The sequence below is a fragment of the Mytilus californianus genome, unplaced genomic scaffold, assembly GCF_021869535.1.
Source record: "Mytilus californianus isolate M0D057914Y unplaced genomic scaffold, xbMytCali1.0.p SCAF_8, whole genome shotgun sequence".
NCBI classification, from domain to species: Eukaryota; Metazoa; Mollusca; class Bivalvia; order Mytilida; family Mytilidae; genus Mytilus; species Mytilus californianus.
In genome coordinates, this window is record NW_026262734.1 from 2,385,479 (window position 1) to 2,457,567 (window position 72,089).

Below are 72,089 nucleotides of genomic sequence, written 5' to 3' on the forward strand. Positions count from 1 at the left end.
GTTTAATGCCAAAAAATCAAAAGTTCTAGTGGTAGGAAGAACACTTGACGCAAATAAAAACTGGTTTCTAGGGGATGTTTTAATTGATGAATTAAACGAATATAAGTACTTAGGAGTTTATTTCTCAAGAACGTTAAAATTTAATCATCATATCGAGAAATACCTAAAGGAAAACTTTGTAAAGAAACTTAACTATATTATTCGCGTTAATCGGTTTAATTTTGGCTGTGTTTTGTGGATTTCGGTTATACGTCCATCCATTGCTTATGCTTGTGGTGTATGGTACCCCACGTCAAAATCCGGAACCGAAATGCTAGACAGCTGGCAGTACAAAGTCGTAAAAGTTATAATAAACTCTAAAATGAACTTTCCAATATGCTCTGTGTTATCGGAGTTAGGATGGGAATCTTTAAAAAATTATATGGACCGTCAAAGGATCACATATTTTCCTAGGTTAGATTCTCTACCTGGTACAAGAAATTGCAAAATAATTTTTACCGAACTTATTAAAAGTTATCAAAAATGAATATTTTAATCATATTAATGGCATATTCCAGTCCACTGGACTGGACATTTATATACATGGAAACGTTAATATAAAAACATTTAATATTAAGTTTTTTGGTATAGATGCTTGTAATAAGCTGAAGTCCGAAATCCTAGAAAAGCGAAGCCTCGGTGATTACCGTTCATTTAATGTCACACAAGCACGACATTCATATTTATCGAATGTAGATGATTTTTGGGCCATTCGTCTTAAATTTCTGGCTAAAACAAACTGTTTTCCATTGAATGCTGGTTTATTTATGAAATTGAAAGATAGTAATGCATGTCAAACATGTTGTATTGAAGAATCCGTTTTACATGTATTGTTGGAATGCCAGGCGGCTCCGTGTTAAAGACCGTACTTTGACCTATAATGGTTTATTTTTTTAAATTTTGACTTGGATGGAGAGTTGTCTCATTGGCACACATACCACATCTTCTTATATCTATATATTGATATCCGAGAACGTTTCCTTTCTGATTTGCACGATTTCCTTCTAAATGCAGGAACCAGCGTGTTTTTCTCAGAGTTGCCTCGCTTTAATAAACTTCAAGTTATTATCGGCGACATAGCGTTTTTATTCGGTGATGATATCGGAAAAAAGGTTAATGAAATGGGCAAATATCTGACCTCAGTCATTAAAGCTCGCAATGAGTTGTTGCATGTTAATGTCTAAATTAATTTAAATGTATGAAAGTTTGAAAGTGTGTCAAGTTTATGTGAATATGTATTTTAAGAAAAAGTCTAAATATATATGTGTAAGATTTTATTAGTAATGTTCATGATATCGCAATGTACTTTTACGGTTTCTTTTATTCATTTTTATAAATGTTTATTGTCAAAGGTTGGATTTTAAAAGAAATACTTTTACGATTATATTGACATTTTTAATTATAGTCACTGTGATGTTTTTATTTATGTACACTGTATTTATAATATTTATAGTTTGTATGACGCAAACACTAATACCCCGCTGGTGTTTGCCCCCAAGTTTCTCAATAAATATATATATATATACGTTAAATTTCGATAACCCAACAACCGAAAATAAAAACTTTTTTAAATTTTCATATAATACGTCAACTTTAATAGTTATATTATATGTTGATCTTCGCTTGATTTTAGTTACAAACAATACCTTGTTTGATAAGGTTCACGCCTGTTTGGTCGTAATATTATACGATACCTGTTGCACGTCTAGCTACTTAGAAATTATGATTTATTTAAATAACTACTATCTTAACCCTAATACACTATTTTCACATTTCATTTTCTCGATCAAAACATAATTCTGATCTGTTTGGTTAAAACTGTATAAACAAAATTTATAAATGAAAAACGAAAATTTCAAAAGGTATTCAAAATCCTCGATACTATCTCAAAATCATTGCAATAAACGCCCTATCATGACTTACATGTATTTTGATGAATCTTGTTACGAAACAGTTATCATCATTGTATCTGTATTATACGTCTTTGAGTTTCAGGAAAACGATAGATTCAGATAAGCTATGGAAAAGTCATCAAATTGACATTCCCTGATATCGGATTTCATTGGAATATGGTATGGGTTTTTCTCATTGTCAAAGCCGTATACGTTTGCTCATAACTGCATACATCCTCTTCATTTGAACTTTGGTGGGTAGTTGTCTCATTCGAAATCATACCACATCTCTTTATTTTCATAAAGTAAAGATAATTTAATTAAATGAATACTAGTACAATGCGTATGCGATGTCAATGTATTGTGTTTTGTTCGATTAATAAACAATGCACTAGACTCAAGCTGGCAGCCACTTTTAGCAGCCAATCAAGATAGCAGCCACTTTTTTCCAGCAGCCAATTTTGATGATATCTCTAAAAACCCAAAAACTATAACAGACTCGAATGTTCCAAAAATCTCAAAATCTAAGTTAAATGTAATTTAAGAGCGGAATTCGACAATTTCACGGCTTGTAGTGATTCTCAAAGGATTTTTTCGTTTTAAATACCAATAATGATAGCAGCCACTTTTTTTTCGAAATTCTAGCTACCAATACGATATGTATTATTTTTTAACGTCTAAATGACCACAGATGTTCAGCCTTAGAAGTGAACGTTGAACAAACCAACACAAATGACGTCAGTAACTGAAAGCACTCACTAGCTTGATTTCTAAATCCGGCATATTGGTGTCAATGTGTATAGAAATATCTAGTTTCTACATAACTAATATATGTGCAGTTAGCCGCCGGTTCGATATTATATATCCAACTAGCTGTGAGCAGTTGGATATATAATATTCGTTGTCCTCGAATATAATCCCTTATGTAAGTTGCATAATTGTCTTTATGTAAAATATAGTTTTTATAAATAAAACAACATTGAAGATGTATTTTATATACAATATTTCTTAAAACAATAGAAATATAACCTTAACGCTAGAAACATTTAAAAAATATCAATAGAAATATTTATGGAAAGCCCCCACCTGTCCCAAAAATTGTATAGTAAAAACCTACACACTTTGAACCCCAACAATTTCCGAATGGGCCTAACTCCCAAAAATTCATTTCAGTGTGGCCTTCCCCAAGTTATTACCTTTCATTTGAGCCATGTCCGGTGGCGAACTTTACCGTACAGCGCTGGCGAGGCTTACCGAAAGAATGTAGGGTGTATACATATTTTTTTCCTTAGCAGCAACTTTGAACCCCAACAATTTCCGAATGGGCCTAACTCCCAAAAATTCATTTCAGTGTGGCCTTTCCCAAGTTATTACCTTTCATTTGAGCCATGTCCGGTGGCGAACTTTACCGTACAGCGCTGGCGAGGCTTACCGAAAGAATGTAGGGTGTATACATATTTTTTTCCTTAGCAGCAACTTTGAACCCCAACAATTTCCGAATGGGCCTAACTCCCAAAAATTCATTTCAGTGTGGCCTTCCCCAAGTTATTACCTTTCATTTGAGCCATGTCCGGTGGCGAACTTTACCGTACAGCGCTGGCGAGGCTTACCGAAAGAATGTAGGGTGTATACATATTTTTTTCCTTAGCAGCAACTTTGAACCCCAACAATTTCCGAATGGGCCTAACTCCCAAAAATTCATTTCAGTGTGGCCTTCCCCAAGTTATTACCTTTCATTTGAGCCATGTCCGGTGGCGAACTTTACCGTACAGCGCTGGCGAGGCTTACCGAAAGAATGTAGGGTGTATACATATTTTTTTCCTTAGCAGCAACTTTGAACCCCAACAATTTCCGAATGGGCCTAACTCCCAAAAATTCATTTCAGTGTGGCCTTCCCCAAGTTATTACCTTTCATTTGAGCCATGTCCGGTGGCGAACTTTACCGTACAGCGCTGGCGAGGCTTACCGAAAGAATGTAGGGTGTATACATATTTTTTTCCTTAGCAGCAACTTTGAACCCCAACAATTTCCGAATGGGCCTAACTCCCAAAAATTCATTTCAGTGTGGCCTTCCCCAAGTTATTACCTTTCATTTGAGCCATGTCCGGTGGCGAACTTTACCGTACAGCGCTGGCGAGGCTTACCGAAAGAATGTAGGGTGTATAAATATTTTTTTCCTTAGCAGCAACTTTGAACCCCAACAATTTCCGAATGGGCCTAACTCCCAAAAATTCATTTCAGTGTGGCCTTCCCCAAGTTATTACCTTTCATTTGAGCCATGTCCGGTGGCGAATTTTACCGTACAGCGCTGGCGAGGCTTACCGAAAGAATGTAGGGTGTATACATATTTTTTTCCTTAGCAGCAACTTTGAACCCCAACAATTTCCGAATGGGCCTAACTCCCAAAAATTCATTTCAGTGTGGCCTTCCCCAAGTTATTACCTTTCATTTGAGCCATGTCCGGTGGCGAACTTTACCGTACAGCGCTGGCGAGGCTTACCGAAAGAATGTAGGGTGTATACATATTTTTTTCCTTAGCAGCAACTTTGAACCCCAACAATTTCCGAATGGGCCTAACTCCCAAAAATTCATTTCAGTGTGGCCTTCCCCAAGTTATTACCTTTCATTTGAGCCATGTCCGGTGGCGAACTTTACCGTACAGCGCTGGCGAGGCTTACCGAAAGAATGTAGGGTGTATACATATCTTTTTCCTTAGCAGCAACTTTGAACCCCAACAATTTCCGAATGGGCCTAACTCCCAAAAATTCATTTCAGTGTGGCCTTCCCCAAGTTATTACCTTTCATTTGAGCCATGTCCGGTGGCGAACTTTACCGTACAGCGCTGGCGAGGCTTACCGAAAGAATGTAGGGTGTATACATATTTTTTTCCTTAGCAGCAACTTTGAACCCCAACAATTTCCGAATGGGCCTAACTCCCAAAAATTCATTTCAGTGTGGCCTTCCCCAAGTTATTACCTTTCATTTGAGCCATTTCCGGTTGCGAACTTTGCCGTACAGCGCTGGCGAGGCTTACCCAAAAAATCATTTCAGTGTGGACTTACAATAGTATACGCGAAAGTACGGGAACAATTATATGACATATTGTTGTTAAGTCTTTTTGCCAGTATTGCCGACATTCTGGGGGCTTCAAAATTCAAAACACATTAGCTTATTTCAAAGTGATACATTATTAAAACTATTAAACTTCTATAAAAAAGATAAAATTTAATAGTACGTTAACTTTCTTCACAAAATTCATTTAACAGTTAGTTTAAACAAATTTTATTGTCTTAATATACAATAGGATCGGATACAAGTTATAAAAACTTAAAATAATATAATAATATACAAAATTTCAAGATGATAGCAATTGTATAATTCAGTACAATATGAAAAATATAATACAATAAACATATTATGTTCAAACAGTAACAGTTGGGTACGAGTACACTTTAAGATACAGCAATATTAATCAAAGAATCTTTTTTGTATGGCATACTAGTATATAACTATGTACATTTCTGAAAAGGATTGTGTTTTGTTCAACCCTAACAGTTACTAGTACTATAGCTCTATTGGATATCACTCCACAATTGTGTGCATGTGGTAACTAGTGATCTAGAAGTCTTTACTTTTGCTGCACAAATAAGTCCATCTCCTCCTTTAATGAAATCTTCAATTGTTCCATTAAAGTCGTGGTGGTTCATTTTCTAGTTGAACTATATCACCGATGTTAACTTAACCATTAAGTTTTCCGGAGGCTCGAAGGTATTCACGTAATTCGGAAGGATATTCGTTAGACCAACGTTTTCCAAAATTGTCCAATACTCAGTAAAAGTCTTTTTCTTTCAAATACATTGTAGTTTGTTTTCTGTGATCGTGTCCAGTTCTTGAATATTCGCGTTGTGAATGTCGATGTGCATCTCTGTTTTCGAAATTATACTTTCATGTAAAAGATGAGATGGCGTCAATGGGGATATTTTTCGTCTAAAGATATATATACTATTATATACTATTAGTCAAATGCGTTTTGTTAAAATATACTTTTTCACTTTTTTGGTCTTTTGGAAAATGTTGTCAATGCTGTATTTAGACCCTTCTACAACGAAATTTGTTTTACATGCACACGTATAAAAATTGCGGTTTTTATCCAACGCAATCATAGATTTGAACGTAGTTTTTAATTAAGACTTGTACATATATATATATATATATATATATGAGCGCTGGACATGAGGCTAAGCGATTGGTGCTGTAGTGTATCAAAGGTGTGAGTTCATATCCCGCTGAGGGACGGACAAAAAATTGTCAGTAGAAAATCTAACTCTAACACTGTTTGGTGTAATTTTCAGACTTATATATATCCCGACGAGGGAAGAACAAAATATTTGCGAAAGCAAATTTACAGATCTAAAATTGTTGGGTTGATGTTTAGACGAGTTGTATATACAGGATGTACACAGCCATGTATCACCATCACTGCTGGTAATCCGATGAAAATCTATTGTAGAGTTGTCACTGCTAGGTATGTTGACGCATTATCGGGAATCACTGTACGAGGAAGAGATTTAAGGCTTGTAAATCTTCTAAATGACTGTACAAATAATTCTTCTGTAAGGTCAGGTACTATATCAAGATGAAAGGCACGTGTTAAAGCACACGTAAACAGGCAAATCCATACTTATTTCTCATTTCAATGTCTTTTCGTAGTGTGCATGGGTCCTCCTGGAAAGTCGATTCCAGTGTGTGTAAAAGGCGGAGCTTCTGTCAATCTGATTTTCGGTAATGGCGTTCGATTAGGTGCTATGTATGGTTAGCTAACTTTTTGACAAGTTATACATTTGTGTAGAACCTTCTCCGCGTAATGGCTTATCTGATATTTCATGTCCACCCAGAACAAACAATCGAGTAAGTTGGTGGCCTCTTTGTTTATAAATAAGAGAATCTAGCAGTCTGTTTATGAAGCGTTGAGAATCCCCCATCCGCAACGAATAGTTCCAGTTGTATCAAGAAATAGTCTTAACTGTTCACGAGCGACAATCTTTTGCTGGTCTGTGACTTCAAGCTTGCCAATTTCTTCCGAGTATTGTCCTGCTGACAGTTCATTATCCATAGTTCCATGGCATGTTGTGATTTACTTGTTATAAGTTAGTCGGGTTTTCTCTGTGATTTTGGAATTTCACATTGGGCTACAAATCTTAGAATAAAGGCGATAACTCCGATTATTTTGAATAAAGTGTTTAACTGAGTATTATCCATAATAATGTCAATTCCTTCTTCATTTAGTCTGTTACTTACTTCTTTCGTTGTTGGGTCGTCGTTGCTTTCGTGTTCTACGAATGATGATAATACGGTACTATCTGTGAGCGTTTACATTCATGTCGGCCCTTTCCCTTATCGGTTAGCCATTCGGATCCGTTAAACCAGAGTGAGTTCTGAAAAACTGTTCCGCAGTCAGTCCTCGAGTGAGTTAATCTGCTGGATTCCGCTGTTGGTCCGTCACCTGGAATAATTTCATCTCATACTAAAGACCAGTAATCTGCTCCAATGAGTAGTGATATTGTTGGAAATCACGCACAGAAGAGAACGTTAACGTAACGTGGCATTATTGTATATCCAACGTCGTAAACTTATGACGTTATCTTGTTCTTTAGTCATCAATACAAATTCATACAGTTTAGACATCTTTCTTATTACATATGCAGTTTTAGTAAAACCACCTTACGATATTGGTACTGTGACCAGAAGAAGATGACTACAAAATTTAAATCTATTCGAGCGGGACACAGAAGCGTAGTTTCTATAATTTTAAGAAGAGTTGACGAGAAGAGTGAATCAGAAGAAAAACCGGAAGAGGACGAGTTGGAAACAATTCTTGATACATTAAAGGAAAAGAAAGATATTCTTAAGGATTTGGATTAAAACATTTTAGAAAGTGCACAGGAGGAGGATATAGAGCAAGAGAAACTTGACACAGATGAGTATAAATTTAACTTAGAGACGAGAATACGCAAAATTCTTCGTAAATTCATTCACCATCGAACATCTGATTTAAATGCAGCCTCTAGAAGTTTTTGCCACACAATGAGACACTGCAACCCATTCAAAATGTTGGCCCCGCATATAACTTTAGAGATGACTCACAAAATACTGGCCTCAACTTCACGTCTTTACGTTCAAATTCAAGTGTCAATATCAGCAACTTTACTAAACTACCGAAATTGAACTTACCTACATTTGATGGAAACGTACTTGAATGGCAATTTTTTTGGGATTCATTTGATTCAGCAATTCACAACAACAACACACTAACCGTCGTTCAAAAAATTAACTACCTAAATTCTTTACTAAAAGGAGAAGCGTCATACACCATTGCCGGATTTGCTCTAACGCACACAAACTACAACAAAGCTATTGAACTTATACATGAAAGATTCGAACAAAAGCATAAGATAATTCAATCGTACATGCAAGCACTACTAGAAATTACCCACACCAAAGAATATGCTTACACATCTAAGAGGTTACTACGACAGGACAGAAACATACATACGTGGACTAGAATCTCTCGAACAAGCTCAAGATTCGTACGGCTCGTTATTAGTACCAGTCATTCTCAACAAAATGCCCAGTGAAATACGCAAACACTTGACTCGTGAACATGGTTCGACGGATTGGTTTATCGGTGATCTTAGGAGATCTATTTTTAAGGAGCTAGCAATTTTAGAGTCTGGTAGAAGTACAGAAACATTTGAAACAGCTACATGTACTTTCTACACAAACTCAAAATCGCGCGAAATCTGGCCAAATACCAATTTATCACAGAAATCTTATCAAATAAGCTGCGCATACTGCAAGGAACCCCACTTTTCGTCTGAATGTACCAAATATACAGACCACAACGACCGCATGAAAATTGTAAAAGAAGATAGATTGTGCTTTAATTGCTTAAGGCGACACCGCGTAATATATTGCAAATCTAAATCAAACTGCAAGAAATGTGATAGACGTCACCACACAAGCCTATGCAGCAAAGAACATGATAAGGAAATTTTAAGTACAAGTAGTACATATACAGTAAAAACACACAACGCGGAGGAAGCTGATACAATTTTATTCATCTTTAAACTGTGATCGCCCTTATGTTTTGTTGAAGACCGCAATAGCACCACTAAACTACAAAGAACAATCGATTGATGCAAAGATCCTTTTTGACGAATCGCCACAAGGTCATTTATTACGTATACAAGACATTTAGCAGAGAAAAGGAGTTAAGAACCACAGGAAATGAAGCAATTACCCTATCTAGATTTGGAGACGATAATGAGAACAACTCTATTGAACAGCTAAATAAAGCAACAATGAAGATACAAACTATCTATGGCTAAGAAATACCAGTCGATGTTTTGATTGTACCGAAAATCGCCGCACCATTTAAGGCTGATATTGAAAATGCAAAAACAGTTGCCGTATTTGCAAAACTTAAGATTAGCACACGCTGTTACTGAGGATACATCATTTGAAATTGGACTGCTTGTTAGAGCTGACCAATACTGGGATATGGTCGAGGATGAAATCGTAAGGGGCGAGGGGCAAACAGCAGTAAAGTCCAAACTAGGATACCTGCTCTCAGGACCACTCAAAAGAACCAGTTCAATCAACAAAGCACACTTTCGTGCTACAAATTTAGGAGAAAAAGAAGAGACGCACAATACCGAGGATAAAACAGAGAGGAATACTATTAACATTGAACACATTTCTAGAATTATGGACACTTCAAGGACAAAACAAAGAACCACTGGTCCGTTGACAGTAAATGAAACAGACAAATCAGATTTAATGTGGACAAGAGACACTAACCAAAACAAATACTTTTACGATGATGTACAAGGCATGAGAATATCAAAATCTCCGTTCAAACAGCTTACGTTGTATCAGGAATTGGATTACAGGGAGAAACTTACCAGAAAAAAAGAAAGTGAAATAAATGTGACACCGTACTATAAAAAACTGTGGTAAACGTTTTAATGTTTATGATGGACTTTAAAGGTAATTTCATGTTATTTATTTAAAGGGAGAGACTTTGATTATTTTCTAAATTTAAGAATTTTCACTTTTCATGGGCCGGTGAATGTTGGAAATCACGCGCAGAAGAAAACGTGAACGTAACGCGGCATTATTGTATATCCAACGTCTTAACTTATGACGTTATCTTGTTCTTTAGTCATCAATACAAATTCATACAGTTTAGACGTCTTTCTTATTACAAATGCAGTTTTAGTAAAACCACTTTACGATATTCGTAGCGTGACCAGAAGAAGATGACTACAAAGCTTAAATCTATTTGAGCGAGACACAGAAGCGCAGTTTCTATGATTTTAAGAAGATTTGACGAGAAGAGTGAATCAGAAGAAAAACCGGAATAGGACGAGTTGGAACAATTCTTGATACATTAAAGGAAAAGCAAGATATATTGTACTTTTTTTCGCTTGTGACTGGGTGGTAAAATTGTAATCCTCGTAAATAGGTCAAGTTGTTGATATTTACACGTTTCTTCAAATGTATTGGTAGGGCAGTTTTTGGAACAATTATTACTTCCATTGGAATTCTTTCTTTTCTTTCGATCTCAACTGATATTGTCGCTTTCTCCAGGTTGCATACCTAATCTTCTTTCCTGAAGAAATGCAGAAATTGGATTACTTACTATACCATTTCACCACTTATTGTGAAATAAATGAGTTTTATGTGCCTTTATTCAAGTATGATATGTTAGTCAAACCACTTTCGTCATGGTATCACTCGACGCTACGGCAAATTTTGATAGACTTTGGTAGGTGCTGTTAAAGCAGAATGAAAAGCGATGCTCTTTGTTTCTGTACTTAGAAAATCTCCATTCGCCGGTTATGTTAGGTTTGATTAGGTTTTATCTTCATTCGAAGTGGAATTTCTATTTTGTAAATTATTACGGCAAATGCTGGTATGACGTGTCTTACTTATCGGCAGCTATATTGTAACTTACATTTCGAAACCTTATAATTATCGAAACTTTTAATTTTATTCCTTGAAGATTTTTGTGCGGGCCTTAATATTAGTGACTTTAAATTCATTTGGAAAACACAGTCTGAAATGTACTATTGTCGTAACTTTCTTTAGACCATGTTGACCTTCATCTTGTGTTTGAATTCCTGTTACCAACAATGGTTTCAATAGGGTTGGCATTAGTGGCCTCTCGTATACAAATTTCTTTCTTTACTGCTTTGTGTAATCTTGAGATATCATCATCACCGTGACTTGAGTAATGTTTTTTTCTGACCAAACATGGTATTTTTTCAGTATTATTGGTATCAATTGGCATCCGTACTATTCTTGATATCGGCAATTCCTCATAGTTCACGTTTATAACTTTCTATCGTGTCACTGAACAATTTTAGTCCTTTAATTCTGTGCTATGGTGCCGGCAAATTTAGCAAGTTTTGCATGTTGTGTTGTTGGCCAATTCTCTCGTGTAGACTATGTATTGCTTGGTTATAATTTGTACTTGTAATTTGCATTCCCGATATACAGTGGATAGTTTCTCCGTAAAGTTGCAATTTCCGATAGCGCAATATTTGTACGCCACTCAATGAAGGATTTTCATGTACGACAGAATAATATGTATCCCATAAAGTTGACAATTCTAGTACATTTCCGCCAAAAGTGGGTAGGTTGGGTTTAGGCAATTTGTTGTCATGATTTGACATGTCTGATTGGCTTACGCTCGTTTGTTTTGAGTTGAAAGTTATCGGATTTGTATGTTCTTCTACGCTGTGGTTAGTGTATATATGAAATATGGTGCTTGAGTGCACGTGTTTAATGCGGATTGATTTTTGACAGACGTACTTCTTTGAGAGTACTTCTCAATTTTCGTGATAGCAATCTGTATCTCTAACTCGTATCTGTCAACTTTTTTAATGTCTTCGTCGATTTCTTCTTGTTGTTCAATAATTTCGATTGTCTTTTCATTAAGATCAGATAATGTCTTTTGATTTGTTTTGATAAGATCCGTTAAAGATTTCAGTTCAGCAACATCTTGTAACAGTTCTTCTGTCGGTCGCCTTTTTACAGTAGTTTCAGGTTCTAACCCCCGAAAAAGAATTCATTTGATCTGTACTGATTTCGTATCATTTATTTCCTTTTGAGGATTTCCTAAATAATGAACGATAGACACGTAAACAAATAATTTAACAGCAACTTTGAACCTAAATTCCCAGAAGGTTCTAACCCCCAAACGTATATTTCCTTGCACCTTGCTCTGATGTATGACCTTTCAATTGTGACATGTCCTGCTGCGACTTTTGCCGTACATAACTGTTCAAATGTGTCTTGGGGTTTACAGTTGCTTTTAAGAAGAAGAAAATACGTATACACACTACATTATTTCGGTAAGCCTCGTCAGCGCTGTACGGTAAAGTTCGCCACCGGACATGGCTCAAATGAAAGGTAATAACTTTGAGAAGGCCACACTGAAATGAATTTTTGGGAGTTAGGCCCATTCGGAAATTGTTGGGGTTCAAAGTTGCTGTTAAGGAAAAAAATATGTATACACCCTATATTCTTTCGGTAAGCCTCGCCAGCGCTGTACGGTAAAGTTCGCCACCGGACATGGCTCAAATGAAAGGTAATAACTTGGGGAAGGCCACACTGAAATGAATTTTTGGGAGTTAGGCCCATTCGGAAATTGTTGGGGTTCAAAGTTGCTGTTAAGGAAAAAAATATGTATACACCCTATATTCTTTCGGTAAGCCTCGCCAGCGCTGTACGGTAAAGTTCGCCACCGGACATGGCTCAAATGAAAGGTAATAACTTGGGGAAGGCCACACTGAAATGAATTTTTGGGAGTTAGGCCCATTCGGAAATTGTTGGGGTTCAAAGTTGCTGTTAAGGAAAAAAATATGTATACACCCTATATTCTTTCGGTAAGCCTCGCCAGCGCTGTACGGTAAAGTTCGCAACGGGCATGGCTCAAATGAAAGGTAATAACTTGGGGAAGGCCACACTGAAATGAATTTTTGGGAGTTAGGCCCATTCGGAAATTGTTGGGGTTCAAAGTTGCTGTTAAGGAAAAAAATATGTATACACCCTATATTCTTTCGGTAAGCCTCGCCAGCGTTGTACGGTAAAGTTCGCCACCGGACATGGCTCAAATGAAAGGTAATAACTTGGGGAAGGCCACACTGAAATGAATTTTTGGGAGTTAGGCCCATTCGGAAATTGTTGGGGTTCAAAGTTGCTGTTAAGGAAAAAAATATGTATACACCCTATATTCTTTCGGTAAGCCTCGCCAGCGCTGTACGGTAAAGTTCGCCACCGGACATGGCTCAAATGAAAGGTAATAACTTGGGGAAGGCCACACTGAAATGAATTTTTGGGAGTTAGGCCCATTCGGAAATTGTTGGGGTTCAAAGTTGCTGTTATGGAAAAAAATATGTATACACCCTATATTCTTTCGGTAAGCCTCGCCAGCGCTGTACGGTAAAGTTCGCCACCGGACATGGCTCAAATGAAAGGTAATAACTTGGGAAAGGCCACACTGAAATGAATTTTTGGGAGTTAGGCCCATTCGGAAATTGTTGGGGTTCAAAGTTACTGTTAAGGAAAAAAATATGTATACACCCTATATTCTTTCGGTAAGCCTCGCCAGCGCTGTACGGTAAAGTTCGCCACCGGACATGGCTCAAATGAAAGGTAATAACTTGGGGTAGGCCACACTGAAATGAATTTTTGGGAGTTAGGCCCATTCGGAAATTGTTGGGGTTCAAAGTTGCTGTTAAGGAAAAAAATATGAATACACCCTATATTCTTTCGGTAAGCCTCGCCAGCGCTGTACGGTAAAGTTCGCCACTGGACATGGCTCAAATGAAAGGTAATAACTTGGGGAAGGCCACACTGAAATGAATTTTTGGGAGTTAGGCCCATTCGGAAATTGTTGGGGTTCAAAGTTGCTGTTAAGGAAAAAAATATGTATACACCCTATATTCTTTCGGTAAGCCTCGCCAGCGCTGTACGGTAAAGTTCGCCACCGGACATTGCTCAAATGAAAGGTAATAACTTGGGGAAGGCCACACTGAAATGAATTTTTGGGAGTTAGGCCCATTCGGAAATTGTTGGGGTTCAAAGTTGGTAGGTTTTTACTATACAATTTTTGGGACAGGTGGGGGCTTTCCATAAATATTTCTATTGATATTTTTTATGATTTTCAAATAAGTTTGAATATTGAACCGACTGCTCACAGCTAGTTGGATATATAATATCGAACCGGCGGCTAACTGCACATATATTAGTTATGTAGAAACTAGATATTTCTATACACATTGACACCAATATGCCGGATTTAGAAATCAAGCTAGTGAGTGCTTTCAGTTACTGACGTCATTTGTGTTGGTTTGTTCAACGTTCACTTCTAAGGCTGAACATCTGTGGTCATTTAGACGTTAAAAAATAATACATATATCGTATTGGTAGCTAGAATTTCGAAAAAAAAGTGGCTGCTATCATTATTGGTATTTAAAACGAAAAAATCCTTTGAGAATCACTACAAGCCGTGAAATTGTCGAATTCCGCTCTTAAATTACATTTAACTTAGATTTTGAGATTTTTGGAAAATTCGAGTCTGTTATAGTTTTTGGGTTTTTAGAGATATCATCAAAATTGGCTGCTGGAAAAAGGTGGCTGCTATCTTGATTGGCTGCTAAAAGTGGCTGCCAGCTTGAGTCTAGTAAACAATGCAACAGATATATAAAAGTACTCACTATGATTCAAATGACAGCAATTGTACCATGTTCATGCTTTTCGACACATTTGTAAACATATACAGATTGTTAAGAGTCTGTAAAGTTGTGCCTTTCATGTTTATTGACATGACATAATCTTATTTCTGGTCATATAAAACATACACATTTCGGGTAGATTTTCAGAAAATTCCTTATTAGAGCTAATATAGTAGGTTTTTTTTAAATATGTCATGATTTATAAATAGCTATCATGCTATATATATCGTACTACTATTGTCACATCCGAATACGCGTAAATGTTATCATACACTCTATTGCTTGCCCTCCAAATCAAAAAAAGATAAAACAAAATATTAAATAAGATAACAATTTTTAAAAAAATGGTGCACTAAATGTTAGAGCTCAAAATATCTATTTTTATTGGTACTCGTTTTTTTTATGCAAATAATATAAAATATAGTTTTTGAAAATGCAAGAATTAGGTTGAGGTGACATTAAGAACTAGCCGATTTTCAAAAATTCTGTCTATTGAATATATAAATAGACTTGGATTTACATTTAAATACATGATTTCAAAAATAGATTTTCTAAGAATAACCTTTTCAACAGAGATAATAACATTAAAGCTTGTTCAAAAAATACTATACTGAATGTAGTATACTAATCCAATTTGTTACTAGTCAAATTTACTCAGATATTCGTATATTTTATGTATACTGTTATGATAGTATAATCAATCAATGATACTTAAATGACAGCAATTAAAACTGTAAAGTTAAATGATATCTGACGGTACATATAGTTTGAAAACAATTAAATAAAGAAAGGGTGTACATGTCAGTCTAACAGTGTCTCTGGTAGAGAGTTGTCGTATTGGCAATCATACAACGTCTTCTTATTTTCAAATTCATATGAACTTGACCTCAATTTCATGAACCATAATTATCAAAATATGTGTCATTCCTGTACATGCTGTAGTAAAACCTGGATCATAATCAGACGAGACATGTAAGCGTTTGTCTTGCCCGCGACGACAGTCCACGCATTGGCTTGTTTGATACAGTTGATATCTAGTACATGTATTTGTAGGTTTGAGATGATTATACGCAAAATTTAGGTCGATTGAATCGTGATTACTGAAATTGGCCCAAAATTTGTCCGTCAATTAACCATATAAAGGAATGGTTGTGTGTTTATTTTAATTTTAGTATGATTAGTACAGTCACATCTTGATTATGGGAGTAGTAACATGTTGATGCGACAGGTACACGTTACCTTGAACACACAAATAAGTGATTATAGGTTATGGTTTTATGATTATGTCATGTTTAAATGGAACAATACTATCAGTAATCAATATATCCGAATTTGGATATTTTCTCAAACACTGGCGTTTTCTGTGGAAAAAACATTGTTTAAAAAGACACATCTAGAAAAAACAAAACACTACATTTGTACATCATATCACAAATATTTCCGACTTTGTATAGTTTCAGAGTAGTTGCGGCTTAATGAAATCGGTCTCTTCCTTTAGTAGTATAGATATAAAGTTGAATTGTTTGATTCGTCGTTGTTACGTCATACCGGCTAACAAATTGGACCTTGTTATTATAGTAGTATAAATAATGTAGAGCGGATCAAACCAAAATGAATGCAAAGTATAGCCAAATCCGGACAAGGAATCAGAGCCTTGAACGAAGGAGATATATTAACACAAGTACAATACAATAAATATAATACTTTCTATCCCGGCTGGTGTATTCATATTTATCATATATTATATGTTTATAATCTGTACATATTTACACTTGTACTTGTAATCTGTACTTACTTACTATAATATAATTCCACATTATGGTAGTTTTAATGACGGAATTTGTATGAGCAAGAACATGTTCTTAACGGAAAAAACAGGTGATATCAAAATTAAAAATAACGTTCTGAATGATATTTTTCTATTCTGTTTTATTACTCCACATTATTGATACTAATAAAGCCGTTTATCATATACATTGTACGATTCGCTCGTGTATGTAACAACGTATTAGATTTTAGCGAGAGAAATTTATGTATTACTGAAAAATTATTACACCAGGGTTTTCGATATCATAAACTAGTCAAAACATTTACTAAATTTTATCATCGGTATAAGGACATCATTCGTAAATATAACTCAACATGCAGACATCTTATACGTTCGGGTATTTCACATCCAATCTTTTATGGTAATATTCTTTACAAAGCACAAAAATGTCAGTATTCACCTCAAAAGCTAACAAAACCTTTAAACAGACTTATTAAGAAGGGATATAGTTACGATACTGTTGTCAGGTCATTAAAGATTGCATATTTTGGCTTTAATATTGATTTACTTATAAGGTCTTTGCATCGGAATTAATCATATTTATTCTAAAACCAGTTGTTGGCATGACACGGGTTATGTTCTTCTCATATATTTTATGATGGTATAATACTAAACCCCTAACAGGAGGGATTGTGCCTGATATTTATATGATGAAGACATAATTTTTCAATCAGTTTAATTGAGGTCTGGAATGTCAGTAACTGCTAGTAGTCTGTTGTTATTTATGTATTATTGTCATTTTGTTTATTTTCTTTTGTTTCCTATTTTGACATCGGACTCGGACTTCTCTTAAACTGAGTTTTACTGTGCGTACTGTTGTGCGTTTGTTTTTTCTACATTGGCTAGAGGTATAGGGGGAGGCTTGAGATCTCAAAAAACATGTTTAACCCCGCCGCATTTTTGCGCCTGTCCCAAGTCAGGAGCCTCTGGCCCTTGTTAGTCTTGTATCATTTATAATTTTAGTTTCTTGTGTATAATTTGGAGTTTAGTATGACGTCCATTATCACTGAACTAGTATACACTCATATTTGTTTAGGGGCCAGCTGAAGGACGCCTCCGGGTGCGGGAGTTTCTCGCTGCATTGAAGACGCATTGGTGGCCTTCGGCTGTTGTCTGCTCTATGGTCGGGTTGTTGTCTCTTTGACACATTCCCCATTTCCATTCTCAATTTTATTTGAGTAAATAACTTATAAATTATGATAGTAACATTAAATTTAGGTGAATTCCATATTTTCGGAAATTCTGTTTTTCGGGCAGATATGAAAAATTCATCACATGCTTCCGACTATTATCACATGCCTTTCCGTAACGTTATCGCATGGCATTCCGGCGTAACTCGGGAAATTCCGGAGAATACAGCTCAATGGTACGTTTTCAGTGAAAAACATTACAAATTAGGTCTAAGGTTAATAAACAATTATTAGGAAACAGGAAATTGAATATACTATGTAAAATGAAAAAAATAAATGATTCACTAAATGCATTTTTTAAAGTTTCCAGCATAATTTATAAAGTTACTTTACAAAATTAATGTTGACTTTTCCAAACAGTGTTCATTATGTTATGTTGATTTTTTTATCGTCAATATAAAAATATATTAAACTGTTGTTTTTCCTCGTCTGTTGAGGCAGATGATAGAAAGATTTCATATCGGATGCATTACATTTGGAGTCCGACGTCCGTAAACTTCTCACCTTTTAGAAATCTACTTGAGAACCACTTAAAGGATCAATATATTTAACTGTTTCTCCATTGCTGAAGCATATGATAAAAAGATCATAACATGTCATTTTTCATATTGTATAAATTGCTTATTACTTGACCAATTTTAATGGGGTTTAACTCAAAGTCTTGAATTCTTGGGATTTTTTAATATGCTGAATCTAACATTGTATTTTGATTTAGAATTTTGGGCCAATTTTCAAATTTAATAGTCCAAAGGGTCCAAAATTAAACTTTATTTGAATTAATCAAAAATTGAATGATTTGGGTTTTTTAATATGCCGAATCTTACCATGGAATCAGATCTTTAATTTTGGGCCCTATTTTCAAATCGGTCCACATTAAGGTCAAAAGGGTCCAAATTTAAAGTTTTTTTGATTTTAACAAAGATTTAATTCTTATGGTTCTTCGAGATGCTGAATCTAACCTTGAAATTAGATTTTTGATGTTGGTCCTGGTTTTCAAATTGATCCACATTAAGGTCTAAAGGGTCCAAATTTAAACTTAATAAATAATAGTTTGATTTTAACAAAACTGAATTCTTGGGGTTCTTTGATATGAGGAATCTAACCATGTTCATTAAACAATAACTCTTAAATGCTTTGAGCAGTTTTGTTGAAAATTTGGTGAATTGTTTACATCTATTGACGTTAGTTCCCTTTCGAATTTTATAAATTTTAGATTTTACATTTCCGAGTTATGGGATTTTATTCATAAAGAAGGGGGGGGGGGGGGGGGATTTTTCAGTTTTCGGACAATAACTCAAAAGTGCTTGAGCAGTTTTCATGAATCTTTGGTGACTGTTTTTACTATACTATATATAAAAATATTAATTTTCGCGAACCATTTAGGTCACGGAAATCATTTTTTGCCATCAGTAAGGGGAGTTGTACAAATAATGTGAATACACAGAACCCCGATCCAATTATCTTTTGCTAAAAATATTTATTATTTTCTGTTTTGTATCTCCTAACATCATTCCATTTTTCTCTAATTTCGATTAAAATATGCCAAAACCTGCAGTAAAAATAGATGTATGCCCCAAATAAACATTCCCCGATAGGTTGAACTACTATGGCGTCGATGTAAAGCAACGCAAGACTCGGTGTAAAGCAACGCAAGCCTCGATGTAAAGCATACGCTTCCCAAGAGTAAGGAGAGTTGCACAAATAATGTGAATACACAGACCCCCGATCCAATTTATCTTTTGCTAAAAGTGTTCATCATTTTCTGTTTTGTATCTACCAACAACATTCCATTTTTCTATAATCCCGATTTAAACATGTCAAAACATGCAGTAAAAATAGATGTATGCCCCAAGTAAACATTCCCCGATTGGTTGAAAAGCTGTGGCCTCGATGTAAAGCAACGCAAACACACGGAAAGAACTTTCACCCCGGGATTCAGCCGATTCACAAAGAGATTTTCTTGCGCTCAAATGTAATTCTAAGTGAAGTATACTGGTAAAGTAAAATTATATTCTTTTACAGAAATATTTACACATTTTATCATTAATGTATTGTCATGCTTCTGCATATTTACGCTGAGCTTTAGTTAAATATAATTCTATACACATTTTGTTACGTCAAGCATTAAGAGTAAGAATATTTCGCGCCAAAACAAGAAAATAACCTGTATCACAAAATAAGTTTATCAGCATCTTTCTGAAATTTTCCCATAGAAAAAAGCGTTTAGTATAGGAAAATGTTGGTAAGTATTACTTATTAATGTTAAGGTTCTCCAGAGGTGGTTCTCAAGACCTTCTTGGCGGTCAATTAAATCCCATTTATCAATTATCCCCGATGACAGAATGGCAACCCAGTCGATTTGTGTCATGAGTGAAAATCTTATCTATTTGATGGAATAATTTCTTCATTAACTGTACATGCAGCATTTTTGTATTTTTTGTTAACCGTGCACATACCCTTTGCATTTCTGCAAGATATATGGGTTATGTATGTGTAATAACAATAATGAGGACGATAGAAGTTTGTTACGTATGTGAGTGATCACGTGACATTATTATTTGTAAACAAACGGACTCGTGTAACACGTGCCGGAATTATCCATACAAGGTGCAATCAATCTTATATTTCACTTTTTGATGATATTTCTGTGTCTGTTAGTAGGTGTTGCAGATCAGAAGTCATAGTTTCATTGTACCAACGATACTAATGTTGCTGTTCAGTAGTTAGTTGTGAAATTTTTTATAGAATTCGAAGGTAAGTAAACTAATTCTGTGAAAAATGACAACTCTACCTGTATTTTTTCCTCAATTTTTGTAACGCGCATAATATTAAAGAGCATTTGCTTCCCTTGAACACTCCCCCTTCACCCGCCTCCCCCCTTTCCCAAAAACTAATAGTACGAGATAACTCTGACGTCCAAAGGCTGTTTTGCGATTCCGACATTTTAACTTTTTTTTCAAATGGATGTCAAGTTACGAGAGACTACACGGCCTTGAGACTGAAGTATGCTAATTTCTGCATTTAACGTTTAGTAGCCAACCTCGATAACAATCGGAACACACTCGGCCATTCAGCTTATTTGCATCGTAAATGAACGAGGCGATAGATTATGTATTCATAATATTAATATTATGAAAGTGGGTAATGTACTAACGCCATCTTTCAGCTCGCTAGTTGGGGTTAGGCAAGGGGATGTTCTAAGCCCAAATTTATTTAAGCTTTTCATTAACGATCTGCCTCCAAGATTTGAGTCGAGTCCAGATGCTGTTTATATCAATGGGCGTAGAATTGATTGTCTTATGTACGCCGATGACATTATTATATTATCAAACACTAAACAGGGTCTGCAAACCCGACTTGATAACCTGCAAACTTATTGTATTGATTGGTGTCTAGATGTTAACTTGTCCAAAACAAAAGTTTTAATTTTTAACAAGCCTGGAAAATTTTTGAAGGAATCACTTTGTTTAGATAATGAGGCTATAGAATGTGTTAACAGATATAAATATTTAGGGATAGTCTTTACTTCCAGTGGTCTTTTTCAGCAGGGGAAAGAAGAGCTATTCAAAAAGTCCTTAAAGGCAAAATTTAAACTACAAAAATCCATGTCAGCTTGTAATCCAAGTATTGATACTGCAATCCATTTATATGATCACACAATAAAACCAATTTTATTATATTGTAGTGAAATCTGGGGTACCTTTAAGATTAACTCTGCTGCTTGCAAGAAAAAAAGTGATTATCTATTTGAATTAATTTACATAAATGATTATTTGGAAAAATCACATTTCAGGTATCTAAAATATATTCTTGGTGTAAATAAAAAAGCCTCAAATTTGGCAGTGTTATCAGAGGTTGCAAGATTTCCTCTTTATTTTTCTGTCATTATATCTATGGTAAAATATGTACACAGGCTTAACAAATTGGACGATGGGTTACTTTATGATGCTTATGTTTGTAATAAAATTTTAGATGCAGGAAACATTAATTGTTGGTATTCATCTATGAGATATGTCCTTCAATCACTTGATATACAAAATTTGAATACAAAGCTCAATAGATTAATTAAATTTGTAAAATGTAAACTTTGTAACAGTTTTAAAACATTTTGAGGGGTCAAAAGATCTGATACCTTATCACAAGGTAATAGTAAATTAGAAAATTATTTCAACCTCAAGACTGACTTCGTAAAGGAGGCTTATTTATCAATTAAAGATTTTAATATAAGAAGAGCTATATGTAAATTGAGAATAAGTGCACATGATCTTAAAATTGAGAAAGATAGGTATAGTAAAAAATACATAGAGAGAAGTCAGCGTCTATGTCATCACTGCCTATCACATGGATCAAATTCTATTGAAGATGAGACCCATTTCACAGTAAGTTGTCCTTTATATAACGAACAGAGAAAATTATTATGGGATAAAGTAAACAGTTTTTGTAATAATTTTAAAGAATTACCCAAGGATAAAAAATATTTCTGGCTGTTCACAAATGAGCATTTACCAACTCTTATGTGCCTAGGCAATTATATAATTAAGTGTTTAGAAATAAGATCCAGGTGGATACAAAATATATAAAATTATTATGCAATTATTGTTAATGTTATGTAAGACACATGATGTGTTAGGCTCTGATCCTGTCCAATATATGATAGTATTATATTAGGATATAGTTTTTCTTTTTTCCAATCATATTGTGCTTAATATTGTTGTAAATGATGCCCTTTATGGGTTCTTGATTAGATTAATAAAATTCTTATAAAATTCTTCTTATTCATATTGACCCAGGGTCATATGCATAAATCAGCTCCCATAATGCATTGTAAATTACTTTTTCTCGTTGGTCATGTGACAATCTTTCAAAGTGAAAGTTAAAATGCCAGAATTGTTGGGTCACTGTGAAAACTGTCCAAATATGATAAAATAAAGGGTGGCAGGTAGACGAAACTTGCATAAATGAAGATATAAATGAAAAATGAACAAATTGAGGCCCGATTTACATGGATCCAGTCAGCTCCAGAAGCAATAAAGCAGCACATTCATTTTGGACGGCAAATATCCACTTTTTGATATGGGAGATACCATTTGAATTTGGGGGGGGGGGGGGGGGGGTGGTTAGGATGAAATTTGACACTTTGCCAAAAAAAAGTCAGGATGACAATTTATGTAAAAACAAGTCATAAAAATCTAATGAAAGCTCCCTTATAGTGTTTCCTTCATAGGGTTTTGGCGTGGTATGGCACCTGCAGTTTTCATACGCCTGTTCATGAGACATATTATGGTATACCTTTGTCCGTCTGTCTGCCCTGATCTGTCAGTTGCCAGCATGTTGTTCATTAACTCAGTAACGCTTTCACCAATTTGCATGAAACTGGTGAATTGATTATATCTATTGACGTGAGCTCCCTTTAGATTTTTGGGAATTTTATACTTTACATTTTAGAGTCATGGGGTTTTATTCATTAAAAAGGGGGATTTTCATATTTTCGGCCATTAACTCTAAAAATGCTTTGTTCACTAACTCAGTAACGCTTTCACCAATTTGCATGAAACTGGTGAATTGATTTTTTTTTAAATTTTAGGTTTTTTCCGTTTCAGAGTTGTGGGATTTTACTCATTAAAAAGGGGGAATTTCTCAGTTGCATGAAACTGTGGTGAATTGATTATATCTATTGATGTGAGTTCCCTTTAGATTTTTAGGAATTTTAGACTTTACATTATTGAGTTCATGATGAGATTTTATTCATCAAAAAAGGGGGATTTCCATGTTTTCGGACATTAACTCAAAAATGCTTTAAGCAGTTGTCATTTGTCATGAAACTTTGGTTAATTGTTTATATCTATTGATGCAAGCTCCGTTTCAATATTATAAATTTAAGGTTTTAGGTTTCAGAGTTATGGGATTTTATTCATAAAAAAGGGGGGATTTCCCAGTTTGCAGATAATAATTAAAAAATGCTTTGAACAGTATTTTTTTAAAACTTTGTTGACTGTTTTATATCTATTGAAATAACCTCCCTTTATTTTATGCCCCCGTCGTAGTGGAGGGGGCATTAAGTTTAACCCTTGTCCGTACGTTCTAAAAATAGAGCGTTACATCAAATAGTTGATCTGGGTCCCAGTTGAAATTGTCTTTTGCTCAAAAAGGTAAATGTGCTGATGTAAATAGATTACGGTCTTCTCTGTGTTTATCAACTTAGTGTAAGTGATCATAATTATTTTGGTATTGCTCGGGATTTATGGTAATGAAATTATGAATGAATTAAAACGAAAGTAAATTTCCAGTAAAAATGTTGAATAGAAGCATGTTTTCATTGAGTGTGTCCAAGCAAGAACATCTCTATGTTCATTACTTTAGGAACATTAATTTAAAACACAGATTTCACTATTCAGCCCATTAGGGGCCAGCTGAGGCCCACCTCTGAGTGCGGGATTTTCTCGCTGCATGGATCCCATTGGTGGCCTTCGGCTGTTATCTGCTCTTTGGTGGGGTTGTTGTCACTTTGACATACTCCCCATTTCCATTCTAAATTTTATTATTTCAGCTTCTTTTTGATAGCTGAGGGATAGTTATGAATACTAGACCCAGCTAGTGTTATCAGGAAGCGTTCCTCGGACGCACGGGTTCATGCAGACCTCATCCAGACAGAAAACCATGCATTTAGGGTGACTATACGCGCCTTAACGAGAATATTGTTAGTATGACAAACACAGGTTTCATCTCCATATGACTAATCTACGGTGCAACAATAAAATTAGTTTGTAACAGTGAAACGCCAAAAATCAAATATATAGTTGAATAGCATTGGAAACCAAAAGTTACAATAAGGGACAACCAATGACCAGATACTTTTATGTAAATACAATTAAACAAAAACATTCATGTATCAAGTGTAGTACAACGTTGTCATGTATTTATCTGATGTTGCAGGATCATTTAAATTGAGTGTGATCTCAGTCATTAAACCACCCCTGGCTGGTCATATCATTGATCTCAGTCATTAAACCACCCCTGGCCGGTCATATCATTAACATGGTCATTCCAGTCAAGTTTTAAGGTGTATCTTAATTATATATATATATATATATATATAATATAATCCAACTATTTTTTTGTCGTATGAACAGTTGATAGGACTGGCAAAACTGTCTTACAGGATCCAATGTTCACAATTACCACATAAAAATCTAAAAATTTAGCAACACCTACCCCAAATAAACCGACGGGTGATCGAATGTGCTCTAGAAAGGTAATTAGTTACTGCATGCCCCACTAGTGACACCAGTTTATATAAATTTGAGAGAAAATACAAAACTGGCTGAACAGTTAAAACAAACCAGACTAAGGTTAAACGAACAATTGCTCATCAATGTATAAACCAAATAAAACAGCCATCACATAAATAATGAAAGAAACATATTTAAATCATGGAAGAACATCTCGGTTTGGTATAACTTCATTATAACATTCCTAAATTCAATATTTTAATGAAAAACCCCAATACATTAAAGAACTTGGTGGTGAAAAACCCAATTGGATATTTGCTTGAAGGGTGAATTGGAGTTAATAATGCAATTGAAAAAAACTATTTCACTCAATTACATAAAAAAAAAACCATTTGTGAATTCTTATGTGGCGCTCTGTTGTATGCTGAATCTGATGAGTTCAGTTTGTGGGGAACCAGTACTGGTAAGTCAATAATATTTGGTGTGTTGTACATGTATCAGAATTACAACATCTCATCCATGGGGATTAGTTGTCAACCCCCTTAGTCATGGTTGTCATGGTCTATTGACATTAAATCTTGGGCATGTTACAGCTTAAAATTAAAAATTCAAACCTCAGTAAATTACAATAAAACCACCATTAACATCATCTTAAAAACTACATGTATATGCACATGCATATTAATATTTTGGTGTACGAAGTTCATCCTTTCAATCTACTTTGTCACATTCCTTTCATATTCATTTAAATAAATGCCACAAGGATTATTAATATATATGTACAACAATAAGAAAACAACCCACTGCCAAAGATAATTGAAAGACGTCTAGAGGTCAATACACAATCTCAAACAATAGACAAAATAAAAAACTTAAAAGTACAGCCAATTGCTGAAATGTATTATTACATGTATTTGCAAGATCTAAAATATTATATCTTTCACAACTTTTTATGCCCCCTCCCTAGCTGAGGGGGCATAAAGTTTTACCCTTGTCCGTCTGTATATCCGTACGTCCCAAAGTTCGTTTCCGTTCTCTAACTTTAGTTTGCCTCAACCAAATGGTATGAAACTTATACACAATGCATATAACCACAAAATACAGATCAATTTTGAATTTTGATGGCGTCACCTTAACCGTTTTAGAGTTATGCCCCTTTAAAATAGGACAAATTGCTAAAGTTTTCGTTTCCGTTCTCTAACTTTAGTTTGCTTCAACTAAATGGTATGCAACTTTTAAGCAATGCTTATTACCGATCAAGTTTGAATTTTGGGGGCGTCACTTTAACCGTTCTAGAGTTCTGCCCTTTACAATTGGAAAAATTGCTAAATTTTTCGTTTCCGTTCTCTTACTTAAGTTTGCCTCAACCAAATGCTATGAAACGTATATACAATGCTTATTATCACAAAATACAGATCAAGTTTGAATTTTAGGGGTGTCACTTTTATTGTTCTATTTCATTCCCCAATACACGTTGAATTAGCTATAGGTTCAACCTAACATTTTACGAAACTTTGATTTCATTGTGGCTTGTCTGTAAAAAAAGACATCAATTAGAGAAGCCAATACTATTGGGACATTAATTTGAGAACAACAAAAAAGATAGATAAGTCTGATAACATTTTATAGTTGTAATGATTGTTCACATAGATGGAAGTATGTTCTTATTTCAAAAAGAGGGCACTCAGCAAAAATTATTAATTAGTGCATGAACTACTTGCTAGAAACTGAATGTTTTTACCACAACTTTGTGTTTTAACTGGGATACATATACCATGTATACGTACATATAATATAAAAAAATACATGTCTTTTTCAGGACTTTTCCATGTTTGGCTTGTTTGTTAGGTCATAGAGGTGGTTGTGAAGGTTGGATGTTCATGACAGTCCTTTATTACAAAGTATATCACTGGATTGAGCTTTTTGTCCAAGTGTATTATTAAAGTGCTTTGCTTTGAGCTCAGTTCATTGTTATGCAAATGCATTCTTTGTGTATAAAGATTTGACAGACAACTCACATCTGCACATGATCTGCTGCAAGGTAAGATGATTAAAACTGTCAGAACAAGGAGTTGTACCATTAATTCAATGTAAGTATAAGGGAGATAAAAGCATTTTATTTTAATACTCTTGAACCAAACTTTTTTTGTCCAGAAGCCAAATAAAAAAAATGCACAAATTTACCAAACAATGCTACTCGTGCTACTAACAATATGGGCTGGGTGGTTTTGTAACACTTTTTAAACATCTATGATGCCTGCTGGTGAGTCATGAGTGTAAATGATCATTCACTTGATTTTTAGGGGGGGAGGGGGGAGGGGGCTAGGATGAAAAATATTGTCCTGCATTTTTCTTAAGTTGTATTTTCTGTCCTGCATTTTTATTTTTCACTCTATTCAGTCCTGCATTTTTTTTTATTAATTTATCCTGACTGCGGAGGGGATATTAAGTTTTACCCTTGTCCGTCTGTACGTACGTACGTCCTCAAAAAAGGTTCCCGTTCTATAACTTTTGTTTTCCTCAACCAAATGTTATGAAACTTATACACAATGCTTATTACCACTAAATACAGATCAAGTTTGAATTTTGGTGGCGTCACTTTTACCGTACTAGAGTTATGCCCCTTTGCAAATGGAAAAATTGCTAAATTTTTCGTTTCCGCTATAACTTAAGCTTGTCTCAACTAAATGTTATGAAACTTATACACAATGCTTATTACCACAATATACAGATCAAGTTTGAATTTTGGTGCGGTCACTTTTACTGTTCTAGAGTTATGCCCTTTACAAATTTTTTTTTCTTCTAAATATTAAGTAATTTTCAAAATTGGAGTTATCTTCCTTTGTACATGCTTTATACAATGCAATGTTTAATTTTGCCTTCCACTGATAAATTAATGCAAATTTTTACCCTTCATTCCTAAAAATATTGCAAAGTCTTCTTTGAAAATTGGAGTTATCTTTCTTTGTGCATAATGGTAGTTGAATCAACTACAACCAATGCTTTATACAATGCAATATTCAATTTTACTTCCTACTGATAAATTAAAGCAATCTTTACCATTCAGTGCTTACAAGCCGTTTGATTACCGCTCTAGGGTATGCCCCTTTACAAATAAAAAAACTGCTTAATTTTTCGTTTCCATTCTCTAACTTTAGTTTGCCTCAACCAAATGTTATGAAACTTATACACAATGCTTATTACCACTAAATACAGATCAAGTTTGAATTTTGGTGGCGTCACTTTTACCGTTCTAGAGGTATGCCCCTTTGAAAATGGAAAAATTGCGAATTTTTCATTTCTGTTCTCTAACTTAAGCTTGCCTCAACTAAATGTATGCTTATTTATACCACAAAACTCATATCAAGTTCAAATTTGGGTAGCGTCACTTTTACCGTTCTTCAGTTATGTCCCTTTATAACTATATGATATGCAAGTGGGGGCATCATCTGTGGTCACATGTGGACACTATCCACATTTATTTAATCCTATTATCGGTCAATCCTGTTCATATCTAAAAGAATTTAAATCAGTTTGTAGGAGTTATGAGCATCTGTATTGGAATCTGCCGGATCTGGTATATTATCGTTACTTAAAACCATAACATATCTTCATGGAAACAATTTCCACATTTAAACAAAATCTTTTACTAATGATACTGGAAAGATCCTGAACAAATTTTCAGTTTTATGTGGACAAATTCAAGTAAGAAATGACCACCTCAAAGGAACATAAATAAAATCATACAAATATTACATGCATGCAGGTTCTTGGACACCATCTTGGATACTAAAATCACATCATGCAGAAATTCATCTGATGTGGTCCTCTTATTTTGAATTTTTGCTGCTATTCAAAATCAAATTTTAGAACTTATTTTATCGAAATCATTCGGCTATCCTTCCAATCTTCCACTTCTTTACGTAAATCTCTCTAGTTGTGTTCACTTATTGGATCATTTTTAAAAATGTTAATGTATTCATATGCACATAGAAGTTATTTCAAAGTTAAAATGTTGAAAGGAAATCCTCCAATGAAACGTTGCACATGCACAATTTTTTTTTACAGGAATGTTAATATTATATACACGAAGCACTCATAGTACGTTGGCCAGTATGTAGATTTGATATTAAATGTCTAGCTAAATAAACGCTATGAACGGTCGGCACTGATTTAAAGTAGTGTCTCCTCCATGACAGTCGAACATTAAAACTCAATATTAAATAAGACACTGCTATGTTCAGTGTTTGGTACAGGTTGGCTGTCACTGTGCACAACAGTTCAACATAGAACCCTATGGGGAAAAACCAGAGAACTCTTTTTTGTCAGAAAACACTGTCAAACATCCAAACATACTATCCACACTAATCTGTGTCCACACTTGTATATCTATTAAAATATCTTCCCTTTAGATTTTTTTTATAAATTCCTGATATGACATTGAGGAGTGCTGGAACTTTATTCTTTGAAAAAGCGACAGGCGTATCATGTGCTCGGGGCGCAGCTCTTTATTTCAATAGTAAGCATACAAATTTATTAACTATGTTATTTTTTACATCCATTTGGAATTGTCGAAATTACCAAAAGGTATGTAGATGATCAGATTAGTCTAAACAGACACACTTTTTGAATATTTCTCAAAAGTGATAATGATAAAATTTGCAAAGTAAATATATATTCCATTTGAGATATTCCTCCCCAATTGGGTGATTGCATCTCATTCTAACCAGTGTAGTTCTAAAAAAACATCAATTACTATTGCACGATTTATATTTGTAATAATTATTCTAATCAGTGAAATTCGACCATCATTTAAAAAAAGCTTGGCTGTATAGGGACATAATAAGTTATTAAAAATTGATAACAAATAAATAGTACAAGATGGTCTTGAGATATAGATTCTAGGTGCTGAAGTTGTGTATCTTTTTATTAACTCTACAGTTTTCCTTATTTGTCTTCATGCTATTGCTAACTGCTATCATGTTTCTTTTGGTTGCAAGACTTTCGATGTGACCTCATATTTATGGTTCATTTGTCAAAATTAAGATTTTATGGTTTGGTTGGTTGGTTTCTCAGATACTATTAGCAATAGATCACATGTATATGGTATGTTTATAGGATGTAAATGTCTGTCTGGCAGGTTTCATCTGACCTTGACCTTTTAACATAGTTCATATGACAATGTTAAGTTTTTGTGGTTTGGTCTATTTCTCATATACTATTACTATAAACAATAGATCAAATATATTTATGGTATGGAATCTTGTAAGGTGTACCTGTATGGCAGGTGTCATCTGACCTTGACCTCATTTTCATGGTTCATTAGTCAATGTTAAGTTTTCATGGTTATGTCTGTTTCTCAGATACTATAATCAATAGAGTAGCTATATGTGTAGCTAGGAATGGTTGCATGGTGTAGGTGTTGTCTGCAGTGTTTATCTAACCTGGACCTCATTTGTATGGTTCATAAGTCTCTAATTAGGTCTGTTTCTCAGATGCTATGAGCAATATGCTATATTTGGTGTATGGTGTGATTCACTGATATATATCAGACTTTCAAGATAAGTAAAGCAGTTGAGACATTTCAGCGTCTGCACCAAAAAAACTAGAGGCTCTAAAGAGCCTGTGTCGCTCACCTTGGTCTATGTGAATATTAAATAAAGGACGCAGATGGATTCATGACAAAATTGTGTTTTGGTGATGGTGATGTGTTTGTACATCTTAATTTACTGAACATTTTTCCTGCTTACAATTATCTCTATCTATAATTAACTTGGCCAAGTAGTTTCAGAGGAGAAGATTTTTGTAAAAGATTACTAAGATTTACGAAAAAATGGTTAAAAATTGACTATAAAGGACAATAACTCCTAAAGGGTCAACTGACAATTTCGGTCATGTTGACTTATTTGTAGATCTTACTTTGCCGACATTTATTGTTTTTTACAGTTTATCTCTATCTATAATAATATTCAAGATAATAACCAAAAACAGCAAAATTACCAATTCAAAGGCAGCAACCCAACAACGGGTTGTCCGATTCATCTGAAAATTTCAGGGCAGATAGATCTTGACCTGATAAACAATTTTACTTCATGTCAGATTTGCTTTAAATGCTTTGGTTTTTGAGTTAAAAGCCAAAAACTGAATTTTACCCCTATGTTCTATTTTTAGCCGTGGCGGCCATCTTGGTTGGTTGACCAGGTCACGCCACACATTTTTAAAACTAGATAACCAAATGATGATTGTGGCCAAGTTTGATTTAATTTGGCCACGTAGTTTCAGAGGAGAAGATTTTTGTAAAAGATTACTAAGATTTTCGAAAAATTGTTAAAAATTGACTATAAAGGGCAATAACTCCTAAACGGGTCAACTGACCATTTCAGTCATGTTGACTTATTTGTTAATCTTACTTTGCTGAACATTATTGCTGTTTACAGTTTATCTCTATCTATAATAATATTCAAGATAATAACCAAAAACAGCAAAATTTCCTTAAAATTACCAATTCAGGGGCAGCAACCCAACAACAGGTTGTTCGATTCATCTGAAAATTTCAGGGCAGATAGATCTTGACCTGATAAACAATTTTACTTCATGTCAGATTTGCTCTAAATGCTTTGGTTTTTGAGTTATAAGCCAAAAACTGCATTTTACCCCTATGTTTTATTTTTAGCTGTGGCCGCCATCTTGGTTGGTTGGCCGGGTCACGCCACACATTTTTTAAACTAGATACCCCAATGATGATTGTGGCCAAGTTTGGTTTAGTTTGGCCCAGTTGTTTCAGAGGAGAAGATTTTTGTAAAAGATAACTAAGATTTACGAAAAATGGTTAAAAATTGACTATAAAGGGCAATAACTCCTAAACGGGTCAACTGACCATTTCAGTCATGTTGACTTATTTGTTAATCTTACTTTGCTGAACATTATTGCTGTTTACAGTTTATCTCTATCTATAATAATATTCAAGATAATAACCAAAAACAGCAAAATTTCCTTAAAATTACCAATTCAGGGGCAGCAACCCAATAACGGGTTGTCCGATTCATCTGAAAATTTCAGGGCAGATAGATCTTGACCTGATGAACAATTTTACCCTTTGTCAGATTTGCTCTTAATGCTTTGGTTTTTGAGTTATAAGCTAAAAACTGCATTTTACCCCTATGTTCTATTTTTAGCCGTGGCGGCCATCTTGGTTGGTTGACCAGGTCACGCCACACATTTTTAAAACTAGATACCCCAATGATGATTGTGGCCAAGTTTGGGTAAATTTGGCCCAGTAGTTTCAGAGGAGAAGATTTTTGTAAAAGTTTACGGACGACGGACGACGGACGACGGACGCAGGACGACGGACGACGGACGCAAAGTGATGAGAAAAGCTCACTTGACCTTTCAGGTCAGGTGAGCTAAAAAAGACATATCTTGGCAAACATCTATCAATGCTGAGATTTCAATAAAATATAATATGTAAGTATTCTTTGTTATTCCATTTAAAAAAAAATTGATTGCCCACCAAAATATATCTTCTTTTGTTTTCACATTACAGCTGCTGTAGAAAATTTTCCAAGAATATGTTTACTGATTATGAACAACAGGATTATATCATCATGATCATTGGAATCTTACAAGAAGAAGTGCAAATAAAGGAAGGAATTCATGTGCGAAAATTATAATTGAAAACAGGAGAACTTTCTTAAATAATACTATCAGACATACAGTTGTGTGAACAAGAGACCAAGAGCAACAAAGAATAAATTTGGAGTGTATGATATTTTTCAACTACAAGTACATTAATAACATATAATGCAAATGAAATCAGAATTATGATGCACATGTTGTATGATTGTGAATATCTGCTAAAAAAATGTAGTTGTTAAATAAATAAAAGTGAAATAACTAAATTTGTAGGGTTTATATGACCAATATAGTTTTAGGTTTTTTAGCAAACTCTATGTTTAAGACCAATATTTAAAGAATCGTGTGAACTGTTGTCAATAAATTTACTGGGTCCATCCTTGGCCATTCCATCAATCATTTGCCACTGGAAATTGAACCACAAGGTTCCATTCCACAAAAGGAAGGTTGGGATTGATTTTGGGGGTTATTGTCCTAACTGTATAGGAATAAGGGACCAAAAAACAAGCATTTATTTTGTTTCAGGACAACAACTTGTGTATAAGTGTATAAATCTTTATGAAATTGTTAGGATTGATTTTGGGGGTTATTGTCCTTACTGTATAGGAAATAGGGGCCACAAACAAGCATTTATCTTGTTTCAGGACAACAACTTGTATATAAATCTCTATGAATTGTACCACAAGGTTACATACCTCAAAAGAAGGTTGGGATTGATTTTGGTGAATATGGACCAAACTGTTTAGGAATTGGCGGCCAAAAAAACAAGGATTTTCTGGTTTCCGGACAATAATTAGAACTTATAAGTCTTTGGATCTGTATGAAATAGTACCACAAGGTTCCATACCAAAGAAAAGGTTAAGATTGATTTTGGAGATTATGACCCTAACCTTTTAGGAAAAAGGGGCCAAAAACAATACTTTCTAATAGATAATAATTTTGTATTATCAGCCCTCGGTCAATATCAGCCCTCGACCCTTCGGCTAATATTGAACCTTGGGCTGATAATACATCTGATATGGAAAATACCATGTGATAATCTGATAATATCACGTAAGCAGTTTGAAATTTTGTATAAGCAAGAACATGTTCTTAAAGAAAAAGCAGGGGATATCAAAATTAAAAATAGTATAACACAAAAAAAAATATATGAAAATGGGTTCGATGAGATGTTAATATCGCATTCAAAACACAATCTAATTCAAGCATTTATTCCCACAAGAGAGAAACCATTAATTTTATTTTCTGATATATTTTTACAAACAGAATCCACATGTAAATTAAAATAAAAAATCTGTGGAGTAGTTGGCCTTTTAAGACCACCGAACAAAAAAGGAATTTTGAGATCCCTTTTTGTAAGGAAGTTATTTAATGTCAATATCAACTTGTCATTGAACTTTTAATGACTTACAATTCGTCAAAAACGTCAGAAAAGTACACACACAAAAAAAAGCACACACAGAAGCCTAATCCCTCTAAAATGGACATGTCTTAATCGGGTTCAATTCAAATGACAGTAAAACAGCATACAGACAGATATATACAAATAACAGTTAGTAAGCATATTTCGGGGCCTTTTATAGCTGACTATGCGGTGTGGGCTTTGTTCATTGTTGAATGCCGTACGGTGACCTATAGCTGTTAATTTCTGTGTCATTTGGTCTCTTGTGGAGAGTTGTCTCATTGGCAATCATACCACATCTTCCTTTTTTATATTTATACCGTAGCGTAATGATGGCTCGTTTCGAAGCTAATACATTTCCACACTTGTGGTTTTTCGGAGTGCGAAGTGAGATACAATTTTTCCATAATTTAGCACACCTTGAAATTTTTTTTGTGATGCGGCTTCTAGGGGTAACTAATTCCTTTTCCACACAATAACATCTTTAACAAAATTAGGTCTGTGCATACATTTAATAACTCCATAGTTTTAAAAACTTTATTCTATAGCCCTCTGCTTTCCAAATCAGCAACTAAGTTACTTTTTTTTAAATTTTAACATGTCTAATATCACTACACAGATACACTACACATTTATATGTTTTTATTGATATCGTATTAAGTCAAGAATATTTCCTACTGATTTATTTGAATGTGTTTGTTCTATTGATTTCATATTTAAATAATAAAAAAAAAAACCTAACAGTAATTGATTATAATAATTTATGGCAGTATTTCAAATTTCCCTATGTGTGCATTATGCCCGTTCCTGTTAGATCTTCGCATCTTTCCTTGTCAGGGCTTGTTAAATTTGTTTCGTAATTTCAGTCCTCAATCCTCTTCATCTTCGTAATTTATTTGGGCTCTTTAACTTTTTTTGTTCGAGCTTCACTGATGGGTCTTTTGTAGAAGAAAAGCGCGTCTGGCGTACAAAATTTTAATCCTGGTGTTGTGTCTATGATGAGTTTATGAGTATATTTTTGTTTCTCGTGTTTTTGAAACTCTTGTAGGCACATGGTATCGTAACGCTATCGCAGTTGTCCCCGTGTAATCGAAATATTTTCCTATGAAAGATATTTCCCTATACACCTTGTTTCGTGTTATTGCGTCTCCTCTAAAAGCCGTACTCAGACCATTCACATGTTAACAAGCTGTTCGTTATTTCTTAAAATGTTCTTTTTCATTTTCATCGACGCGAACTGTTGACGTCTTTCTGTGAGATTATTTATGTTATTATAACAACATAACACGTACATCCCTTTAAAGTGTATTCAAATGAAACGTAACACAACATCCCCTTAAAGGGTATTCAAATTAAAGACGTTTCCCGCGTCTTTTTTATTCTGATAAACTTTTCTTTCGGGAAATTACGTACCTGCTAAATCTAGAGGCTTTATAGAGTCTGAGTAGCTCACCTTAATCTATGTGTCTTTTCAACATTGAAGACTATAATATAATTCATTACTAAGATCTCTATTTTTGGTGACCTTGTCTTGCAGATCATTTTTGCATGTTTACAACTTTTCTTTATCTACCTTAGTTCATTTCAAAAATTTTCAAAATCGTCACTTTGGGACATTAACCCCTATACGAAGTCGACCGACGATTTCAGTTGACAAATATTTAGATCTTGTCCTGCTAATAGCTGTCTCCCTTTTAGTGCTCTTCATTTTGTCCTGCTAATAGTTATCCCCCTGTTAGTGCTGTTCATTTAAAATGGTTTTCAGGATTATAAGCTAAAACGCAAAAATCTGTAATAGTCATCATTTATGGGCAATAACTCCTATAAGGAGTCGACCTACGATTTCGAACATGTTAACTGATTTGGAGATGTTGTCTAGCAGATCATTTTTGCTATTTGAAGTTTCTATCTATGTAGCTATTAAGGCTTTCAAGGTAATCGGTGAAAATGCAACAAAAACGATTAAAATAGTCATTAAAGGGCAATAACTCATTGAAATTTTAGTTTGAAATCTTGGCCCTGTTGACTTATTTGTTAGTGACGTCTTGCTGAAAATTCATGTTTTTTTAAGTTTCTCTATCGGTTATTTTTTTCAAGATTATGGGCAAATTTGAAAATTGATAAATTGTCATTAAAGGACAATGACTCCTATAAGAAGTTGTCAGATAGTTTTGGTTTAAACTAGACCCTGACTAGAAACCCTGACCACCTGCACACCTTCAATATATGCACAAGCAGACAGCAAAGTGAAAACTTCCTAGCATTCAAACTGTATACGTAGGAGAAGTTATCCGGAAACGCTATGCACCTCTTATGCAAGTATATACTCAAAAATTGACAAAGTTCAACGATATCCCCAAAGGGCAAATATCAATAAAAATCAAAACCCTGACCACATGCACACAATCAATATATGTACAAACAGCCTGCAAAGTGAAAACCTCCTAGCATTCAAACTGTAGGATTTATCGTTAATAACTATATACCCACAATGGGACGGACGGACGGACGGAAGGACGGCATGACAGACGGACGCACGGACAGGGGTAAAACAATATACCACCAACTTTTAGTTGCGGGGGCATAAAAAGACAAACATGTTTCCTCTGTTCGGTTTTCTCTTTTTATTGCAGTTTTCAAGATAATACACAAACATGGCATTTCGTAATTATTTCATATTTCTAGCCATGTCGGCCATATTGGTTGTCAGGCGGGATCACCGGATACAATCGCTAGACTAGATACCCCAACGATGATTATGTTTGAGATTGGTTATATTTGGTAAAGTTATTTAAGAGAAGATCTTTATAAATTGAAGTCCACATTTAACTTTATTTTTAACTACCTTGAAAACAACAAATTTAAAATGTTTAAATGGAAAATAATACATTATATATTAGCCTGTAATGAATTACTTTATAAATGGAAAATAGTACCAAGTGGTTTGTGCTTCTATTGTAAGCAACATGATGATTATAAACACTTCTTTTTTTCCTGTTCATATAATGTTCATTATTGGCATAAAGTTGACCAGCTATTAGCATTTTTAAAAATTGATAAGCATCGATATACTTAGTCTTGAAAGTTTAGTAACTGGCTATAAAATTGATGATGAAGCTTATTTTGATATGAACTATATATCTATTAACTATAATTTTCTTTTCCATCTATAAAGCATATTATATGTCTGACAAGAAAGATAAGGTCATTGATATCTTCAAAATCTTCAAAAATGAAATCTGGGACATTATTAACATAAATAAAATCAGAAGCAAAAAAAACAAGAAAATAATACTTAAAACAAGGGAATATTTCGAATTCCTTTAAATGAAATGACAATTATTAGATACAAGTCTTAGCTGTGACCTCATTAATACATGACTGCACATGTGTCCAGTCAATTGGTGTGCATTAACTGAAATTCGCAATTTTACTCTTTTATAATTTATTACAGCTACACTGAATTAGAATTGTTATTAAATATGTTTATTCCTGTTCACAATGCAAAATTATAATCAGCAGGAGAGCGAGCAGAATACACAACACAATGCAGCGTTACTGCATACATGTATAATTTGAAGACCACGTGTACTTTCGATCAACTTTCGATCTTCGGCTTTATCATATATATATATATATAGAAATCAACATTTACTGTTAAAAAATAATGTGTGAAAAAAAAACATTTTTACCTCATCATCCAAGACTTCTTATATAATTCAGTGTTGTAAACAAAACAAAAAGTTTTAAGTTCAAAATTCTATTGTCGACTGAAGAGTCATGCTATCAGTATCAAAGATCAATACATCATCAATTTCGCGGTTCAGTGAAGCTTTGATAAAAAAATCATATACAGTATAGGTTAAGAAACGTACCGTATTCCGGTAAAAAAACAAAAATTATGTAGAATTGTTCTAATGTATTGATCTGTATTAATATAACTTACTTTATAGATATACTTTATTGAATATCTTTCCCTAGATATTCAATAACTAATTTAAAGGGATACTTAATTGAAGCTGTAGATTGAGTAAATTGTTAACAGCAAAGGTGCAATAAAATTGATTAATTAAAAAAAAAAAAAAAAAAATCTTTATAAAAGTTAACCGACGACGGACGCCAATGGGAATAGCTCACTTGACCCTTTAGATCAGGTGATCTCATAATATGCGTTTTCTTATATGTTTTGTATAGTTAAAATTACCCACTTTTTATAATTGCTATTTTCGTATCAAAAAGTATAATATCATTACATTTTGTAAGTATTTAAAAAGTAAGATAACAAAAATACCGAACTCCGAGGAAAATTCTAAACGGAAAGTCCCTAAGCAAATGGCAAAATCAAAAGCTCGAACACATCAAATGAATGGATAACAACTGTCATATTCCTGACTTGGTACAGGCATTTTCTTATGTAGAAAACGGTGGATTAAACCGGGTTTTATGGCTAGCTAAACCTCTCACTTATATGACAGTCGCATAAAATTCCATTATGTTGACAAAGCATGTCACTGCTAGGTTAAAAGTTCTAATTGAGGTTGTCTTTACGTGCATTATATATTTCTTATTCAGGTATCTGACCTATTAAAACATACATATAGAGGCTGTTTTATACTCTTGATTTGAGCTATCCTTCTTTAATTGAGATTGTATGTCTAGTAGACAGGTGATAATGAAATTTAAACAAATAAATAAAACTGAGAATGGAAATGGGGAATGTCTCAAGGAGACAACAACCCTACCAAAGAGCAGAAAACAGACGAAGACCACCAATGGGTCTTTAACACAGCGAGAACATCCCACAACCGGAGGCGTGCTTCAGTTCGCCCCTAAACAAAAATGTTTACTAGTTCAGTGATAATGGACGTCATACTAAACTCCGAAATAGATAAATAAACTAAAATTAAAAATCATACAAGACTAACAAAGGCCAGTGGCTCCTGACTTGGGACAGGCGCAAAAATGCGGCGGGGTTAAACATGTATTGTGAGATCTCAACTTTCCCCCTATACGTTCAAGTTTATCCATGAAACATATTATATCATCCGGCTACAAATGCATTATATATATATATATATATCCGTTACTTGCGTTAAGTAATAATTGCGTCGCAAGTCCTGGATGTCCACTGTTTACTGATATCTTCATGTATTTATTTATGATTCCTTAACATCCGGTGGCAAACATTAGTACATATTCCGAATGAGAGCAAATTAACGTTTAATACTATTAATAAGTTCTTCAAATAGAAAGAGGGGGAATTTGGACTTCTGGTTAACAATATGAAGGTTCGTTGGATAGGATCATAAAGTTTACTTGCAAAAGGCCAGCAACGGGAACATAAGATAACTGTTTCAATGGTTCTTGGATGTGAGGAGGCAGCATGATACACTCCTTTCCCGATTAATGTGATTAGACGTCCCCATTCCGATAATGCCTCCGTATTTATACACCCTGCACAGCAACACGGACGCCCACATTAGATAGGGTTTCAATGACGGACGGAAGAAGTCCTGGAATGACCACATTTCTATACCCTAATTAACACTTTTTGATTCTCTAATACGTTAAAGGAAAGACACTATGTTGAATGAAAAATCTTTTTTTTTTATTAAAATTTAGATTGTTTTCAAATGCAAAAATCATTTGAAATATTGAAAAAAGAGATATAATCATGACTATTCATACTACATCTTATTTTATTTTGTTTTAATGTATGGACTTATCTTTTATATTTGAATATCCTATTCGTATATCGACATATAAGGAATTGACCTGGTATTTTTATAAACCCGAACGCTGTATTCATGGTTTGGTGACAATAAGGAAATACTTCAAAAATGATCAATTGACAGGATGTAATTATATCTATGCCAATTGGTTTGTCCTTATTACTAAGCATTAGTGGTTTCGTTTTCCTGTTTTGGTTTTTTGTTCTTCCAATTTTGTGTCAAGTGTATCACCAGACGATTATAGAACTGCTATCACATTTAATATTTTATCATCTTCTAAATACAATATCTGTATATACATTTGTATAATTTGTATTGGAAAGAGTATAGACAATATATAGAAATACTTCCAAAAAAATGTTTCTGGTTAAGAATGTTCTGCTTATACATTTTAGATAGTTGCTAAAAATATTCACAAATATGTAAACATTTAAATTCATATATCTATCATTAGAAATTTAGGATATCCAGATGTTTACTAGGAGGATCATTGATTGAACTTTATGGGTTTTTTTAAAAGGACACAAGTATTATAGTTATAAAAATATTTTGATTTACATAATAATCATAAAATAAACTTACATATATCAAAATTTGTCCGCAAACAAGAAAAGAAAAGAAGTATATGTATGGCCAATGTCCCCTTTATTTATTTCACAACCGTTCATTGTACTTCCATATCTGGGCCTCGGTGTCCAAGTGGTTTAAGTAGTCGATCTACTGTATCAGTAGCCAGTCAACACCGAGGTTGTGAGTTCGAATCCCGCACGGTGCAGGTCGCTCGACTCCAATCTTACTTGACTAAGATTGTCAGTTTTCCTACCGAAGGTCGGTGGCTCTCTCCTGGCACTCCGGCTTCCTCAATCAATAAAAACCAACCGCCACGAAATAGCACAATAGTGTTGAAAGTGGCGTTAAACACCAATCAATCAATCAATGTACTTCCATATCAAATTATATATACCTGTAGATGATCGAAACTTTTAATTTTGACATATTTGTTCATAATCTGTTTGCAACTGTCTAAAATGCAAAAGTTTTATTGGAAGAATTTCGCTATTGTCTAAACTCTTTCAGATACAAATGAATTCATATATAGTATTGATGCCCTTCGATGCATAATATGACAAAAACATTATTATAACTAAACCACATAGTGACATTTGATTGCATTTTTGTTCTACTTGCCAAAAGTAACAGTAAAAAAAAAATACTCCAGAATCATACTAGACATTTAATAAAATCGAGGATACTCCTAGTACACATCTGGATATCTTATTTTCTACTTGTAGATATTGAAAATCTGATTTGTACTCGTTTGTAAACAGTATAAAACAAAAATTCAAATTTCTACCAGTAGATATGTCAATTCCAATATATACTAGGAGAAATCTGAGGATTCTGAATCCTACTGAATTCTAATTTGTACTGTAACATATATACACAATATATAATAGTGTCCCTTGAAACCAAAATGTCAACTAGAAAGTGGGAAATTAAAATATAAGAAGATGTGCTAGCGTCAATGTTTGCTCACTTAAATTTTAATATGCAAAAGTATTCCTATTAATCCATTGCGTAACATCTTAAATAAAATGAACGCAACACTTTATAAATTTTATGTGTCCGAAGTGCTTTTCTATATTTACCTGCACGAGGAACACTTTTAAAGCAAAATACCGAAACGCGCAAAAAACTATATAACCAAAAGGGACCTAAAATAATAACTAAATCCAATATGTGTGTGTGTTTGAGTAATGTTATGTTAGGTTTCGAATACATATATTAAAAATTGCTGCTGACAAGGAGGCTATTGAGTTCCATGTGGTGAAGATGAAATCATCCCGTCGCCATTACAAGTTGGTTGACCGCTATGGAATATCTGTTTCACAGATGATGACGGATGTGTTTCAATTGTCGTTTCCACATATCGCGTCCCCTTTTCCCCGAATGTGACCTAGCGAATTCCACTTATCACCGGGTTTGTACTAATATGAGTAGCACGACGGGTGCCACATGTGGAGCAGGATCTGCTTAATCTTCCGGAGTACCTGAGATCACCTCATGTTTCTGGTGGGGTTCGTGTTGCTCAGTCTTTAGTTTTCTGTGTTGTGTTTTGTGAACTGTTCTCTGTCTTTTGTTTTTTTTTCTTTTTTTGTCGTATCGTTGTCAGTTTTTTTTCGACTTATCAGTTTGAATGTCCCTTTAGTATTATTCGTCTCTCTTTTTATAAAATTGTACGAACGTCATCACGAGTTGGTTGACCGTTATGGAATATCTTTTAATTGATGACAGCAGATATGTTCCTATTGCCATAACCACAATCCCGTACTCTTTTCCTCAAATGTGACCTATCGAATTACACTTATCACCGGTGTTGTTTTACTATTATGAGCAACACGACGGGTGCTACATGTAGAGCAGGATCAGCTACCCTTCCGGAGCACCTGAGATAACCCCATAGCTAGAAATTAGTAGTACTATTGCTAATTAATATTCATAATATGTAAATGAGAATTGTACCACGTGATAATAGTTTGAACTGGACTGGCTTGATATCATTAAAATCTTTAAAACAAGGATATTATAAGTTGCCCGTCACAGAGTCCTTGTTTATAATCACTCTGATATTTCTGTAAAGTTGTCAGGCGGTCAAAATCAAAACAATGAACGCGAATTTAGTGAATTTTTTGTGTTTTCGTGAGTTTATTCTTCTTGAAATAGGGGCATTTTAACTTTACGTGGGAACCTAGAGTTCAACGACTACACATACAAGGTTTGGACTTGCTTATTCTTTGGACATTCAAGTTTCAAGTTTCATCCCCGCAACCTGTTTTTGTAATGACCTTGTTAGCCAATTTTCAACACGAAATTTGCAAATTTGACGTTTCAGCCATTTTAGCCTGTATTTTATACTGCAATATTAAAAGCCTCTCGCTTCGATTTTTAAAATAGCTCAGGAACCTTGATTTTTGCAACGACAGTCATTATGTTTCGTTTAAATGGTGTATATTGTTGTGTATATTTATTCTCTGTCCCCGCAACCTGTCTATCACTTAAATTAAAGTTAAAACAGACATTTTTTTCAAAATTCCCTATCATTTCAATATAATTTCCGTGACACGTATCCGATTTCTTTAGTATAATATTCAAATAAGCAAAGTGGCGTTGATTTCTGGATATGCCCGGTGTTTGGTGGGGTTCGTGTTGCTCAGTCTTTATATAAATTTTATATGTTGTGTTTTGTTAACTGATGTTTTTCTTTCCTCGTTTGTTTTGTTTTTGCCATGCCATTGTCAGTTTGTTTTGTTTTTTGCCATGTCATTGTCAGTTTGTTTTGTTTTTTGCCATGCCATTGTCAGTTTGTTTTGTTTTTTGCCATGTCATTGTCAGTTTGTTTTGTTTTTGCCATGCTATTGTCAGTTTGTTTTGTCTTTTGCCATGCTATTGTCAGTTTGTTTTGTTTTTTGCCATGCCATTGTCAGTTTGTTTTCGAATCATGAGTTTGCGTATTCCTTTGATATCGATCGCCTTTTTATTACAACTGAAGACTGACATGGAGTAGTTTTATTCTACTTTAAATTGTAGTTTTCCATTATAGCACCACCAACTGTCAATTTAAATTTGTCCGATCGTTACATGCACACCAAAAGTTTCCCCTTTACACTTATTCAAATAATCAGAAAGTTTGTCAAGTGCACTATATCATATACATTGTAAGTATCACGTTCGAAAATATAAATATTTCGCATCTAAAATATGTTTATCAAAGCTTATATCCAGCTGATGCTTATCCAGTTCATGTTTAGGTTCGACTTCTGTTATTTAAACCCTGTTATACCCATGCAGAAAAGGATACAGGGATGGACTATTTCAAAGTAGATGTTTATTTTATCAAATGCAGAATACATGTGACGTTACAATCTACGACAGCAATAAAAACAGGTCTAAAAACTTGCAAAATCTATTCAGATTTAATCTGTTAAAAGTATTTTAAAGAATATACATATACATATGAAAATTAATTAACCCATAAAATATTCGCCAAAACTCGTTCTAGTCACATTTAGTTAATCTTCAGAAAATTAACACAATATCTTATCTTCACATTCAAATATTTCACACGAGGCTAGCAGAAACATGTTTGAAGCCTGTAAAATATATTGTTCTAATAATCCGACAACAAAAGAGTGAGCATCATAAGGTTATTGTTCTACTGAATATCAAGACATGTTTACTGCACTTCAAGTGTTTCCTGTTTTGGAACATATAATATTGTATAAATTAACGTAAGGAATGCAGTTTTTTTATCACAAAGATAGTATTTTAATGTAAGATTTGGTACATATTGTATAGAACAAGGTCTCTTATTGAAGAGTGAGTTTTGACCTCTAGATGTCTTCCGGTTGTTTGTGTTTTTGGGTTGCTGTTTATCGACGAATACCCCCAGCATTGTTTTATAATTTAGACAAAAATCCTATCCCGATGGTAGGTATACGATTACGAAATATATATTCACACTGGTAATATCTACGTTGCTGCATCGGATCACATATTTGTAAAAGTCTTTTCGAGAAACAAAATGCGTTAGAAATCGATATTACATTTTATTAATGGCCATTTAGTTGATATGAAACTTGTAGATATGTAGATGGAGAGTTTTCTTATTGGCACTCATACCACATCTTCTTATATCTATGTAGTATTTAAAAATTATGAATACAATCAATCGCTACATGTAAATTCAATATTCTAGTACCAACAAGTGTTAATACTGACGTTTGGTCCTTACTGTTCTGGTTTTTGTATCGCAATGCTTATTTGTGAAGTTTTCTAATATCTTTAATTGAGGTTAAATATTTCCTTTTTATAAATATGGTCCAAATAATTACAAACTGCAAGATACTTTTAAAATCATTTGTCTCGCTAATTATATTACAGATAGACTATATCATAATAGATAATTTCAAACAGTTAGCACAAGATGAAGATATTTTGTTTTGTCTTTATAGTTGCTGTCTCATGCAATGTGGTATATCCACAATTCTTCATTCAAGATCTTACCTCTGCATCCCAAACCACAGCGCTGACGGCGATACAGAACAAAACAACTTGCAGCAGCGAATAAAAACACCATTGCACCAACACATGTAACTATCCCAACAATAATTATTACGGAGAATCTTGATTGCCGATCTCCTCCTGAAACTAAATTGATTTCCATAGAATTAACATCAGACAAAAAAAGGTTGTGCAGTTTGGTTCGGCCTTTTCAAAATATTTTGTTCACCGTCTTATGTCATAGTACTTAAGGCATCAAGTCATATAATAGCATAAAAAGAACAATTTGGGTAATGAAACATGGTGTCCGCTACCAGCAAGTTTCATCTAAAGTAATTACTATATTAATAATATGGGGTTAGTAGGCGTGGTTTATTTCAATATACGGTTAGTAGCGGTGTTACGTCCCTTTATAAAAATAACATGCATTGAGGAAAAATCTTAAACGTTTCGCCCGGACAACAGATGAAGAAATTGATGAAGATGACGATGAACGTTTGAAATAAATGCAGAAAACACATTAAAAGCTAACAAGTTGTTATAGTTGGCATTTTTTTTTGTAAAGACCAATGTAAGTAGGTTAATCATATTGAAGACTTGATCACTTTGATAGGCCACTAGTCTAAATGCAACATGTTAAGATAGTCGGTAAGTTAAATTCGTTACACAGTGTGCTATCATAAAAAACAAAACAAACAGTGTGCTAGTGACCTAAGACGATATATATGGGGTCAGTAAATTCCATATGGTTTCGTTCGCTCTCACCCAATATGTAATTTACTGACCCCATATATATCGTATTAGGTCACTAGCACACTGTATAACTAATAATATACGAGAAAAGAGAAACAATACCCTATACTAAAATAAATGAGTTTACAAAACTCTTCACTGCAGGAACCATTTAAATTAAAACTGCTCCCAAATTCATGTAAACATTCTAGTGTGAACTACATGCACTACGTTTTAAGGATATACAATGCGCATATAGCTAGTATTAAAAATAACACACAGGAATTCATTTGTAATATGAAATATACCTGGGCAGTTCTGTGATATGTTCATCAAGTGGGACCCAGTGGTGCACGAAATCATAATTTTTCCTTCACATTTGTCAGTGATGGTATAATTGAAATTTACTTTAAAAAATGATCCGACCGTTTCCACTGATTTTTTAACGTATTCCGTGGTGTTGGCGTCCTGCAATGATAGAATGTTAAATCAAATGTTGTATCGATATATTGAGTATTTTTTGTAAAAAAGTTCTCTACAAATTCTATGTATGGCATTGCACGTAAACGTGTTTTACTGTACTGTTTATAATGTTGCTGTATAAAATTTAATTCAAAGTACAGGAGTGTAGGATGGCATACAACGCAATGTGTTATAAGTTGATCATGTAAAAATCTATACTCCTCAAAAAAGCTTTAGCAACACAGGTTTTGACTGAAAAATAAAGAAAAACAAAATCTCGATTGATATTTCAAGTTTGTATTTTCTTAATCTTGAATCATTTGTGTATTCAAAAGTATTATACTATAGAATAGAGAATGAAATTGGGGAATGTGTCAAAGAGACAACAAACCGACCAAAGAGCAGAAAACAGCTCAAGGTCACCAATGGGTCTTCAACAAAGCGATAAAATCCCGCACCTGGAGGCCGGCTTCAGCTGGGCCTTAAACAATAATGTATACTAGTTCAGCGAAATGAACGCCACACTCCGAAATATACAAATGAACCAAAATAATAAAAAAAAAACACACCAGACTTACAAAGGATAGAGGTTCCTGACTCGGGACAGGCGCAAAAAAGCGGCGGGGGTTAATAAGTTTTGTGAGATCTCAACCCTCCCCCTTTAATTACCTCTAATCAATGCTGAATAAACAAACACGCAGCAAAACTCACAATAAAACTCAGATTTAAAGAAGTTCGAGTCCGATGCTAGAATAGATACATGTAACAGAAGAAAATAAGCAAAATATCAGTGATCAATGTAAAATAACAATGGACTATTAGCAGTTACTGACATGTAAGCTGCAGACCTCAATTAAACTGATCGAAAGATTATATGTCTTCGCCATGTGAAAATCAGGCACAATGCCTCCCGTTGGGGGTTTAGTATCATTCCATTATAAATAAAACGAGAAGAACACAACCCGTATCATGCCAACAACAGGTTTAAGAATGTGTGTTTATTTCCGATGCAAAGACCCTATGAGGGAATCAATTTACAAATGCAATTTAAAAAAAAAGACGATCTTTAATGACATGACAACAGTATCGTAACTATATCCTTTATGAATAAGTCTGTTTAAAGGTTTGGTTAGCTTTTGAGTTGAATGAAGACATGTTTGTGCTTTGTATAGAATATTACCATAAAAGATTGGATGTGAAATACCTGAACGTATAAGATGTCTGCATGTTGATTTATATTTACGAATGATGTCCTTGTACCGATGATAAAATTTTGTAAAAGTTTTGACAAGTGTTTGTTCTATATAATGTACATTTTTATTCCGCTGATTGAAGGATCAAGTAGGTTTAATATTCATATTAATCATAATTAAAAGAGACACGAAACAGTCGAATAGTATAGTATACCTCATATGAGAAAGTACAACTTGGCATTGGGTATACTTTTGACATCTCAAGATGAACACTGATGCTGTCATCAGATATCTGGATTGTTTTATGGACAGATTCGTTGCTTGGTTGCACTGTAAAACAGAATTTGATACAAACTCATAGACAATATATATGTATTTGTGGAACATTTTACATTCATTTGTTAGAGTTTAAAAGGTACCACATGTGGAGCAGGAACTGATTACCCTTTCGGATCATTTGACTTCATATTCGGTTTTTGCAGGGATTAAGCTTCTATAAAATTGGAATCCATACAGGGATCTCTATTTGCGAACGTGCATGTTTTGGTTTAAATTGAGTTCAGTTTCTGGCTCACAATCATGTTTTACCCCGCCACATTCTGTATGTGCCTGTCCCAAGTCAGGAGCCTGTAGTTCAGTGGTTGTCGTTGGTACAAGGCTGTAATATTTGTTTTTCGTAAGTTGTTTTGATATAAATTAGGCCGTTAGTTTTCTCTATTGAATTGTTTCATATTTTGGATATCGGGGCCTTTTATATCCGACAATACGGTGTTGGTTTTCTAAATGTTGAAGGCCGTACGGTTGCCTATAATTACTTACATCCACTTCATTTGAACTTTGGTGGATAGTTGTCTCATTAGCATTCATACCACATTTCCTTTTTTTTATGGAGAGTGTGGCATCAGATTTATCGTTCACTTTTCCGACCTGACGTGTTTGTGTATTATTGCATCTGTCATATTAGCCAAGCTAACTGCATTACTTAAGCTAATGTTTATCTGCCGGACGGGAGGTTTCAATGGATGACGATGTTTATATACCCAAATCAAAACCCTTGAGGTTTTATTACTTACAAAGAAGGATCTTAAAATATATTTAGGAATTAGATTAGCTAAAACCTATCATTATTTTTAAGAGTTATGACCCTAGGTATTCCTCTTAAATCTATCTTAATGTGGTTTCTTGTTCAACACAATAAATAGAGCCTTGTTATATAACTTACATTCAAACGGACCATCCTTCAATGTCAATCCTTTTCTCTCGTTAAATATACCATACGAACAAGTATAGTTTTGATTAAGATCTTGCTCTGTAAAATTGTGTATCACAAGACGATAAATGCAAGATGATATATTAAGTTCTTTGTATTTTTTATTATTTCTACACATTCCATCTTCACAAAGTAGACCATAGTTGACACCTCCATACCACTGCCTTGGATATTCATCACAAGAATGTTCCTCGCCAAAAATAACACATTCTAATATGACATTATTGCCAATAATAGCTGGATTTGTTTTCATATTCCATGTGACGTTGACTGAAAAATAATAATAGATTAAATAGCAACTTCTAAAATTACATACAATTTACAAATTTTTCACTCATCCTACAAAATTGCACCTGGTTGATATTTACCTAAAAAAAACTGTAAATATATACACGATTTTTCTTTGTAACAGTACAGATTTTTATAAATATTCAATGATATTTTGATCCACCCCAACTCACATTTTTCAAATCAAAGGGATAATAAATTTATATTTCCCAGTTGGTTCTGTATGTGTGGGTTTAATTTGCAGTGACAATCGTAAAATGTGTGATAAAAGAAAACGTTAACAGGGATATAGATGTCATAAACTGGTTAATATTTTACTAAATTTCATCATATATCTCTTCATTAATATATTGCGCAATGTTGATTAAAAGTGCATGCATTAAACTTTTAAGTACGTAACTAATGAAGCATACAAGGTTTCTTTTTGCCGATATAAGATACAATTAGACAGACTGGATAGTTGTCTTATTGGCAATTACACCTCATCTATTTTTTTTATGTTGTATGGACTCAAGTACATGTACTCGTGCTTACATCCCAAGTCAGAGGCCTGTAATTCAGTGGTTGTCGTTTGTTTTCTCCTTTGCATTATATGTCATTTCGGGGACTTTTATAGCTGACTATGCATTGAGTTTTACTCATTGTTGAAGGCCGTATGGTAACCTATAGTTGTTAATTTCTGTGTCATTCGGTCGCTTGTGGAGAGTTGTCTCATTAACAATCATACCACATCTTCTTATTTTTATATAGTCGTATAACTCAATGTATATCTTCATGCATATATTCATGTGAAAGGTAAAAAGGGCAATCCAAAATGATTGAGTGGTTGACGGTTGATTTCTCAATGTCCAGTGGCTAATATTCCTGGCAATCAAAAAGTAAATACACAAATAATATGTATTGATTTATAACAACACTTACATTCTGCACATGACATGGCACCAATCAATGCCCACAGAGTAAAACTAGTCATGATCAAGTGAACAAATGGAGAACTCTTTCTTCTAAAGTGAGATGACATACTTCTACCACTATCAAAAAAAATATACTCCATCAATTGTTTGTCATCATTTCATACCAGAAAAAGGTATTCGATTTCAGATTCTAAGCACCTCATACAATCTTTTTTTAATAACATTTATTACACTAGTTTTATACTGTAAATAATGTACCAGACTCAAGCTAGCGAACAATAAGAAAACGCGCCAACATGATCATGCCTAAAAACCGAAGACTTGCAATAACATGAAACGTCCTTTTAAATATGATGACAATAATTTCCAGTAGGAAGACGAAATGCAATTCAATTTTAACACAGACAAAGTTAATTAGTTATTCGTGTATTTAATACAATTTTTGTTTAAGCCGGGCATCTTAATATATTCCTTTTAGCTAATCCTTTCTCTTTTTAGTGTTCTCTGATAAAAGATGGGTTTGTTGTCTTTATAATAATGAAACAATTAATATCAATAGTTCATACTAAACTAGTGTAACGATACAATTAAATCTTCTGCCTTATATATGCGTTTGAAAAGAAAAGAAAAAACTGACTGATTATTGAACGTCAAGTATTTTTTGTTAGTTTTCTGTAGAAATAAAAGCTGATAACCATTATACACAATTTTCTTCTTTTGTCAAAGAACTAGTACATTTTTCTCTTTATTCAAAAGTATGTCGTTACACTGGTAATTCATTTATTATATTTCGATAGGAAGAGTGACACACAAATAGAACAAAAAACGAATTGACAAAAAAGGAAGGGGGTTGGGTCACCCTACCCCAACTTTGGACCTCAATTAAAAAAATTTCGTAACTTTACCCACCTTGGTCTTTAGGTCCAGGCAACCTTGGGCAATTGTCTATCATTTGTTCTTAGTGGGGACAAAAGCTTCGCAGTAGGGATTTTTTTATGAATTAAAGTTGAGAGGTGGTAGGTTCACCCTTCCCCAACTTTGGACCTCAATTAAAAAAATTCCATAACTTTACCCACCTGGGTCTTTGGGTCCAGGCAACCTTGGGCAATTGTCTATCATTTGTACCTAGTGGGGACAAAAGCTTTGCCGTAGGGAATTTTTTATTAATTAAAGCTGGGAGGTGGTAGGGTCACCCTACCCCATTTTTGGACCTCAATTAAAAAAATTTCGTTACTTTACCCACCTTGGTCTTTAGGTCCAGGCAACCTTGGGCAATTGTCTATCATTTGTACCTAATGGGGACAAAAGCTTTGTCGTAGGGACTTTTTTATGAATAAAAGTTGGGAGGTGGTAGGGTCACCCTACCCCAACTTTGGACCTCAATTAAAAAAGTTCCGTACCTTTACCCACCTGGGTCTTTGGGTCCAGGCAACCTTGGGCAATTGTCTATCATTTGTACCTAGTGGGGACAAAAGCTTTGCCGTAGGGAATTTTTTATGAATTTAAGCTGGGAGGTGGTAGGGTCACCCTACCCCAACTTTGGACCTCAATTAAAAAAAATTCGTAACTTTACACACCTTGGTTTTTGGGTCCAGGCAACCTTGGGCAATTGTCTATCATTTGTACCTAGTGGGGACAAAAGCTTCGCAGTAGGGACTATTTTATGAATTAAAGTTGGGAGGTGGTAGGTTCATCCTACCCCAACTTTGGACCTCAATTAAAAAATTCCATAACTTTACCCACCTGGGTCTTTGGGTCCAGGCAACCTTGGGCAATTGTCTATCATTTGTACCTGGTGGGGACAAAAGCTTTACCGTAGGGACTTTTTTAATGAATTAAAGTTGGGAGGTGATAGGGTCACCCTACACCAACTTTGGACCTCAATTAAAAAAAATCAGTAATTTTACCCAAATGGGTCTTTGGGTCTAGGCAACCTTGGGCAATTGTCTATCATTTGTACCTAGTGTGGACAAAAGCTTTGCCGTAGGGACTTTTTTATGAATTAATGTTGGGAGGTGGTAGGGTCACCCTACACCAACTTTGGACCTCAATTAAAAAAAAACCGTAACTTCACCCACCTGGGTCTTTGGGTCCAGGCAACCTTGGGCAATTGTCTATCATTTGTACCTAGTGGGGACAAAAGCTTTACCGTAGGGACTTTTTTTATGAATTAAAATTGGGAGGTGGTAGGGTCACCCTACCCTAACTTTGGACCTCAATTAACAAAATTCCGTAACTTTACCCACCTGGGTCTTTGGGTCCAGGCAACCTTGGGCAATTGTCTATCATTTGTACCTAGTGTGGACAAAAGCTTTGCCGTAGGGACTTTTTTATCAATTAAAGTTGGGAGGTGGTAGGTTCACCCTACCCCAACTTTGGACCTCAATTAAAAAAATTCCGTAATTTTACCCACCTTGGTCTTTGGGTCCAGGCAACCTTGGGCAATTGTCTATCATTTGTACCTAGTGGGGACATAAGTTTTGCCGTAGGGAAGTTTTTACGGATTATAGTTATTTTACATTGGCTTGGATTCAAATAAATTGTCGTTTAGATTAACCAAAATCTTTATGTCAACTCGTTTTTCGTTCTATTTGTGTGTTACTCTTACACTTATCACTCTTCTTATTGAAATATAATAAATAAATGACCAGAGTGACTATTTACTTTTGAATAATTGGAAAAAAATGAACTAGCTAGTTCTTTGACGATAGTTAACAGCTTTAATTTATACAGAAAATCTAACAATTTTTTTTTCTTTTCTTTTCAATCGTATATATAAGCTTGAAGATTTTATTGTATCGCTACACTAGTTGAGTGTGAACTGTTGTTATTAATTGTTTCATTATTATAAAGACAACAAACCCATCTCTAATCAGAGAGAAAAGAGAAAGGATTACCTAAAAGGAATTTTAGGCTTTAAAATAAAGTTTTATTAAATACACGAATAACTAATTAACTTTGTCTGTTTTAAAATGGAATTGCATTTCATCTTCCTACTGGAAATTATTGTCATCAGATTTATAAGTACGTTTCGTGTTATTGCAAGTCTTCGGTTTTTAGGCATAATCATGTTGGCGCGTTTTCTTATTGTACGCTGGCTTATTGTTCGCTAGCTTGATGCATCTTATTGTTCGCTGGCTTATTGTTCGCTAGCTTGAGTCTGGTAAAATTATGTGCTATTATATTCTCAAAAGGCTTAGCATACAGATTCAATAAGGATAGATTGATATTGAAAAACATATAATATGTAAATAGAAATTTGGAGATGGGTCGGTTTAGACAGTACCAAAAATTGTCTGCTGCGCTGTAGATCTCTGGACGAAAACAAGTTTTTTGATAAATTTTTCTGAACGATGTAAATGAAATTCATTTTTTTGAAATATTACAGACAACTAAGTTAAAAAATTAATATATTCTTCAGCAGATCTTCCAGGTAAGGCTTAATTTGCATATACAAGTTCTCTTGTATCTAACGTTTCCCTACTGTTCGTAGCCAATTTGTCAGTTCACGAACATAACAACTAAATAAATTTGTGCTAAAGCCATAATATTATGGCACAATTTTTTATCAAAACAAAAACAAAAATAGATTCAAACAGATACATTAACTATTCTTTAACAGACAGTATATTATGTTGTGACTTTGAGGATGGAATACCCCTGATGTGTATTGAAAAAATACAACCACTTCACATAGACTGATTCAGAATGAACAGGTTACCTTTTCGACTTTAATTGCAGCTTATATGGTTTGCTGATGCTTATTCCACTTTTTGGTGACCACTCCTTTCGATTTATAGGTTCATGTTCATAGTCTATATTTACAGCAGAACGAAGTGTTCGAATATCAGAAGACGTAGTTATGGTATTTCCATAACATAAACAAGCTAAATTGGTAATACAGTTGGTCCATTTTGAGAAAATATACTAAAAAAGAACATAGTCTGATCAACAGTATAGACTACTGATTCTATATCAAAACTGTTCTGATTAAATTTTTTATGAGCTCACAGAGATGTTCCATTTTGTAAAGTGTTCTACCCTTTATGCAATTTATTAAAGAATAATTAGACAAAAGCACATTGAATATGACTGACTATTATAAATGATACAACAGTAAGCTTTGAAAAACGAAACTAAATTACTAACTTATGCTCTTGACTGACAGGATTGCTGGATTGTATAACCCGATATATACATATAATTTATGGGATCTGGCATGCCGGGACACAACTTTTAATGAGTGAGAAGATACAACATTTTGTCAAGTTAGCCGTGAAACAAAATATGTTTAATAATTTCTCAAATGTGATTAAATATACGAAATTAAATAAACTAAAGATCCGTATGGGTCGTAACCGCTCACTTGGACATAGAATGCAATATTAAATTAATTTAAATCAACCTGTAAATTATTTATTCGCAGAAAGAAGTTATTTTTTCTATCAAATATACCCCTTTTCAAGAGCTTCAAGTATAACTGAGGTCTTTAAATATTTTTTAAACGCCAAGATCGCGTACAAATAAGATAAACAAAAATATAAGACAAAAAACCTTTTTATCATTCATTTCATTTCACACGTGTGTTCTATATCAGTAAATGTTGCCGTTATGTTGATGGACCATAACATTATTGATGACAATAGATCTGCACATCTCTTATCCTTCCAGACCAACTAAGTTCACCTACCGGACTTTGGTGGGGTGCGTGTTGCTTAAGTTTCCTTTGTAATGTTTTTTTTTTTTTTTTAATTTTTGTTTGTCTTTGAATTCCTCTTTTGTTTTTGCCTGTGGTGCCGTCTGTTTTTTATCGGACTTATAATTGCTGATCGCTGCAATGGTATCTTTTTTCTCTTTTTTTAAGGGTAGATGTTTGTAGTCAAACGGACTAAAATAACGAGTAAAGCTGCATAATCGTAGTTTTTCATTTTTTTTTTTTCATACACCACTTAAAACAAAATAATCAACACAGCAAATACGAATTTTGTGACCAATATCTCCAACTGTACATCTGTTAGAGAAGCAATTCAATTAGGATTTCTCTGAACACCGACGAAGCGAAAATTAAATTTCTGCTATGTGTACTCAATTTAAACCCATTACCTTTCCTCTATCTTCTAAATCGAATGCAAAATGTCTTCTACGAGTGATTTCCAACAGTTTAATATCGTGCTTTGTTCCACTTATAGCAATACTTGCTGGCTTGTTTTTACCTAGTTAAAATACATAAACATGTAATGACTGAAGCAAATTAGGAAAAGAAAAAACATCATAAATAACAAACACATATTTTCTTCTACATGTAAATGCTTGATTTTCTTATTTTGCACTAGTCAGCTAGTTTAGTATAGATTTTTGTGTTATTTTTCAATTTAGGAACTTGATGTTGACTCGTTTTCTACATATATACATGTACTTTAGAGTCTCTGCTGATACAATGTTAACGAGTTATTTAGAGCTACACAGTCATATGGAAGCAAAAATTTAGCTGTTTCTTTCAACTAAAGATCTCATGTAGACCTCTACATTCATATGTTGCTTAACATAAGTTGTTGAGTTGCTCTTTCGTTGGTATACAAGTTATTAGTGAATATTAGTCAAATTAAAATTCAAATCATTTTATATATAACCATGTTGTGTACACAACTACAACCTGCCCATACTTTCTTTAACTCATAGTTAACTAACACGAATATAGCAACAAATCATACAAAGTAATGGGAAGCTAGTCTTTGTCAAATTATGTCTTTACACTTGTCTAGTTGACTATATCATATCATTTCACCATTTTGATTTCACAAGTTTGCGGAATGTTTGTACATTGAAACCTTATGACACCTTGAGAACTCTACTTTTGTTAGACTTCATGCCCGACACTTCATGGATACTATTGCATAGAATGATTTTTTTTTCGTTCACCATTTGTAGGTTACTTTTGTTTACTATTTACCGCTATTTCAATTTAATAACTCCTCTGAGACCATATGTTCAAAAGCTTTCATGTGTTGTGAGAATCTGCTGTCATGTGTAGTTAACTATTCTTAACATAAAATATTAAGGGAATGTGGTATGGATGTCAATGAGGCAATTATCCTTAAGTGTCAAATTGACGTGGATTTAAGTAATTATGAATCACTGTTCGGACTTCAGCAATGAGGAAAACCCATACCGTATAGTTAGCTATAAATGGCCCGTCGTGAAAAAAAAAACTAACGGCCTGATTTATGACAAACCGATTAACGAAAACAAGTATAACAGACGACAACCAATGAAAAGCACTGAAATACGGGCTCCTGACTTGGGACAGGCACACACATAATGTGGCAGTGTTAAATATGTTTGTGAGCGCTCAGCCCTCTCAATACCCGAGACTCTGGTATAACAGCACAACATAAGAACAAACTAAAAATCTGTCGGAGATGGCTTGACCTCAAAAATACATTAGAAGTTATTTATCTTACAATCTTTTTGTTATGCCACAATACAATGATGTTTGAAATCGACAAAGTTCACACATTTCTCATTAGCAATGGAAAAAACTCGAATACTAACTGCTTCAGTTAGAAAAGTTCTTCCCTGCGATGGTGTGACGATTTAAAAAAAATACTGGTCTCATTCATAATGTGGATTTGAACGTAACATAAAGACGAGACATTTTGAAACCAGAAGAGGTGTTTTTTTTTTTTTATTGTTTTGAGGATCATCATTCAATTTATATCTGAAGAACTTGGAAAGGAACTCCAGTCTTGCAGTCAATGATTGATAGATAACAATGTATCCCTTCATTTGGGCAGACTGAATGTTTTTGAGGGGTTCAAAACGCAAATTTCCAAAAGTTGACAATTTTCATGTCAGCTGCAATAATAAATACTTTAGCCATAGGCAGATATTTGTCTGGGGAAATTAGTGTCGTTAACATTTTACAATATAATGCTTCGCTGAGCGCAGCCTGATACTACCGCAGAGGTCAAACCCTGAACAGTTGGGGCAAGTTTGGACACAATATTCAAGCTTGATACTGTCTGAATTTGGATTGTGATCAAATTTTTTGACATAATACAGGTTTCTGACACAAAATAAATGTGGTCAAAGATCTTAAAAATTTGAAATGGGACATTTAATTTATCTAGAATGGTCTGATATCTAAAATTTAACAACATGGTTAGATTCAGCATATAAAAAAAACCCAAAAATTAAATTTTAGTGGAAATCAAACAAAGTTTGTAAGGGAGGTAACTCTAATGCAAAAAAAAACCCAAACAAAGAATTACCAATTCTGATTATAAAAACTTATTACCACTGAACCCTTTGATATACACTATTTTAATATTATATGTATTTAAATCGCAGTATTTGATGTTTCTAGAAACAGCTAAAAAATATTTCATACTAGAACTAGCATACAAATAGCAAAAAATACCAACATAAAGAAACAAAGCTAAAGTAATTGTCAATTAAACAGGACACCCTTGTTTTCTCCCCCTTTTTGTCCCTAATTCCTAAACAGACTGAGCCGTAACCCCCCAAAGCCAATCCTAACCATCCCTTTGTGGTGTGGAAACTTGTGGTACAATTTCAGACAATTCCATACACTGTTCCACAAGTTATTGTCTGGAAACTAGAAAAATGCTTATTTGGGCCCCTTTTGACCCTAATTCCTAAACCGTAGGGAAAATAACCCCCAAAATCAATCCCAACCTTCCTTTTGTGGTTTCAAACCTTGTCTTTAAATTTCATAGCTTTCTATTTACTTATACTAAAGTTATTGTCAAATTTCCAATGGAGTTTTCAACCACAATAACCCATTCAAATACATCATTAAAGTCTTAAAATAGAAAATGACGTACATAATCATGGCTAAAATTAAATTACCTTCATCAGCATTTTTAAAATAGTAATTTCAAAAAATAAATTGACAGCTAATCACTTCAAGACAATACATTTCTTTATACATAATTTAAAAGCAGTGTAAGGGAGGTAATTCAAACCATTGTCAATGTTGTGTTTGAATTACCTCCCTTACACTGCTTTTAAATTATGTTTTGTACTTAAGTAATTGTCCATTAACCTGGAAACCCTTGTTTTTCCCCCTTTTTTGTCCCTAATTCCTAAACGGTTTGAGCCTTAAACACCCAAATTCAATTCTTACCATTCCTTTGTGGTATGGAAACTTGTGGTATAATTTCAGACAATTCCATACACTGTTCCACAAGTTATTGTCTGGAAACTAGAAAAATGCTTATTTGGGCCCCTTTTTGGCCCCTTTTTCCTAAACTGTTGGGGCCATAACCCCCAAAATCAATCCCAACCTTCCTTTTGTAGTCATAAACCTTGTGTTAAAATATCATAGATTTATATTTACTTATACTAAAGTTATTGTCCGGAAACCAAATGTCTTCGGATGACGCTGACGACGACGACGACGACGACGACGTGATACCAATATACGACCGCAAAAATTTTGCGGTCGTATAAAGATGGGATTCAAGACTGAAGTTCCTTTACAGACATGTTCGATGTCTAGAAAAACTTTATATAATGCTTTAGGACAATGTATATATTGATTATGCATGTTGGGCGTGGTATTTCTGTTTGTGTAAAAAACAAATAGAAAAAAGTTACAAGTACATTTTATTTCAAAATAAATCTGTCAGATTTATTCAAGATATGGAAAATAGAACTTCTGTAAATTTAAATATCCTAAATAGCATTGTTGTTTTAAATGTAGAAAATAGTGTCAAACAACTAAGTCTCAATCAATATAAAATATTTTATAGCAAAAGCCCTTATGACAATTTAATATCAAAGATCTAGTGAATACATTTTCATACCAACTAAAAAATGTATAAAAGGGCAACAGTCTTTAACATTTTATCATAATGCTATAAAGGATTGGAACTTGTTGCCAAATGATTTAAAGATCAACAACAATTTTGTATCTTTTAAATCTAATGTTAAAGATTTTCTCTCCTAAAAGGAAAGCAATGATTTTCATAGCCATTTTTTAATTCAATGAATTAATAGAAAAACAAAGGATATCGGGTATCCATCCATGACACATAATCAGTACATGTACAGCAAAAAAGCACACAAAAAGGAAAGCTTGAATGTTCTGGTTAATGTCATCGTCCAATTCAACATAAATAGTATAAAACCTGCCAGTCATGGTTTCATATTACTTTATCAAAGAATGTAACATAAATGGACTCCTTTGGAAATAAGCCATCTGGCTTTCATGGGCAATCCTGATTACGTATCAACAATTAATTTAAGATTCTTAGATTTAAGTATGTTTACATGTCTGCTATTGTTTTATACTACCTTTGTAATGTTTTATGTTGATGTCTGATCAAATAAATCTATCTATCTATCAACCAATATCTGTGACGACCTTAGCTTGGCCACAGAGAACATTTTTTTTTAATTTTGTATCCCAAAACATTTGTCTCCTTTAATTTTCTTGTTAAAGTTAGTAGATATCCTGTTGGTAGTTGGACTGTGCAGGTTTTTTTATTAGGTGTTCTAGACATAATTATAGTCTAGATTGGCAAAATTGGAGGTCAAGACTCTATGTCTGTACCAAGTCAAGCTATTTGGACTATGTGTTGTCTGTACTATTTATCATTGTTTGTACGTCATGTACGTATATACTTTCGTGGAAATCAGGTGTTGGCGGTTGTTGTGGTCCGTGGTAATGTACAATGGTTGTTGCTAGCACTGTTATATTTGTCATGCATTATCCAAACACGAATTATAATGATATTAACACCAAGATGTCGTTAAATTAAATTGGATACCCTGCATTTATCATGCTTTTCAATAACATGTGGTCAAATCTATTTACTTACGTTAATGTTAGTTTTATGCGCATGGGAACACTTTTTTGTGTGCGGAATGTTCATTCTACATACATCTGTTATTACAATTTTCTTATTGAATACGTTTATGGCTAATGTTTTCCAGAAGGAAAATTTTGATGTCAGATTTCAACAAAAACCTGCAACATACAATACATACGTAGAAAAAGTTGGAATTGTGAATTGTAAAATGCAGTTATTTGTTTGAACCGTCGAAATGGCAGCGATCAGGATATAGGGCAAAATTTCGGTCTCTTGGGTCCTATTCGAAATATGAAAACTCATTTCGCATAGGCTTTTGTAATTATCGTATTATTAAACTCACCGATGTCGGTTTCTTGCCATTTCATTATATCCTTCTCTACAGATACTGGTCTTGTTTATTATAATGTCTTTAATATCACACAATCCAAGGAGTTCTACTGTAAAACAATCTTATTATAAATTTCGGCGCAACAATTGGCCTTCGTCATTATTGATCATTTTTCACAGTGAGAGTACAGTGTGAAATTGTCCCTATTCCTATATGCATGTAAGGTAATTTTGTGTTAAAAGTCTGCAGCTTCATAAAACAAATGGAATTAAATACAGAAAATTTATATAAATCCGATTGAAGCAGCATTACTTTCAGGCCATCCGATACTTATTCAGTTTGATGGTTGGTTGCATTTCAACCTCCCTCTTTTATTCAATCAATGCATAAAAGTACACCTCTCCACCAGTATGTAAGGATAATAAAACAAAACCCAGAGCAAAATCAGCATTTTACTATAAATTAAGCGGAATGTTTGCCGCATCAAAGATAGCGGAACCTTGCCATTATGATATGAATCAAAAGCAAAGAACAATTTAATATTTTACCGTTACTGTAATTATAATATGTGTTCGCAATAATTGTAAGCATGCTCATAGAAGTCTACGGAAATGAAATCATGCTGCCCTACACACAAATATCGGTTGCTATACTTCATAAAATATAACATGTAGAAACGTCATAAACAAAACAAAAGTACACGACCGTGTGCCAGATTTTTTATGTTTTTTTTATTTGTTTGATGTGTCTGTTCGAGCTTTTGATTTTGCCATGAGTTTAGAGTTTTTCTGTGGAGTTTGGTAGTTTGGTTATTTTACTTTAAAAAGCAACAACTCATCACACTGAAGTATTTACACTCAAACTGAGTTCTTGACAGGAAAATAAATAAATAGATAACAAGGAAAAACATGCAAAAAACATATTATAACATCAAAAAGTAACCAAAAAAAAACCTATAGCAAAAAAAAAAAAATACACATAAAAACCATGTTTAGGAATGCATTTGAACACGATTAAAAACATAAAAATATATATCTAGGACCAAGATAAAACATATGAAAACATATGTTTAGGCCTGGTAAGAAAACATATGTTTAGGGTCAAATGAAAAACATATGAAAAACATATGTTTGTAAAAATCATGTTTTCCATATGTTGACATATATATATATATCAAACATATGTTTTTCATATGTTTTTTAAAAACATATGTTTTTCATATGTTTTCCATATGTTTTTCATATGTTCAAAAATATATGTTTTCATATCGGGCCTAAACATATGTTTCCATATGTTTTCAAACATATGTTTCCATATGTTTTCAAACATATGAAAAACATATGTTTGAAAACATATGGAAACATATATGTTGCAAATTTTCTTATGTATTTATAGTGATGATGAATTAAGGTAAAATGTTTAATAAATAAATTCTAATATTTCAAATAAAACTAAGTGGATTCCACATGTAATCATAGAAATTCATTCATTATTGTATATAGGTTTTAGTATAAAAAGATATAGTTAGAGAGTTTATGTTAGGTAACTTTTAATATATAAGTCTTTGATGTTGAAATTCTTTCTATTAGCTAAAATATTTGATTAAACTTGACACTTAGAATATAAATAAGGTTTGACAGCTTAAACTCTTAGAAGTATTTCCTTGGCAAATTTGTCTATTCTCTTCTATTGTCCACTAAGAATTCTTTCTAACCAATTAATCGGATTTTCTCTATTGGTCGTAAAAACAAAGTATTATATTATCTCAAATAGTACCCCAAAAATGTAAAGTAGAAAAAAAAAGATATTTATAAATTAACCAATAGAAACGGTTCTCATAAAAATAATTTATTCTTAAACGTATTTTGATTGGTGAATAAAACGAGTCAAATCAGCACTTGTCCTTAGGGTTTAAAATAGAAAACCATAATGGACCAAACATCACATTTATGGTTGGACACTTAATAAAAATATATCGACATCTTTGTTTTATTCACCAGGTTTGTAAACGAATAATTTTGGTTTAACGAAAAATATTACTTTACAAAATAAATATTTTAATGTAACAAATTTATAATAGAAAACTTTCTTCACCGAAGTTACTATTAATATCACGATTAATTATTTCAATAAATTAATAAAGTATTTCGATAATCTTAAAGTTAAAGATCATTTTCAGATTCAAACTCATATTCTAATATGACGTGCTTCTTTCGCTTTGTAAACAACACCGTGATAAAATTCTCGATATATCTATACTTAGCGCAGACTCAGAGATATACATGATAATGGCTGTTACAGTATACCTCCCACGTAAATCCACATGTATTGCAACCTAAATTTGCAAACGCTATGCCGATTTTATTGTTTTAAAAATTGCAATTGAAAAAAGACTACAGAACTTTTATTCTTATTCTGATCCATAACAAAAAGAATTAATGCACAAGAGCTCGGAGAAATCTACAAAATCAAAATAAGATAAAATTCCGCGAAAGTCCATTAATGCTTTTGGCGCATTTAAGTCATTTCAAAAGATGACGTCATACAAATAAAAACGCTAAAGCTGAAGGTTTTTCCGTTACGTGAACCATCGAAATTCGGATAATATTGCATTAAAATGGATTTTTGAGGTAGGTGTTGTTTAATTTTCTATTCTGTTGCATTATTCGCATATTTATTGATTTCAGCAAGTCAACATGGCGGCTCCTTAGTTACGAAATGTCAACTGTGGATTTGACGGAGGCTTACGAGAAAAAAAGTAAATTAAAAATGGCAAATGTTGGGTTTGAGAATTAAATACATCTTTTTCTAGCGGTTATTTAAGAAATAACTCATGCAAGCTACAGATTTATTAGAATGTTTTAGCTTTATCTAACAGGGAGTAAAATAGAACAGCCACACACACGGCATGCCCGCCATCTCTTCAGTATTTTATGACCGTATTTGTCCTATTAGAATCGAAATAATTCACGGAAGCCATAGATTTGTTGTAAATTTACACATGGCCTGAGCCATGATATTCGTTAATTTTATCCCTCGCTAACGCTAATAATAAAATTCGAGTGACGGCCCAGGCCACTGATGTGTAAATTTCCAACAAATCTATGGCTTCCATGAATTATTTCTTAATGTGATAATGTAACTAATATTGATCTCATTTATGGTTGGACTTTTAATAAAAATATATCGACATCTTTGTTTTATTCACCAGGAGGCCTCGAAAGAACGTGAACGACAGTCCCCCGAATTGACGTAGTTAACAAAGTTAACAGAGACATGTAAACCATAGATCGACAACTTAACGTTCAGCGGGAGAGGGAAGGCAACTGCCTTAGTCTGTCCTTCCCCTCTTTCCCGAATAACATATTCCCAGAATATAATACACAAAAATACAAAAGAAACATGTTAGTATGGATTTAGATTATATACTAGTATAATGGAAAAAGTAAAATAACAATAATACAGAAATCCAAAGAAAATTCAAAACGGAAACAAATGGAAAAATCAAAAACTCAAACACATAAAGATATGTATGTTATAACGAATGGAAAACAACTGTCATATTCCTGACTAGGTGCAGGCATTTCCCAGAACTGTTTCTGTTTGTTCACCTTAGAACCTATTCTGACAGTTTTCGAGCATAGAAAATATTCTGACAGTTGTATCTTTAGAACAGTAATAAAAAGTTCTACCCTAGAACAGATTCTGACAATTCTTAGCTTCATCAGTTTGTGACAGTTCATCGGTATCCTCAGAATGAAACTGACAGTTCGAGCAAAGAAAAGATCCTGACATTCTACCTTACTGTTTTATATATATTATAAGTCAGAAAATATGTTTCCCTTATACAAGAGAATTTAGTCCGATTACACCTGATATTGTAACATAAAATATTGTCCTTGTTCATGAAATTTTGTCACCTCCTTCTGGACAAAATTTCACTATGAAATTCTGTCCATGACAATATTTCAGTATGAAATTCTGTCCATGACAATATTTCAGTATGAAATTCTGTCCATGAAAATATTTCACTATGAAATTCTGTCCATAACAATATTTCTCAATCAAATAACAACAAAATAAGAAATAGTACACAAGCATGCAGCATACACATTTTTAGATTAATAACTGAAATTGTTTTGTAAAGTAAGTATTTTATATCTCAAACTAATATTTATTTTAACATAAGCTAGTTTCAAACTTGCATAGATACTTTATATTAAATGGTTAATTATAGATTAAAGAATTGTCTAAGTAACGTATGTTCCATTATTTGTACTACATTATACTGTATAAATATAAGTAAAATGTACTGACAATCACTTGTTTATGTTTAAAATTGAATGTACTAGTAATATTGTAAATACTAGATTGACGAATCTTTTTGCAAAGGTGTTTTGGAGGTACAGGAGTACAATGTAACTGGAATACAAATTTGTGTTTATTTGTTATTATCAGTCAAATAAAATATCAATATCTAACATGAATATAATCATGTTGATAATCTCCCCTTCATGAGACAAAATTTCATGACAACCAGCTGTCTATGAAATATTGTCTCAATACAAACAAAAGATAACCTCCCTTTAACAGGACAAAATTTCATAGTATTCATCTGGGAAATATTGTCTATATACAAACAAAATTTCACAATGGAAATTTGTCCTTCTCTGGACATTTTTCCATAGATGAGGACAATATTTCATGATACATAGTCATGAAATATGGACAATATTTCATAGGACAATATTTTGCTTTACACATGTAAACGTCATTCGGTACATATCGAAAAGAACAAAAGACAACAGATTACACAACTCCTACCGAAATAAAACAATAGACATAAACTAGATATGAAGGTTGCCCCCTCTGCTCTGTCATATGCATGAGCATAGTTCCATATACTCGAGATTTGACAAACAAAGATGTTAAAGTGCAACTTGAAATTGTTGCGCTGTCTGTAAGACACAAATGATGCTACCGTCTCACAATAAAAATTATAAATTTAACACTATGTATGATGATCTACATTTTACTTTTATTCTGAATGTCTACACTTGAAGGACTGAATGTGTAGCCTAAAGATTTCAACTTTCCAATTTTAGTAATCGCTAAGTTCAACTTTCTATGTCCAGTGGTCATCAAGTTCAACTTTCCAGTACTGATTAAAAAATTGACAATACAAACAAAACATTAATTATTGCATTAGGGACATTAAACTGAAGTATTACAAACCATGTTTACAATTAAATAACAAGTGAGAAGAAAATGAAGTCCAACTACCGTTTTTTTTTATTAATATCTAACATCCCCCTTTCAGACTTTTAGTACAAAACAATGACTGATTCCAAATATCTGACATTTTGAGAATATTTGAAAAATATCAAAATCCTGTGGACATGACACTTCCATTATGTGTACAGCCTACAAAATATTAAAGCTGCAGCTCAAAAACTGTAGGAGGAGATAGCCGGACAAACCAAGATCTCTTTATGCAGCTAGTACCCAAAATGACTAAGTCCAATTACTTGGTATTTTGAGAATATTAGAAAAAAATCAAAATCCGGTGTAAATATCCTACAAAATATTAAAGCTGTAGCTCAATAACTGTAGGAGGAGATAGCCGAACATATCATGTATCTATATCCGGCTGGACGAACGGACGGACGAACAGGGGTAAATCAATATGCCCTTCGACATTTTTTTTTCGAGAAGGTATACAGATATGGTTAAAAATGGTCAATGAGATAACTATTCATCAGCTAGATGACCAAATGACGTAAGTGTGAGCAACTATAAGTTACCGTACGGCTTTCAACAATGAGCAAAATCCATTCCATAAATGCACCAATCTGATTAAACTATCGACAAATCGAAATTTGCGTCGAAGCTCATATGAGAGAGATATATTTTAATTAAATTGCGCATACACAGGTGTATATACAATTTAAATCATGTAAGCGATAACAATTTAAGGAAGAATCAATAAAATCTCAGAAAAGTCCTTTTTACGACAAAATAATGATAAAGTCATGGTAACAAACTAAGAACCTATTGCAAAGTCAAAAATATTTTGAATTAGAAAACAAAATATTTTATTTGACCTTAACCATGTTAACAGAAGTGTTATATCTAAAAGTGAGAGGAATAGACTTATCAATGGCAAATTACTCAAATGAGCAGCTCTACAACAGAGAATGTTTCCATGTTGCATCGATGGGGTTGGAAAACGTCATCTCCTCACTAAAATCTTATAGTTAGACTTTTTTTTTGTAATTCAACTGATAAAGATCCATATCTGTCTGACCATTTTTTTCCCCATATAGATGTGTAATAATAATATGATTTTGTTCTGTGTGGGTGTTTAGCTGGAATTAAGTTAATAAGAATTAATATCAATATTCAAATAAAGTGACTGATAATATAAAGAGCTTATTCTAAACATTCCATTTTTCAAATTCAGAATTAACAAAAAAAATACTTACTTAAATTCAGTCGTTTACAATTGTGTTCTACAAGACAAATTCATTACTTACTGTGTTTTAAGCCTTTCCCCATTAACCCGCACACAATTTTTATGATCCTTAATCTCTTATCTTTCCTATGATGGTGCAAATGCTATTTCCCTTACTAACTCTGTCAAACTGTTAATGCAGAAAAAAAAAATCCCGAACCAACAAATTGTGGTTAATACATTTGGAAAATTTGTTCTATTTTAAACATACTTGAGGCACCTTAAGGTACAATAAAAAGTAAGCAGTTATTTACCTGACATGAATGTTTATTTTTTAATCAAATCAATAAAACGTAACTGTTTAAAAAAAATAATGATCTATGGAACTGAATGATATTTATATTCATTTTTATTCAAATCCACATGTTTAAATGGACACGTACGTTATCCTAATATGTAACCCATTTGCGTTAAGCAAGATTTTATTTATAACTATTAAAATATCTTGTTACTATTTATATCAGACTGAGTTTGTCTTAACCAAATCAAAATTTGGTGAGGGTCTAGATAGGGTTTACCGAATAGAGAATAATGGGCAAAAAGCACAGAATAAACAGCTATTAGTAAATAAATAACGGATAGAAAAACAAAGGTAAACAAATAAAGAATAGAATAATTGGGTGCTGAAATATAAAGAATAGAGGATAATGGACAAAAAATATAAAGAATAGAGAATCGTAATCTAAACCATTAAAGAAGAAAGAAATAAAGGACCCCTCAGTCAGACCCTTATACATGAAAAAGGTAAAGTTAAAAAAAATTTTTTTGTTAAGATCAGAGCCTGTCTGCAAACATTTTGCTGGTAACAAAAACTGCAGGTATCAATAAAAATGATATTATTTCCGTATGAAGTCGGGTCCCTGTCTGGAAATACATTTCGACAATTAATCTCGGAAGTAACAATAATCATTTCTTATTGTTACTTTTTACAGGTAATCGTAGCCGGTGCCTTATTGTTTTGCTGTCTGGTTGTTTTTGTACTGGATATTTACATATTGTGATCATTTCACCTCCATTTTTAAGGCTTAAACTCCAGTTCTGTGTTATGTTTTCCTATTCTTCCAATTAGTTCATCCCTAAGTATTGACGATCTGTTTATATGACAAGGATAAGTTAACAACGTTACATGTACACTTAAACATTTTGTATTTACATTTAAATCAAAAGCGTCTTCATCTTCTCCAAAGTCGGAATCCTCATCTTAAATCTTTCAAGGTTGAGGACAACAGCTTGGGTATCTGCATGGTAGTGTTTTTTAAATTCGGACAGCGTTTAAGGGCAGGGGGAGAAAAATAATGTGTCTTGATCCTTGAGTGAGGAGTAATACATTTCATCATTTGGCCTTTGTTTATGGTGTTCTTAACTTGGTGGAGTATTGTTACAATGAAAGGGCAACTAGCTGGTAGACAATTATATACACCATTACAGCTTTCATGGTGACTCATCTTTGTTGTAGTGTCGACCATTTGAGAATCCAGACCAGTGTTGTGCTGTAAGAAGAGTAGTCACCGTTTACTGATATAGCTGCTCTTGTGAACTGTTATGTCTTTTCATCTTTTTCATCTTATCTATATATGGATTAATTTGAGTAAAAATGCATGACAGGTCAATAGATTTCTATTGTAATACGTGTATGTTCATACGACATAATTACAGAAGTATGCCATATAGCCTTTCCATTATTTTTAAACTCCAATTGATCAGATTGCTTTTATACCCCCTGTTTCTACGCAGGGTAACATAATACTTTCCGTCGTAGCTTGAGATCTATATGCTTACTTTCGCAAATGAAAGCTTTTAAAGAATTTACAATGTCAGTCATGTTCTTCAAAAACTGTGTCATTGTTGAACTGGTCCCTAAAAAGCATCTCGCTCGCGCTAAACATGCCTTTTTTTTTATTTCTAAAGGAGGACTACCGGTCAAATTTTTGATCAAAGTTTTAAAATATCAAAATTCCAAATTTTTGAAAATTTTCACCAAATAATTAAAATTTTTAATCTCTAAAAATCATTTTAAAATTTGATATTTTATCAAACTTTAAAAGTACTAAACTTAACGTGCAGTTTTGATTATTTCGCTTTTTGAAAGTTTGAATTTTTTGATTTTTGATTAAGATATTAAAAATAGAAAACGGGCGAAAAGAGAACATACGCCGAGTATCATTATTGCGTTTGGGGTACCTGTAAAGTGCAAAACGGAATAAAAGCAGAATGAAACGAAAAGAAACGAAACAAAATGAAATGAACAGTTACTGTTACTTAAAAGTTAATGTATAAGATAAAAAAAGGCAGAAAGTTGTAAGCGGTGGAAAATAGAATAAATAATTATTATTTCTCAAAAGCGGAGAATTCATTTTTTAAAGACAAGAAACACGGCTCTGATTATGATCATTCTTAGTTAGGAATAAAAAGCACGGAATATATCAAATCATTCTTAATTGCGAAAAAAAAAATAATTTAAAGAAGAAGTCGTTTTTCTTTAAACAAATTGGACATCACATGAGAAATAAGTATGCTGATATCTTTAAATTTTTGCATTTATTGAAAAAAAAATTAAAACCTATTTAAACCTGCATCAAACAGATTGATTTACTTTAAAAAAAATCTCTAACATAAGCTTAGCGTTGCAGATAATTAATTCGGTACTATTTGATTTCCCAAGCGCCCATCATTTAGGAGTAACAATGAAAACTGACCAACTCGCAGTAAGACAAATAGTATGGTAGGGTTGAGTATGTATATATTTTCTACTGTACATTAGGCAATAAAATGGTTCACGCGAATTCCCTTCAATCTGATTTCAGATTTTGTTATTTTGCTTTACGACTTCTTACTATCTGCAATCATGTCGGTAGATGAAATCATTAAACGTACACTTTGAACGATAATTTTTAACCTTTTATCAACTATTTTGGTTCTTATAAATCATTGGCCTTCAACTATTCGGCTTTTGAACGTTCCTGATGAAGGTAAATCCAGAAAAGCGCTTCGGACGCATGCAATTTTTTACGTGTTGTTTTCATTTTTTATCGATTGCATGACGATCATATATTGGCTTTAACATTGATCTCAATTCTAAGTACTGATACGGTAGGAATACTGAATCCATGGTGTCGCAATGAACGTTGTGCTAGCCTCGAAAGAGGGAGGTTGTTGATATCTATTTTACACTGCTACCCGCAATATACGCTGAATTTAAGAATTATGTCAAATATTAGTAGCTTGGAGCCAGGATGTTATTAAAAGGTAAAACGTTAACACCCAACTCAGCGTGCTGGTCTTGTAAAAGCTGAATACATCCAAACCATGTAAATATATAACATAAACATTATTTTCAGCCAGCGTATTTATGTAATAGTTGCCGCTGTACATTAAGCGCCCATCTATCCATGTGAAGTGACCAATCTAAATGGTAATCTATTTGTGATTCGGAAATAGAAATATTGTCACTAAGGTCCTGTTCCGACCGGCAGTAAAACCCTTGCCAAATCTTCTTCTGAATACTATATATATTAAGCACAAAGTACGCACAATTTCTATGAATTTCACTTAAAATTCAGCGTTTTACATTTGGCAAGGGTTTTACTGCCTGTCGGAACAGGACCTTAGTGACAATATTTCTATTTCACTCGAAAAAGGTTGACCGACTCTACCGAAAAACACGATCTCAGCCGGACCATTTACCCACCGTTTTACACGTTATGATAAAATGAGACAACCAAGGACCTAAATTATGCTATAATAATATTTTTTATTAAATCAAAACAAATAAAAAAAAAAGATTACCATTTAGATTGGTCACTTCAACTTACTCATATGATTATCGTTGAGATGAAATTTTAAAAATTATTTCAAATTACGATTTTGTTTTAACAGTGTTCTTTTTTACTTCAAAATATATTGAATTGAAAGGTCAACAGGCTAAGCATTTGCAAGCCCCTCTAAAAGAGAGAAAAAAACCCAACGAATATACAAACATTATGACAACACAAAAACATATTTCATTATCAAAACTACCTTACAACTGAATCATTTAAATAATTAAGGGCATACGATACAGTTCCAGGGAGGTAATGACGTTGCTAACGTAAATTGTTATTTTCGTGACGTCAAACTGTGACTTATCGGGAAAAGATGCAGTTTTCGACTGATTTTTATCATTCAAACTGATTTAACTTGAAAACGAGTTCATGGAACCCTCTTTTTTAAAGTGACATTTGGTTTGATTACGTATGAAGATTATGTATACCAATTTTCATGAATAAGTCAATAGTGCAATTTTTTTAAATTTCATAAATATACAGCAAAAAATGACGTTATTTTTCTACATTCATGAACATTTGATCAATTTGAGTTAATTGTAAACATAAAATGTACAAATTTATAGAACATTTATATAAAAAAGAAATTACAAATAATTTAACAAAAAACAGCTTGTGTTTATCTTTTTAAACAAAAAAGTTATGTATTTCTGTCGAAAGGAAAAATACGTCCACAAATCCGAATTTTGAGGAAATATCTGAAATTTCAACCTCAATTTACTCAAAAAGTAGCACATGATGGTATATTTTTTATTTCATATTTGATTTAATCAGGTAAAAAATAGCCTATATGCAAATTTCATCAAAATTTCAATATGGGATCAAAACTGTATCGTATGCCCTTAACATAGCGTTGCTCATATATTTAACTGACGGCACGCATTAATCAAAATGCCGACACCTACACATGGATAGATTCAAGCGCTTAATGTACAGCGGCAACTATTACATAAATATGCAGGCTGGCAAACAAAGATGTTAAAGTGCAACTTGAAATTGTTGCGCTGTCTGTAAGACACAAATGATGCTACCGTCTCACAATAAAAATTATAAATTTAACACTATGTATGATGATCTACATTTTACTTTTATTCTGAATGTCTACACTTGAAGGACTGAATGTGAAGCCTAAAGATTTCAACTTTCCAATTTTAGTAATCGCTAAGTTCAACTTTCTATGTCCAGTGGTCATCAAGTTCAACTTTCCAGTACTGATTAAAAAATTGACAATACAAACAAAACATTAATTATTGCATTAGGGACATTAAACTGAAGTATTACAAACCATGTTTACAATTGAATAACAAGTGAGAAGAAAATGAAGTCCAACTACCGTTTTTTTTTATTAATATCTAACATCCCCCTTTCAGACTTTTTGTACAAAACAATGACTGATTCCAAATATCTAACATTTTGGGAATATTTGAAAAATATCAAAATCCTGTGGACATGACACTTCCATTATGTGTACAGCCTACAAAATATTAAAGCTGCAGCTCAAAAACTGTAGAAGGAGATAGCCGGACAAACCAAGATCTCTTTATGCAGCTAGTACCCAAAATGACTAAGTCCAATTACTTGGTATTTTGAGAATATTAGAAAAAAATCAAAATCCGGTGTAAATATCCTACAAAATATTAAAGCTGTAGCTCAATAACTGTAGGAGGAGATAGCCGAACATATCATGTATCTATATCCGGCTGGACGAACGGACGGACGAACAGGGGTAAATCAATATGCCCTTCGACATTTTTTTTTCGAGAAGGTATACAGATATGGTTAAAAATGGTCAATGAGATAACTATTCATCAGCTAGATGACCAAATGACGTAAGTGTGAGCAACTATAAGTTACCGTACGGCTTTCAACAATGAGCAAAATCCATTCCATAAATGCACCAATCTGATTAAACTA

At 33.5% G+C, this 72,089-nt stretch overlaps 1 protein-coding gene across 2 annotated transcripts; it reads right to left on the reverse strand.

The window, feature by feature from the left end:
* Positions 1-43,616: 43,616 nt before the first annotated feature.
* Positions 43,617-59,943, reverse strand: LOC127712279 (uncharacterized). 2 transcript variants are annotated; one of them, XM_052218664.1, is made up of 8 exons: positions 59,853-59,943; positions 54,774-54,883; positions 49,678-49,787; positions 48,421-48,738; positions 47,413-47,528; positions 45,852-46,011; positions 44,815-44,958; positions 43,617-43,901 (listed from the first exon to the last, which is right to left on the reverse strand). In XM_052218664.1, the coding sequence occupies exons 3-8, from the start codon at positions 49,775-49,777 to the stop codon at positions 43,870-43,872; spliced, it is 870 nt and encodes a 289-aa protein (XP_052074624.1). In that variant the 5' UTR covers positions 49,778-49,787; positions 54,774-54,883; positions 59,853-59,943; the 3' UTR covers positions 43,617-43,869. The 2 variants fall into 2 exon arrangements, with proteins under 2 accessions (XP_052074624.1, XP_052074625.1); XM_052218665.1 differs by lacking the exon at positions 43,617-43,901 and adding an exon at positions 43,908-44,005.
* Positions 59,944-72,089: the final 12,146 nt, after the last annotated feature.

What these genes read in the sequence shown, in the direction of transcription:
- LOC127712279 (XM_052218664.1), bottom strand. Translation starts at nt 49,777, where the DNA reads ATGTCATCTCACTTTAGAAGAAAGAGTTCTCCATTTGTTCACTTGATC. An exon ending in GAAGGATGGTCCGTTTGAAT is followed by an intron (nt 47,529 to 48,420) that starts GTAAGTTATATA and finishes TCTGTTTTACAG; the next exon opens with TGCAACCAAGCAACGAATCT. An exon ending in CTGTGGTTTGGGATGCAGAG is followed by an intron (nt 43,902 to 44,814) that starts GTAAGATCTTGA and finishes TATATTTTACAG; the next exon opens with GCTTCAAACATGTTTCTGCT.